Source organism: Trachypithecus francoisi, unplaced genomic scaffold, assembly GCF_009764315.1.
Source record: "Trachypithecus francoisi isolate TF-2019V2 unplaced genomic scaffold, Tfra_2.0 Lachesis_group6, whole genome shotgun sequence".
Taxonomy (NCBI): Eukaryota; Metazoa; Chordata; class Mammalia; order Primates; family Cercopithecidae; genus Trachypithecus; species Trachypithecus francoisi.
Window position 1 is genome coordinate 109,885,676 of NW_022681471.1, and position 72,089 is coordinate 109,957,764.

The following is a 72,089-nucleotide window of genomic DNA, read 5'->3' on the forward strand; positions in this document are numbered from 1 at the left end:
TTTGGATTTTTAAAAGATATAGAAGATAGCTTTTAATATTTGAGAACAAGCAGGGAAATTTGAATATTGGAACCATATGATATAAAATCATAATTTTTAAATGATTTTAAAAATATAATGGTATTGTGATTAAATAGGACAATGTCCTTCTTCTTAAGAGGTAAATGGTGAAGTAATTAAGGGGAAAATATCATGATGTCAACAATTTCCTTTCAAGTTCAATATGCACATCAACACATGTTAACCAAGCATATATGGCAAAATGTTAACAGCTGATGAATATTGATGTTCACCTAGGGTGAATATTTGTAAACAACAGGCATTCACTGTACTATTCTTTTAACTTTTCTGTAGTTTTGAAAATACTAAATATAACAATGTATGGGCAAATAACTTTTGTTCATCAAGAGATACTTTAAAGATCTCATTCTTTTTTATGGCTGAATAGTGCTCCATTGCGTATAAATGAAAAATCAAGTTACAAACTTGGAATGTACTTGTAGGCACACAAATGACAAAACAAAGTTAGGACCATAAAAATTTTCTAAAAATAACTAAGAAAACAAACAAAAAAATTAGAAAAAATGAGGGGAAATAAAGAACAGGCATTGGACAGATGATAAAACACTTTGTGCTAATAAATTTTTGAATATGAGTTCTCATCAGTGAAAAGCAAATAAAGATCAGAATGATATATGATTTTTCCCATTTGGATTGGTGAAAATTAAAATAAAAAATATCTGACAATGCCACATATTAGAGGAGAAATGGAAACACAGCACCACTTAAGAAATTGGAAAACATTCAACAATATCTCATAAAATTGTACATATATTACTTTTGAGTCAATAATTCCACTTCCAAGGGAAACTCACATATCTCCATGAAAAGACATGTGTAAGAATGACCATAGTAATACTGTATGTAAGAGCAAAAACCTGTAAATAGCCCAGTATGCATGAAGAAAATAATGGATAAATGAACTGTGTATGTTCGCACAAAGGAATATTGTACCACAGTTAAAACGAAAGAGTCACAGCAAAACATGACAGTGTATGTGTGTCTCCGAATTTTTAAGTTAAAAATCATGAAAAGATAATATATAGACTGATATTATATTTATATATCTATATCTTTATATATACTTTTTAGGAATATATATATATATAGATAGATATATGGATAGATAATCTACAACTGTATAAAATTTAACTAAGGAATGCTGAACACAGGATTCAGATGGTAATTCCATTAGGTGGGAGGTGAGCAGGAGAATGTTTTGTATAGGTTCACAAATGATTTAAGTTATTATTCAGGTTCTATTTTTCTTGTTGAGTGGTGATTTCTCAGGTTCTTATATTATTAACATAGATAAATAAACACAAACATATATGTATCTAACGCAGAGAATAATAAAAGAGGGTCACTCCTAGTCCAACAATGAATGTGTGTTGTGAACCAAGGATGAAGGTTGATCTTCAATCTTATGTCCCAGTGATCAGGCGGTGTGATAAACGTTTGTGGTATGAAGCCCATAGGAATTGCAATAGGAGGAGTACAGAGAAAGTCTGATGGCAAATCTTTAAGAACACTGGAAGTGAATTAAGTAATTTTGTGTTTTTACTGTGTACCTCCTTAAATTCTTTATTTATACTTTGCTTCTTATTAGTTCCATGAGGTTTACTGAATATCACTTTGCCTTCTAATTTCTGCAAAAATTTACTGACTGTGTAGGTAGATCTTTTCCTGAGAATATAGAAACTCTAATAAACCTGAATGTTTTGAGCTGTTTTTAAGAGCCATTGGGCATGGTTTGAAAATTCTGATGCAGGAAAGAACAAATTAAGTTTATAAGATACTGTTACCTTTTGTCTGCAAGTGCTACTCCTAGACTAAGTAGGAGTCGGATTCTTCATATTACCTCCCATTTTTGTCGGTGATGAGGCAAATTTAAAGTGTGTATCTAAAAATAAGACTTTGTCCTTTTAGAAGGTTTGAGTAGTTCTCTGGCAGATAGATGCTGTACAAAGACAGATGCATTTCTACAGAATACTCAGCAACACTCCTAAAATTAGTTGTGAAGTATCAGTGTTTAAGTAGCAATTAGAAAGGTGATTTTATTCTGAAGAATTTTCACATTTTAAAACCCAGAGAGATGAATAAAATAATAGACACATGTTTTTACTCATACTATTTCACCACTCTGCTTATCGGATCATGTGTCTGGGCTCAACTGGCGGCAGGCTAGATAGCTGGCTCTGTCTTCCTTGGCTGTGCTTATACACATGTCTAGAGTCAGCTGACTGTTCACCAGGGCAACTGCTGTGATCCACATGTCTCTCATCCTCCAACAGGCTAGACAGAGCACTTTCCCATGATAATAACAAATCCAAGAGGCAAGTAGAAACATGGAAGACTAGGAGCTGGCATGCCTACAGCTGGCAAGTCACATGGTCAAATCTAGCTTTAAAGGAGGAAAGTATTCCAATGTATGGATATAAGAAGAAGAAATAATAAGGCCAGTTTTGCAACCTACCAACGGCATTTATGTCTGTTCTCCAATTGTCTGTCTTTGAACAAAAAGGCCAAGTTTTTATCACCTCACATCCTTTCCCATATTATCTATAGTAGTTAGATTAGAGCCTCTCTCACCTCATCCCTTTGATGGTTCTCTCATTCCCAAGGCCCGAGAGAAAGAATTTCAAACAAATTAGCAAATATTTCTAATTTCACAAGCATCATTTAATTTTTATATTATGGGTCATTATTTCAGATGAATATGCCTCCTTCATAAATAAAATGATATGCTTTGGGATCAAGGACATATTTTAAATATCATATTTTTTCTCCTAGAATCTAACATACTCACAGTAGGTGCTCAATAAATAAATACCAGTTGTTTAATGCATTTGTCACTTCTGAGGCTAACCTAGAATCTTTCATATCAAGAAAAGAAGTCTAGGCTAAAGAGGGAGTTTTCAAACATGTGTTTTCAAGAGGCAATATAGAAATGTACTAGTTTAAAAAATAAACAGAATAAGCACTCAAATATTAATTACGTTTTTCTTGATGGAACACTTTTTTTTTTACTGACGTAGCAGAAGCTTATTATGAAGTATGTAAAAGTTCAAGCAACTGCTATTATCTTAAATCAGTGATTTCCAGCCCTAGTTTCATATTAGAATCACATGGGGAGCTTTTAAAATAATACCAATGCCTGAGGCTCACCCCAGGTCAATTAAATCAGTATATCTGGAGGTGGAGCCAAGGCATCAGTATTTACGAAAGTTCCCTAGATGGTTCTAATGTGAAGCCAAGGTTGAGGACAGATGCTTTAAACTCTTCTAAAAATGCCAACAAGAAAGTTTGGAAATTGAGCAATACACCTGGAAGCAACACACGGCTGTTAACTTGGATAGTGCTAAACAATCCTGACTGATGAAACGGTATCCTAATTAATGGGTCTTTCTAAGTCTATTATGGGCCATCATCTGGCAGTATTTTCAAAATATGGGTTTTCAAAATGCTGAATTTCAGTAATTATAAAACAGTTCATAGATGCTGGCCAAGCAAACTTACGATTTGACTTATACTGTGATATAAAATCGATTTGATATCACTGGGATGCAGATCTCCTGATGGGAACTGACAAAGACCAGCTGAGGCTTTAGCTAAATGATGTGTGAGAGCACTGAGGAGCAGACAATTGGAAACTAATGAGATGATAAAGGCTTTCAGGCATGTGACTTGATCAGCTACCTGCTGAGACCCTCTCAGTGTAGAAGAGAACTCCCTGGCTCAGGGCATTCTTTTCCAGCTTAGGAGAAATTAGCGTCAGTCCAGGCTGTATGTAATATTCCCTTAAGTGTTGTCCATGCTCATTTTGAAGGTGAAGTTGGAGAGGAGCCGGAGCCAGTATGTATGGCTTCCATCCCCCACTTACATACATTCCACTCTAAGAAGCATTCTTATTAGCATCTTGGATGCTAATAAGAATGCTTGGATGATTGGTGACAGCATTTAAGGAGGGAGTCTTGAGCCACAGATCCAGACTCCATGGTCACTTGGGATTGTGCTTGCTGTCCTGTAAACCTGTTGATCGTGATTGAAACTTCCACCCCCAACCCTGTCAAACCTGGTCACTTATTGCCTCTTATCCAGAGCAGATGGCTGTTAGTTGGGAAAACGAGGCGTGAGGCCATACTTTAAAGTCCATTTTTGGATTCCAGGAAAAATCAATTGATTTGGCAGTTCCATATTCGAAGAATTTAAAATAACTCCTCATGAGAAGATATACTGGAATGGAAAATATTGGTAAAACATAAAGAAACATGTGTAAATAAAATAATCAAGGAGCACTAGGTTATATAAAAGTACAAACACCATGATCCTGTTCAGACTGAACTAGAAAAGTGATTCCCATTTTCCTTTCTTTCATTTTTTTGCTTTTTTCTTTCTAAAATTAACCCATTGTAAGCCTCCTGATTGAAATCCTTTAGAAATAAGTCCATATATATGCTATTTTACCATTGTTTCAAAGTATCACTGTTGATACTATATGGGATCATGTTAGTATTTCTGTAACATTTAACTTACTATTGTTACTACTGGCAAGGGAAGTATTAGTTAATATGATATAGTCTCATTAATAGCCTTTGAGCATAAATGTATAGTAAATTCATTTTTCTTGCAGATTGGTGCAGTTCTTGTAAAAGAACCAGAAGTTATTTTGCACTAGAATATCTACATATTACTTCAACAGAGTAGTTTTGATAATCGACAACTAACTGCAAGTTATTTGGAGGAAGGAGTATTTTAAAAAAGGCCATTGAGTGAGTTTTGATGTCAGATGAAGTGACTTCAGTAAAAAGGCAGAGAAAAATGAATCTTTGCAAATGAATGAGAGTCAAGGAAAAGTAAAAATATATGTTATGTGTACATAACCTCAATATATATGTACATATATTCATATTGACATATATACATATATCATTGATAATTATTTCTGGAACAATATCTTCTGTGAACAAAAAATTCCTTCAGTGAAAGGTATATGATAACGAGAACTAAGACACTTGTACTGACTCCAAGCCTGACACTATTTCAAATGCTTTACATGTATTCATTTCATACTTACAATCCATTTATGACCTACATATTAAGATAATATGTATTATCTCCATGCCTACAGAAAAGAAAGATGAGTTTCAGTCAATTACCTAGGAGCCAACCAACTGGTCTATGCCACTAGACTAGTTGATATTATTGGTGTTACCCCGCCCCCCAGGCTGGGTCCTAAATACAATTCGATTCCACAGGCCATATACTCATTCATGACATTATACTAGCATTCACCTTGAAAGCCTCAGATGAAGGATATGGACCTACCGCCAAACACCCCAGCCATGACTTTCAAAAGTACACTAGTACTGGTACATGTTAGAGCACATGTCACAAATTATGTTTGCAAGATATGATAACGTTCCAAGGAACATTGCTCTGTATGTAGCTTTTACTAAAAGCTATATTTACGGTGGTGCTTAGTCATGGGGGCCCTACAACAAAAAATTATATATGGGCACAAAACAATGAAATACATTCAGGCTAAAATCTTAAGACATAAGAGCTTATATTACTTGAATGGAAGATATTATGTTACCTTTTATGGTCAAATCCAGAAATGTTACATACACAAATTACATTAGTTTTTAGGAAAAGGGAAACTTTTCCTTCCACAAACATTGAGAAACATACACAACTCAGGGTTGTAAAATTGCTATTTTAGGAAACAAAAGTGATTTAATTCACAAAGGCAAAACAATGGAAAAACATTCATTTTAGTTGCTTGTAAACGTGGTAATAAATTGAGAGAAATTTTGGTATAAATGATCAAATCCCTTGGTGGCAAGGTATTTAAGTCACTGGTATTCAAATCAATGAGACTGTTCTCACGAAAAAGGTTCTCTTTGGCCTTTACAACTCTTTAATTAGAAGGTGGGTATTGTAATAAAATTAATGAACAATAACTTATTTGGGAAATGTATTTGAATCAAAATTTTAAAAACTGATTATAACACTTCACATAAGAAAATGAAAAAAACTAGTTAGTCTGAACAAATACATTGTTCATATAATAGATTAAAGAGTATAGTAAGTTGCTTACACTTTTCAGTTTCTATAATTTTAGGAATGAGAATATTTTCAAAATCTGTGTTAGTAAAGTTTTCAAAAATCCAAAACATGCTTTTCTACTGATAACGATACTCATTTAAAGATGAATTTCATGGAAATAAATTTGTCCTAGAATAAAATAAAAATGGGAACTATTAACACATAAATCATTTATAAATCAATGCCCGTAGATTTTGAAAATCATAATTTTCCAATTAAAATGATTCTTATTTTGCAATGGCTTGATTAATTTCACTATTAAGTAAGCAAAATACACAGGTAATTTTCTAGGTAAACAAAGTATTTTTTTTCCTCTGGTTATTTTCTTATCTGTCCCAATTTCCAAATTCTCTGCAAATTCAATGCTGGGAGACTTTCCTCCAGACCATGCCTTCTTATTTTGCTAATTTAAAAAGAATTGTAAAGGTGATTCTATTTATACATAAAACAAACACTTATAAAGTGTGATTTTTAAAAGTTTCTTAACATACTATATTTTTTAAAAATTATGAAATAGGAAATTCCAGCCTTCAATGTTTTAAAAAAATCAAAAGGAAAAAAATCAAAGTAATCAATAAAATATCAACCATCATTTCTCAGATTTACCAAGTTGACAAAATAGCTATAGGAAGATGGAATCATTTGTAAAATGACATGTCATTTTGTAATTTAAGGAAGAATATAATAACATGAGACATGAATTGTGATGGAAATCTTATTTGTGTCTTTCTGGGACACCATCACTGAGTAAATCTATGTATATATTAGAAGTTGCCTCTCTAAAACCTAGTGAAATAAAAAAACATAGTAATAATACAAACTGCAAGTTTGTATTTAAAAAATAATCAAATAATGCAACACTCTTTAAGAACACTTCATGGAGAAAATTTTCCAGAAAATGGTGTGGTCCCCAAAACTTTTCTAAGGTCCCTGATCTGTTAGAAAATAACTTAAAATTTGTATAAATTTAGGTGGGTACAGGTACAGTTTTATTACATGAATATATCTGTGTTGGTGAAGTCTGTGCTTTTATTGTACCCATCACCTCAATAGTGTTCACTGTACTCATTAAGTAATTTCTCTTCCTTCACCCTACTCTCATGCTTCTGAGTCTCCAAGGTCTATTATTCCACACTCTGTGTCCATGTGTACACATTATTTAGCTCCCACTTATAAGTGAGAACATATGCTAAGTGACTTTGTTTCTGAGTTATTTCACTTAAGATAATGGCTTCCAGTTCCATTCATGTTGCTGCAAATGACAAGATTTCATTCTTTTTTATGGCTTAGTAGTATTTCAGTGTATGCGTGTGTGTGTGTGTGTGTGTGTGTATCACTTTATGTATCCAGTAATCCACTGATGAACACAGGTTGATTCCACATCTTTGCTATTGTGAATAGTGCTGCTGTAAACATATACATGCAGGTATCTTTTTAATACAATGATTTATTTTCTTTAGGTAAATACCCAGTGATGGGGTGGCTGGATCAAATGGTAGTTCTATTTTTAGTTCTTTGAGAAACCTGTGTACTCTTTTCCATAGAAGTTATACTAATTTACATTTCCAACAATAATGTATAAGTGTTCACCTTTCTATACATCCTCACCAACATCTGTTAATTTTTTCTACTTTTATAATAGCCATTCTGACTGGTGTAAGATGATGTCTCATTGTAGTTTCAATTTGTAATTTCTCTGACAATTAGTGATATTGAGAATTTTTTCATATGCGTGTTGGTCACTCATGTCTTCTTTTGAAAAGTGTCTGTTCACGTCCTTTGCTGACTGCTCACTTTTTATTATCTTTCTTCTTCTTTTTTTTTAAATTTAGAGATAGTGTCTCAATCTGTTGCCCTGGCTGAAGTGCAGTGGCATGATCAGAGCTTACTGCAGCCTCCAACTCCTGGGCTCAAGGGACCCTCCTGCCTCAGCCTCCTGAGTAGCTATGACTAAAGGTGTGTGCAACCACACCCAGGTAAACTTTTTATTTTTTGTAGAGATGGGGTTCTTACTATGCTGCCCAAGCTGGTCTAGAACACCTAGCTTCAATCGATCCTCTCACCTCAGCCTCCCAAAGTTCTAGTATTATAGGCACGAGCCACTGCACCCAGGCTCTTTGCCCACTTTTTAATGGAGTTATTTGTTTGGGTTTTTTTGTTGTTGTTGTTCGTTATTTGAGTTCCTTGTACATTCTGCATATTAGTCTGTCATTGACTACACAACATGCAAATACCTTTTCCCATTCTTTAAGTTGTCTTTTCACTCTGTTGATTATTTTGCTGTGCAGAAACTTTTTAGTTTAATTTTTTCATATCCTCTGTGAGACTAATACCATCTGTGAGATCTTATAAGCCAGATACTGAGCCAATTACTTAGGAGGGTTTTGTGTGGTCTTTATGTCCACAAAGGCAACACATGTTCTTTAAGAGTGGGTGGATCACCTGAGGTCAGGAGTTCAAGACCAGCCTGGTTAACATGGTGAAACCTCATATCTACTAGAAATACAAAAAAAAAAAAAAAATAAGCTGGGCACGATGGCGAGTGCCTGTAATCCAGCTACTATAGAGGGTGACACTTGAACCAGGGAAGTGGAGGTTGCAGTGAGCCAAGATCACACAATGCACTCCAGCCTGGGCGACAGAGCAAGACTCTGTCTCAAAAGAAAAAAAAAAAAAAAAAAAATGGTTCCAAGATAGCCGAATAGGAACAGCTCCATTCTACAGCTCCCAGCATGAGCGACGCAGAAGACAGGAGATTTCTGCATTTCAAACTGAGGTACCAGGTTCATCTCACTGGGGCTTGTCGGACAGTGGGTGCAGTCCATGGAGCAGGGTGGGGCATCGCCTCACCCGGGAGTTGCAAGGGGTCAAGGAATTCCCTTTCCTAGACGAGAGAAGCCATGACAGACGGTACCTGGAAAATCAGGACACTCACACCCTAATACTGCACTTTTGCAACAGTCTTAGCAAACGACACACCAAGAGATTATATCCCGCATCTGGCTTGGAGGGTCCCACGCTCATGGAGCCTCGCTCACTGCTAGCACAGCAGTCTGAGATCAAACTGCAAGCGGCAGCAAGGCTGGGGGAGTGGCGTCTGCCTTTGCTGAGGCTTGAGTAGGTAAACAAAGCAGCAGCGAAGCTCAAACTGGGTGGAGCCACTGCAGCTCAAGGAGGCCTGCCTGCCTCTGTATGCTCCACCTCTGGGGGCAGGACATAGCTGAACAAAAGGCAGCAGAAACTTCTGCAGACTTAAACGTCCCTGTCTGACAGCTTTGAAGAGAGTAGTGGTTCTCCCAGCACGGAGTTTGAGATCTGACAACGGACAGACTACCGCCACAAGTGGGTCCCTGACCCCCGAGTAGCCTCACTGGAAGATATCTTCCAAAAGGGGCCGACTGACACTTCATACAGCCAGGTGCCCCTCTGAGACGAAGCTTCCAGAGGAAGGATCAGGCAGCAACATTTACCGTTCTGCAATATTTGCTGTTCTGCAGCCTCTGCTGGTGATACCCAGGCAAACAGGGTCTGGAGTGGACCTCCAGCAAACTCCAACAGACCTGCAGCTGAGGGTGCTGACTCTTAGAAGGAAAATTAACAAACAGAAAGGACATCCACACCAAAACTCCATCTGAATGTCACCATTATCAAAGACTAAAGGTAGATAAAATCACAAAGATGGGGAGAAACCAGAGCAGAAAAGCTGAAAATTCTAAAAATCAGGGCGCCTCTTCTCCTCCAAAGGAACGCAGCTCCTCACCAGCAATGGAACAAAGTGGGACAGAGAACAACTTTGACAAGTTGAGAGAAGAAGGCTTCAGCTAATCGGTAATAACACACTTCTCCGAGCTAAAGGAGGAAGTTCGAACCCATTGCAAAGAAGCTAAAAACCTTGTAAAAAGATTAGACGAATGGCTAACTAGAATAAACAGTATAGAGAAGACCTTAAATGACTTGATGGAGCTGAAAACCGTGGCACAAGAACTACGTGATGAATGCACAAGCTTCAGTAGTCAATTTGATCAACTGGAAGAAAGGGTATCAGTGACTGACAATCAAATGAATGAAATGAAGCAAGAAGAGAAGTTTAGAGAAAAAAGAGTAAAAAGAAATGAACAAAGCCTCCAAGAAATATAGGACTATGTGAAAAGACCAAATGTACATCAGATTGATGTACCTGAAAGTGACGGGGAGAATGGAACCAAGTTGGAAAACACTCTGCAGGATATTACCCAGGAGAACTTCCCCAACCTAGCAAGGCAGGCCAACATTCAAATTCAGGAAATAGAGAGAACACCACAAAGATACTCCTCGAGAAGAGCAACTCCAAGACACATAATTGTCAGATTCACCAAAATTGAAATGAAGGAAAAAATGTTAAGGGCAGCCAGAGAGAAAGGTCGGGTTACCCACAAAGGGAAGCCCATCACACTAACAGCAGATCTCTCGGCAGAAACTCTACAAGCCAGAAGAGAGTTTGGGGCCAATATTCAACATTCTTAAAGAAAACAATTTTCAACCCAGAATTTCATATCCAGCCAACCTAAGCTTCATATGTGAAGGAGAAATAAAGTCTTTTACAGACAAGCAAATGCTTAGAGATTTTGTCACCACCAGGCCTGCCCTACAAGAGCTCCTGAAGGAAGCACTAAACATGGAAAGGAACAACTGGTACCAGCCACTGCAAAACATGCCAAATTGTAAAGACCATCAATGATAGGAAGAAACTGCATCAACTAAAGAGCAAAATAACCAGCTAACATCACAATGACAGGACCAAATTCACACATCACAATATTAACCTTAAATGTAAATGGGCTAAATTCTCCAATTAAAAGACACAGACTGGCAAATTGGATAAACAGCCAAGACCCATCAGTGTGCCGTATTCAGGAGATCCATCTCACATGCAGAGACACACATAGGCTCAAAATAAAGGGATAGAGGAAGATCTACCAAGAAAATGGAGAACAAAAAAAAGCAGGGGTTGCAATCCTAGTCTCTGATTAAAACAGACTTTAAACCAACAAAGATCAAAAGAGACAAAGAAGGCCATTACATAATGGTAAAGGGATCAATTCAACAAGAAGAGCAAACTATCCTAAATATATATGCACCTAATACAGGAGCACCCAGATTCATAAAGCAAGCCCTCAGAGACCTACAAAGAGACTTAGACTCTCATACAATAATAATAAGAGACTTTAACATCTCCCTGTCAATATTAGACAGATCAATGAGACAGAAAGTTAACAAGGATATCCAGGAATTGAACTCAAATCTGCACCAAGTGGACCTAATAGACATCTACAGAACTCTCCACCCAAAATCATCAGAATATACATTTTTCTCAGCACCACATTGCACTTATCCCAAAACTGACCACATAGTTGGAAGTAAAAGCACTCCTCAGCAAATGTAAAAGAACAGAAATTATAACAGTCTCTCAGACCACAGTGCAATCAAACTAGAACTCAGGATTAAGAAACTCACTCAAAACTGCTCAACTACATTGAAAGTGAGCAACCTGCTCCTGAATGACTACTGGGTACATAACGAAGTGAAGGCAGAAATAAAGATGTTCTTTGAAACCAATGAGAACAAAGACACAACATACCAGGATCTCTGGGACACACTTAAAGCAGTGTGTAGAGGGAAATTTATAGCACTAAATGCCCACAAGAGAAAGCAGGGAAGATCCAGAATCGACACCCTGACATCACAATTGAAAGAACAAGAAAAGCAAGAGCAAACACATTCAAAAGGTAGCAGAAGGCAAGAAATAACTCAGATCAGAGCAGAACTGAAGGAGATACAGACACAAACAACCCTTCAAAAAAATCAATAAATCCAGGAGCTGGTTTTTTGAAAAGATCATATTGATAGACTGCTAGCAAGACTAATAAAGAAGAAAAGAGAGAAGAATCAAATAAAATGCAATAACAAATGATAAAGGGATATCACCACCAATCCCACAGAAATAAAAACTACCATCAGAGAATACTATAAACACCTCTACCCAAATAAACTAGAAAATCTAGAAGAAATGGATAAATTCCTGGACATATACACCCTCCCAAGACTAAACCAGGAAGAAGTTGAATCCCTGAATAGACCAATAACAGGCTCTGAAATTGAGGCAATAATTAATAGCCTACCAACCAAAAAAAGGCCAGGACCAGAGGGATTCACAGCTGAACTCTACTACAGGTACAAAGAGGAGCTGGTACCATTCCTTCTGAAACTATTTCAATTTTTTTTTTTTTTTTTTTGAGACGGAGTCTCGCTCTGTCGCCCAGGCTGGAGTGCAGTGGCGTGATCTCGGCTCACTGCAAGCTCCGCCTCCGGGTTTACGCCATTCTCCTGCCTCAGCCTCCCGAGTAGCTGGGACTACAGGCGCCCGCCATCTCGCCGGCTAGTTTTTTGTATTTTTTTTTTAGTAGAGACGGGGTTTCGCCGTGTAGACCAGGATGGTCTCGATCTCCTGACCTCGTGATCCACCCGTCTCAGCCTCCCAAAGTGCTAGGATTACAGGCTTGAGCCACCGCGCCTGGCCGAAACTATTCCAATTAATAGAAAAAGAGGGAATCCTCCCGAAGTCATTTTATGAGGCCAGCATCATCCTGATACCAAAGCCTGACAGAGATACAACAAAAAAAGAGAATTTTAGACCAATATCCCTGGTGAACATCGATGCAAAAATCCTCAATAAAATACCGGCAAACTGAATCCAGCAGCACATCAAAAAGCTTATCCACCATGATCAAGTGGGCTCCATTCCCTGGGATGCAAGGCTGGTTCAACATATGCAAATCAATAAACGTAATCCAGCATATAAACAGAACCAAAGACAAAAACCACATGATTATCTCAATAGATGTAGAAAAGGCCTTCGACAAAATTCAACAGCCTTCATGCTAAAAACGCTCAAGAAATTCGGTATTTATGGGACGTATCTCAAAATAATAAGAGCTATTTATGACAAACCCACAGCCAATATCATACTGAATTGGGCAAAAACTGGAAGCATTCCCTTTGAAAACTGGCACAAGACAGGGATGCCCTCTCTCACCACTCCTATTCAACATAGTGTTGGAAGTTTTGGCTAGGGCAATCAGGCAAGAGAAAGAAATCAAGAGTGTTCAGTTAGGAAATGAAGAAGTCAAATTGTCCCTGTTTGCAGATGACATGATTGTATATTTAGAAAACCCCATTGTCTCAGCCCAAAATCTCCTTAAGCTGATAAGCAACTTCAGCAAAGTCTCAGGATACAAAATCAACAAGAAAAAAATCAAACGGCCGGGCGCGGTGGCTCAAGCCTGTAATCCCAGCACTTTGGGAGGCCCAGACGGGCGGATCACGAGGTCAGGAGATCGAGACCATCTTGGCTAACACGGTGAAACCCCGTCTCTACTAAAATATACAAAAAATTAGCCGGGCGAGATGGTGGGCGCCTGTAGTCCCAGCTACTCGGGAGGCTGAGGCGAGAGAATGGCGTAAACCCGGAGGCGGAGCTTGCAGTGAGCTGAGATCCGGCCACTGCACTCCAGCCTGGGCGACAGAGCGAGACTCCGTCTCAAAAAAAAAAAGAAAAAAATCAAACAACCCCATCAAAAAGTGGATGAAGGATATGAACAGACACTTCTCAAAAGACATTTATGCAGCCAACAGACACGTGAAAAAAATGCTCATCACCACTGACCATCAGAGAAATGCAAATCAAAACCACAATGAGATACCATGTCACACCAGTTAGAATGGCGATCATTCAAAAGTCAGGAAACAACAGGTGCTGGAGAGGATTTGGAAAATAGGAACACTTTTACACTGTTGGTGGTACTGTAAACTAGTTCAAACATTGTGGAAGACAGTGTGGCGATTCCTCAACGATCTAGAACTAGAAATACCATTTGACCCAGCCATCCCATTACTGGGTATATACCCAAAGGATTGTAAATCATGCTGCTCTAAAGACACATGCACATGTATGTTTATTGCGGCACTATTCACAATAGCAAAGACTTGGAACCAACCCAAATGTCCATCAATGATAGACTGGATTAAGAGAATGTGGCACTTAGACACCATGGAATTCTATGCAACCATAAAAAAGGATGAGTTCATGTCCTTTGTAGGGACATGGATGAAGCTGGAAACCATCGTTCTGAGCAAACTATCGCAAGGACAGAAAACCAAACACCGCATGTTCTCACTCATGGGTGGGAATTGAACAATGAGAAAACTTGTACACAGGGTGGGGAACATCACACACTGGGGCCTGTCGTGGGATGGGGGGAGGGGAGAGGGATAGCATTAGGAGATAAACCTAATGTAAATGACGAGTTAACAGGTGCAGCACACCAACATGACACATGTATACATATGTAACAAACCTGCACGTTGTGCACATGTACCCTAGAACTTAAAGTATGATTTTTTAAAAAGTGGGCTTCATATACCTGATTACCTAATTTGATGAGAATCATTTGAAAATATGATATTCTAGATATGGCCATGGTTGCACAATCAATTTGCCCAGTTACATCTGGGTAAAGGGAGTACAGATTGTTATTGAATCTAGGAAAGTAAATATATAACATTGCTTTGAAAAGTAAGAACACGCAGGTAAAAGTATCTGTTTCTGCATTCTGAGGGGCCAGTGAGAATCAGATACCATTAAAACATTTCATTTTACTTTACAGATATATAGTCTACTAAATTGAGAATTAGAAAGAGCTTAAAAAATAAATAGGGCATCCTTACATACAATTACAATTCACATTTAAAAATAATTGCAATAATTTTCCAACCAAATAACAATAGGATTTTCTTCCTCAGTCCTATATGATGAATTTTGTTTCATTAGGTCTCAGGTCAGCAATTTGCTTTTGCAAAATCTGTCTGCTTCTGGAATGAAAAAGAGTCCTGAAAATCCTGACTCAGTTCATGATATAGACTGCCAGTTGTTTAAGCCATGCCAGCTCTAGCTGGGTGCTGTGGCTCACACTTGTAACCCCAGAGCTTTGGGAGGCTGAGGTGGGAGGATCGCTTGAGGCCAGGAGTTCGGGACCAGCCTGGGGAACATAGTGAGACCCTATCTCAGCAAAAATTAAAATTAAAATATTGGCGGGGCTTAGTGGCATGTGCCTGTAGTCCTAGCCCCCTCGGGATTATTACTGCTGAGGTGGGAGGATCACTTGAGCCGAGGAGTTTTAGGCTGCAGTGAGCAATGATCCTGCCACTATACTCCAGCCTACGCAACAGAGACACTGTGTCTAAAGAAGAAGAAGAAAAAAAAAAGGCTATTCTTTGAAATGTCAATAGTTCACAGTACCTGTTACGCTATCCTTTCCAAAAGGCTCTGCCATTCTCTTTATTTGTTGAAGATAGTGATTTGAGCTTCTGGCTTGTCCCAAAGACTTCAGGCAAATACCAGGAAGTAGAAAGCCATTTAGTAATGAGACTAGAGGCTGTGGTTACTTAATCACAGTTCTAATAATATCAGAATGTTCTATTTGAGTGCACTAAAACCCTATTTTATAAGGGTTTGATCAATGCTTCCTCCAAGGATATGAATGTATTATGGCAGTATAGGCATTGACTAAATCCTAGGGTTTTCCCATAAAATGTGAAGTCTCTGGAATATTTATATTAATAACATTATACTCATATAAGTTTAACCTTAGGAAGGCTGAGTATCTATTCTGATTTGACAATTATTTTTGTGTAATTTTTACAATAGTATAGTTAAGAAATATGGAGGAAACAAACAATATATTTGTAGCATTTTTCTTTTATAGAGTAAATAACACATCTTTGATTTTCCAAGAACCCATTGGAGAACCTAAAACATCTCTTAAATGCAAAAGATAGCCTGAAATTTTATTTTACATTTTCCTCAATTTAGGTCCTGTCTTGCGAAAGTGAAATCAAAATAGTTGCCAAAGATCAGGTCAATTGATTCAGTCAGGATGATCAGTGCTCGAGAAACAATATTTGCTCCTCCATTTAATCAATGTGTCAATAAAACATTTTAAAATAATTAATTAAGAAGGTAACATAATTGTAAAGCATTTTATCTTTTTTTACAGGTGAAGAATCTGTGTTGAATGTGTTGTTATTTTACATAATTATCCGAACAAAACAGAGAAAACTATCTTGGGGATATAGGAATTACCTACAGAAGAAAAATAATAATCTTTATTACCTCTTGTTAAGAGCTCTAAAACAAGTTAATCATTTTAAGGCAGAAAAATCCATATTCTAGTTTTGCATTTACATATTTGGCATTAAGTTTCAACAGAATTTCTCATATATAAACTCATCAAAAATGAGCCAGCTTTGGCAAAATTTTAATACATTTTATACTCAAATGTTATAAACCAAGGCAAATAAAAACTACATTTCTTAAAACCTTTTACAATTTTCTGTATCCATTAAGATTTTGTCTTTCACTAACCTGTTTGACCTTCTGAAACAAACTGACCTTTAAGACAAAATTACCCCTTTTCTCTTGATAAACAAAACTATATCCCATTACCTTAAATATGCAGGTATATTTATCTTGCATTATTGCTCCTAGTACAGTCTCAAGTAACCATATTAATTATAATCTTTAAGGAAGAAAATGTACTTCTATTTCACAGAAAAACTGAGAGGTCTATAATTTCAGAACTCTCTTTCAATACTTTAGCAGACTAACAAAACTCACTACCTGCAGCCCCACACATCATTTTTATACCTTCTTAAAATGACACAAATGAACATGTTCATTAATGTTGCCCAAAGATATCGTGACTGTAAATGGGAAATAAAAACTAATCAATAAGAGCATATAAACTTAAAATTATGTTTAGTAATCAATGTTTGAGTATTCAATTTTACTTAGAAATTATCTAGGCATTGACATGATACAGGATATGCTACCCCAAAATATGGCACTGTGGAAACTGAGAAAACAGTAGAAGCAGAAAGGTCACCATCTGACTTTCTTCTGCTTTTCTGTGTGAGAGTTGGCTATAAAAGAATTCTCTGACCTACCTCCCCTGAAAGTAGTTCATAAGACCCTATGTGACAGGTGTCCTGCACTATACCTGGAGGGAAGGAATGTTACACAGAGAGGCCAAAAAAAATCTGAACAAATAGTCCTTTCTAAGCTTCCCCTAGTTTAATATCCTTAGGTAATATCTCGTTTTTGTCCAATCATACTTCTTCATTTGACCTAATCATAAAAATACAGTATTCCCTGGGCCTTGGGTTCTTCATTTATGAAGGCTTCTGTGTCACATAAAACTTTAGTTACATAAAGCTGATATGCTTTTCTCTTGTTAATCTGTCTTTTGTTATAGGCATGTCAGCCGTGAACCTTGCATTGTGTGAAGGAAATATATTACTTTTTCTCCCCTGTAGCATCTAATCATTATGCATTAATTAACTCAATTTAATATTAATCTAAATTTATAAATCATCTAAGGATCTTGGAAATTTTATTTAAACAGAAACACTACAAAACATAATCACCATTGATATAAAAATGAGTAAAATAATGATTCAACTTAGCTAAACACAAATTAATTTTTTTCATAATCTTAACTGCTTTCTGGGAGTAACTGATTTGATTCATAATACAGTATAAGAAGTCTAGAAGTTCAGATTAACTCATCACTTTAGGACAAAGCAAACCCAAATCTAAGAAAAACAAATACAAAATCAAAACGCTTGTGCTACATACAGGACTGTTAGACTCAAGAAAAAGAGTTACTATTTATTATTGAACCAAAACTACTAAACTAGTTTAATTTGTCCTAAGATTCACCTTAATTATGTAAACTTGGACACAAAATGTTTTTGAGCTAGCAATTCCTTTAGAGATATCAGGTCAGGAGTTTTACAAATTGATTTTCTGTGATTTTGAGGGAGAATATTAAATTTGTATATATGCTCACTTATCTCTAAAAACAAATCAGAATAGTAGTTTTTTAAGTTTAAGGGACATAACTTATTAATACTCCATGGAAATAGGAAAATATCTCACACTCACATCATGAAAGGTATGTCCTTTTATCAAGTACAGGTGCACAGACACAAAGAGAGCCTATAGCTTCTGTTCTACAAATTCAGCCACAGTTCAACATTAAACACCAAAACCTCTCAGTTAAAATCTCAAAGAGTTTTCTACCTTCCTAATAGGCATAAAACTCTTAATTAATTTAAGCTCACCACAGGTAGACAAAAAAAAAAAATGAAAACGATTAACCATATTCTCTGTCATCTCTCACACAGCAGAGAATAAATCTCTATTATTCATCTGACAGATATCACCAAATGGTCTATAACCAATTTCTAATCATTGCTGCCAGCAAGGGAACATAACTTGTTAGCTGAGTCAAAACCAGAAACAAATATAAAAATATAAAATCAACAGAAAGGGGAAAAAAGCAACTTAGTAAAATAGAGTCAGTAAAATGAAAGTTTTATTGCCCCTTGGGATTCACTCCAGGAGCCAAGGAAAGACAGGGCTAGGTTTAACCAGCCCAAGAGGTTTAGTTTACTTGGCTCCAAAAGGCGGGACCACTGTGGAACCTCAGAGAAACCTCAAATATGGTTAAAATGTAATTTTCAAAAAGGTAAAATCATAAAACTAAGAAACATTTAAAATGAACAATGCTAAAGATATTTACTTTATTAAATAGTTAAGAACCTGTAAGATAATAAAAATAAAAGCCCAAAAACATTTTAACAGTTAAGTATACAGGCAATTTAACAAAGAAATGCTTGAGTTAGATTGTTGGGTTACATACAAAACTGGTTAATGTTTAACTGGCCCATAAACCCTTGAGGGTGGTCTGTTTCAATGGACATAAATTACTTTAATCTCTACCAGATAAAAAACATAAAAGTTTATCTCTGCTCCAGTGACTTGTAAAATAGCCCAGACAATAGGAAGTCAAGGCCAGTAGTCTCTTTCCTATTTTCAAATTTCACAGAATTTTCCTAATGAGTTTCTCTTATGTTTCCTCCACTCTGACAGCAGAGTTAACAATTTCAGGTAAGAGGATGATGATGAGGTAACGTCTCTATCTAAAGCAAAGTTTCCAAGGCTCCCCGTGGATTCTAAAGAACAATTTAAAGCATGTGTGGAATCTCATCACACAACAGTTATTAGAGCTACCAATCTGCTGAGCAAATTCAAACGAATAATAAATCATTTATAAATTAACTTACTCTCCATTAAGTTAAAGAAAGTTAAAGAAAGAAATAAATTATAACAGTTACAAAACATCAAGTAAAGTTTGATTACACCATGAATGTACCTTCCCTAGACCAATAACATTAAGAAAAATAATATAATCCCATAAATTGTTTCTTCAGAAAATGTATGCATCCAAATATTAATCTCCTCACACCATACTTCCCTACAATGACACCGGTGCTTGTTAAGGACATCTAGAAAATGACAAATACCTTCAGGATCTATACCAATTCCCAGAAGCTTCTGTCCCCCTTTCTTTGACCACCACCAGTTTTCAAAGAAAACTGAGTAGAACACTTAGTATCCAACTCTCATATAGAAAGTGAGACAAACAGGTCACAGATATAGTGAGAAAGAATCAAGGATACTTTACACACATTAAACCAGAGCCAACAGTGTTCATAGCACTTTCCACCTTACTTAAAAATAAGATGAAAAGAAATATCATGCCAATTACAGTAGGCCCCCTTATCTGAGGTTTTGCCTCCTGTGGTTTGTTGTACACAGTCAGCCTCAGTCTGAAAATATTAAGATATTTTGAGAGAGAGAGAGAGACCACATTCACATAACTTTTATTACAGTATATTGTTAAAACTGTGCTAGTTATTATTATTGTTGTTAGTCTTTCACTGTGCCTAATGTATAAACTTTATCATATATATATACACACATACCTATGATATATGATATAAATATATTTAAGTATATATTATTTAGGTATAAGTATATACATATATATAACATAGTGTATATGTGTGTATATATATACACACACAAATATACACATATATACGCATATACATATACATATATGTATATGCGTATATATACACACACATATACACATACATACATATTTATACACATATACACACTCTTTCTATGTTTTTTTTGCTTTCTATATAGAGGAAAAAATATAGTGTATATAGGATTCAGTCCTATCCACAGCTTCAGACATCCACTGGGAATCTTGTAACATACCCCATGGATAAGGGGGGAACTACTACATGCCAAAATGAAAAAAAAAGTGAAATACAGAAGCATAATATGAAAAAGACACACAGAGAAAAAAAGACAGGAGCAGAAATCATGACTTAACAAAACAAACTAAAAGAATCCCCAAAATAAATGATTTGCACTACAGAAGAACTGAAATAAATACATTCAGTGAAAAAGAAGACATTAAAAATAAGATGATAAAATGATGGAAAGAGATGATAAGGGTGAAATGGCAGTTCAAACTCACATTCTGACAGAATGAACAAATGAATCATAAGCAGCTGATGAGAGACTAAATATAGCAAGTTGTTGGTAACAAAGTAGAACATCTTGAAATAATCACAAATAATAAAATTAAAAAGATAAAAGATTTTAGAGATAAATCTTGATTTGTACTTCTGGAATTATGGAAAAGATGTATTTTTCCTTAGTCCTCCTGCTATTTACAGCTAAAAATTCTGAAAATTATATACAAAACGTATATAAGGAAACTCTGAAACATGGAAAGAAACAGACTGCCTACAGACTGCCTACAGACTGCCTGCAGACTGCCTACAGACCTCAGGACTCAAGGAATGACACAGTCGTGCCCTGAGTTTTCTTTTTGCCTTATATATACCAGACTGGGTAATAAAGAAGCTGGCAACCCAGAAATGCCAATTGGCTCACAAATAAATAAATAAATAATAAATAAATAAAAAAAGAAATGCCTCTGTCTTTAGCTAAAGAACGAAAAAAGTGGCAGCCTAGCAGGAAATCATTTTTTTTTAGACAAAAATTGTTCTACTCCAGCCAAACACCACAGAAAAAAATACAGCCCCACCCCAAACTAGAATTTCATTCTTGCCTGGCTATAGCAGGGCACCTGACCCCCTCCCTGTCCCCAACATGGTTCCGTCAGAAAAGGCTGGGTAGGAAGCCAGGACTTCTATAGTCAGGCAGTAACAAGATGTCCCTCTCCCTCCTCACTGGCATTGTGTCAGAGGAGGCCTAGTGGAAAGCCAGGACTTTGAATACCACTCAGTGGTGAGAAGGCCATGACCCTGCAATGGAAGTGTAAGAAAGCAGTAATGAGGCATGCTCCCATTCCAAGCCTGACTTGTATCAAGACAGGCCTAGTGGGGAGCCTGAACTCCAGCCCAACCTAGCAATAGCAGGGTGCCCTTCATAATCAGGTGGTATGTATCAGGCTAAGTGGAGAACTTGGATTCTCTCTCCCCACATGGCAGTAACAAGGTGGTGCCTCCCTTCCTCTGCAGGAGGAGGCCTTCTAAAACACAAGATTTGAATAAGAGTCAGTCTCATAACAAAATCCAAATGCCTACATTTTGATCAAAAATTACTTTTTATGCCAATGACCAGTATCTAAAATTAATAATCTAAAACCTAACCACAAAAATATGGCAAAGAGCAAAAGAAGCACAAAGCAAGCACAAGGAAGGAAAGGGAAGAAAAGTCACAAATCAATGAAATTGAAAACAGGAAAATAGAGAAAATCAATGAAACAAAAAGTTGGTTCTTTGGAAAAAGTCAATGAAATTAATAAACCTCCAGTAATTCTGACAAAGATTAAAAAGTGAGAAGACACACCGATATCAATATCAGAAATGAATCAGGAAACATCACTACATATTCTAAAGCCATTTTAAAAAGGCAGTAAGAAAAAACTGCAAACACATTTTATCATAAATTTGGCAACTTAGAAAAAACAGATCAATTCCTCAAAAAACATAAACTACCAAAACTCAATCAAGAAAAATTAAACAACCTGAATAGTCCCTATACACACTAGTGAAACTGATTTGTAATTCTAAAACTCTTAAAAAGGAAATATCCAGGACCATATTGTTTTGCTGGAGAAGTATAATATTTAAAGAAGAATTAATGCCAATTTTATACAGTCTTCCACAAAATAGAAGAGGAGGGGACTCTTCACCAGCTCATCTTATGAGGCCAGTATTACCTTGATACCAAAAGCAAAGACAGTACAAAAAAGATGACTATAGACCAATTTCTATCATGAATTTAAACACAAATATCTTCAACTACATATTAGCAAATATAATCCAGTGATGTATAAAAAAGATTGTACACCATAACCAAGTAGGTGTTAGTATTCAAGGCTGGCTCAACATTCGAAAATTAATCAATGCAATGCACCGTATTACAAGCTAAATTTAAAAAATCATATGACCATATCAGTTGATTCAGAAAAAGCATTTGACAAAACCCAACACTGTACAGGATAAAAGCTATCAGCAGACTAGGAATAGAGTGGAACTTCTTTAATTTGCTAAAGAACATCTACTAAAACCCACAGCTACTATCATATTTAACGATGAAATTCTGAATGCTTCCCCACTAGGAACAGAAACAAGGCAGGGATGTCTCCTCTAAGGCCTGCTATTCAACATAGTGTTGTAAGCCTTAGCCAGCACAATAAACAAAGAACAGAAAATAAATAACAAAGGAAGAAATAAAACAGTTGCTATTTCCAGATAATATGATGATTTATATTTAAATTCCCAAGAACCCAAGAAATACTTATTGGGAACTTATATGTAAACAAAAACAAAAACACAGACAAAAAGAACATCACAGATAGAATGCTTTACAGTTAAAAAACAATAGTTCTGCCGGGCACATGGGTGACTCATACCTGTAATCCCAGCACTTTGGGAGGCTGAGGCAGGAGGATCACTTGAGGCCAGGAGTTTGAGACCAGCCTGGCCAACATAGTGAAACTCAGTCTCTACTAAAAATACAAAAATTAGCTGAGTGTGTTGGTGCACGCCTGTAATCCCATCTACTCAGGAGGCTGAGGCACGAGAATTGCTTGAACCTGGGAGGAGGAGGTTGCAGTGAGCTGAAATCACGCCACTGCACTGCAGCCTGGGCAACAGAGTGAGACTCTGTTTCAAAAAAAAAAAAGGAAAGAAAAGAAAAAACAATATTTTCTAGAACTAATAAGTGAGTCCAGAAAGGTCACAGATACAAGGTCAACATATAAAGACCAATCATATTTTTATATACTAGCAATAAGCACACAGAGACCAAAGTATTGATATTGTCCAAAAATATAATATGATTGACAATTGCTTAAAAAGTAACATATTAAGATTTAAATCTAACAAAACATGTACAAGATTTGTGTACTGAAAACTATAAAATACTGGTGAGGAAACTGAAGGAAGATCTAAATTACTGTAGAGAAATATTATGTTCACAAATTGGAAGAGTCAACATAATAAAGATGTTAATTCTCTCCAATTGATACACAGGATTAATGCAATTCCCATTACAATTCCAGCAAGATTTTTTGTAGATGTAGTTAAGTGCATTCTAAAATGTATATCAAAGGGCAAGGGGACTAGAATAAGTAAAACATTTTTTTAAAAAAGATGAAAATAGGAGGAATTAGTCTACCCAGTTTAAAGACTTATTATATAGCTACAGTAATGAAACCTGTTTGGTGTTGGTGGAAGGACAAACACATAAGTCAATGGAACTACTGGCTAGAGAACTCAGAAGTAGCCATACATGAATATACTCAACTGACTTTTGAAAAAGAAGAGAAACAATTCAATGGAGGAAAGAGAGTTTTTCATTAAATAGTGTTGGAACAATCAGACATCCCTAGGCAAATAAAAATAAAAATAGAAATGAATCTTAATCTTAGTAAACTAAACGTAGGCTGGGTGCAGTGGCTCATACCTGTAATCCCAGCACTTTGGGAGGTTTCGGTGTGAGTACTGCCAGAGGCTAGGTCTAAGACCAGTATGGGAAACATAGCGAGAACCTGTCTCTACAAATAGGAAAATTAGCTGGGCATGGTGGTGTTTGCCTGAAGTCCCTCCCAGTTACTTAGGTGGCTGAGGGAGGTGAGAGGATTGCTTGAGCCCAGGAGTTTGAGGTTGCAGTGAACTATGACCACGCCGCTTCACTCCAGCCTGGGTGACAGAGTGAGACCATGTCTCTAAAAAGGCATATAAATAATAAATAAATGTAAAACATGAACCTATAAAGCTATTAGAAAATAACATAGGCGAATATCTTTAGGACCTAAGGCTTGATAAAGGCTTCTTACACTTGACATTAAACGCATGATCATTAAAAAAATAATAATTAAATTTGACCTTACCTAAATTAAGTTTTATTCTCTATAAAAGATCCCATAAAGAAGATGAAAAGATAATGTACTGACCAGAAGAAAATACTTGGAAATCACATGTTTGAGAAAGGATTCATATCTAGAATATGTGAAGAATGCTCAAAACTCAACAATAAAAAATCAAAACATTCAATTTGCAAATAGGAAGAAGATATGAAGAGATATTTCACCAAAGAGTATATATGGGTGACAAATAAACCCTTGAAAAGATGTTTGACATCACTAGCCATTAGGAAAATGCAAATTGAAATTACAATGAGATATAATCACACACCTATCAGAATGAATAAATGAGAAAAAAAAGTGAAAACATCAAGTGCTGCCAAGTATGTGGAGAAGCTGGATTACTTATACATTGCTGGCAGGAATATAAATAATGGTACAGTCACTCTGAAAAAAACTGTTCAGCCTTTTACTCAAAAAATAAGTATACAACTATCATATAACCCAGCAATTTCACTGCTGGGCATTTATCTCAGAGGAACGAAATTTTATGTCCACGCAAAAAACCAGCACACATTTGTTCATAGCAATTTTATTTGTAATAGCTGAAAACTAAAAACAACCAAAATGTTCCTCAAAAGATAAATAATTATACAAACTGTGGTAATCTATAGCATTGCACAATAAGAAAAGAACAAATGATTACATACACAACAAACTGGATGGATCTCAAGGGGATTATGCTGAGTAAAAAATGCCAACCTCAAAAGATCAGATACTGTTTTATTCCATTTATATAATATTCTCAGAGTGACAAAGTATATAAATGGAAAACAGATTAGTGCTTGCCAGGGTTTAGGGATGGTGGGAGGAATGGTGTTGGTGTTAGTATAAAGAAGCAGCACAAAGAAGATTTTTGTGGTGATGAAATAGTTCTGAATCTTGATTGCAGTAGTGATTACACAAATCTCTATAAGTGAGAAATGGCTTAGAATTCTATACACACATTATACCAATGCCAATTTTCTAGTCTTGATATTGTACTATAATTATGTTAGGTGCTACCATTGTGGAGAACTGGGTGAAGGAGGTATTTTCTTTACAACTTTCTGTGACTCTGTCATTATATCAAAAGAAAACTTTTTTTTTTTATTTTTTGACAGTATCTCACTCTGTTGCCCAGGATGGAGTGCAGTGGCACAGTCTCGGCTCACAGCAGTCTTAAACTCCTGGGCTCAAGTAATCCTCGGACCTCAGCCTCCTAAGTAGGTGGGACTACAGGTGCATGCCACTAAGCCTAGGTATTTAAAACTTTTTTTTTTTTTTTTTTGGTAGAGATGGGATCTCACTGTGTTGCTCAGGCTGGTTTCGAACTCCTGGCCTCAAGCGAATCCCAGAGTGCTGGGATTACAGGTGAAAGCCACCACACCTGGACACAAGAAAACATTTTTTAAAAGGTCCTTAGAAGATAATTGTTCTGGAGGATAAATAGGCATGATCTCCGGGAAATAATTAGTATGTCTTTAAAATGCCAGTAAATGGAACAGAAAAATAATTCTAAGATGAAATTAAAAATATTTTATTTAAAAATAAAGAACCAATGAATATGTACAATAGTCTAAGGAAGACTGAAACAGAACAGATGAAAGCAACACATAGTAATGCTTTGGAATTTCAACAATAAGGTACAAAAATTTGTAGACAATATAGGTAAAAATCAAGGCAAATCTGCCACGAAATTTGAATATCACACTGCCTCAGTCTTCTTTAACATAGTATTTAGTGCATGAGGACAATAGAGGCATTACTACATATATTTCTGTGAAATAAAATATGAAAACCCAATTGTTACTCTAGTATTAAAGTAACAGGCATTCTTAAACAGGTAGGAACCCATAAGCCCCTGCCTCATTTTCTTAAATAACAATAAAAAAAGCAAACAAAAATTCTGATAATGTGAATCCTTGACCAATGATGTACCAGGAACCCTTTGAAAAACAGTTAGTGGTAAGCTTCATATTCACTTTCAGGAAGCAGACATAATTCTATAATTGGGTATCTTATCTAGGAGGAGAGAAGAAAGAAGTGTGCCTAAATGTGCAACTGGTAATGAAATAGCAGTTGCACATATTAATCAGATTGGGGGGATGTTTGACTCTTTTTGTGGTTTAGAAAGTGTTCATGTTTTTGTCTGTGATCAAATATGATTATGGAGTGGTCTTGTTTTTGTGTTAATTCCTCATGGTCACAGGGTGATTACACTGATGATATTCTATGAAACTGTTTGTGTTCATCTGGAGAACACCAAAACCTAGCTGTGAGTGTCAGGTCAGTTTCTGGCTGGCAGGGGCTTTCCCGTTTCTCAGCACCAAGTACTGTGTTTGCCAAATCTCATCAGGTTATCAACAAAAGCTGAAACTTCTTTCTGTCACTTAAATATTTTTTCAGGAAAAGGCAGACAAAAAAAAAAAAAAAAAAAAATCATAGTTGCTGATAACATAATCTATGCTATTGTAGACTTCATATGGAAACATTCCACTTCATCACAAAAAACAGTTAAAGTTGGCAAAAAAAAATTAGAAAGTTTGATAAAATAAAAGAAAGACAAAATATGAAAAAATAGTTGTTGGCGGGGGATCAAAGAAGGGATGGTGGGAGGATGTAAAAGTACACAGATTTCTGGTCTTTCTGGGAAGGATAATACCTAAGTTTCTATATTAACAACTAGAACTCCAAGTATATTATATCAATTTCAAAAGGACATCTTTATAAAAACTAGAATAGACTTTAAACATTTCATATTGGAGTAGAATCATGTGTGCACACATACGCGTAAAACCACACGAAATAAAATAGAAGTTATAGAGAGCATGTTTATATGCCCCAGTTTATGCCTGTTTTCCTCACATAATTATTAATGGTGCCTCCTTTTACTTTTAATGAAGTCCTGATTTGAGTGATAAATTTCATGGTCAACTTAGTTATAGAGCAAACAAAAAGCCAAGATAGAACTAAAAAGAGAAGTATATACTGTAAGAAATACAATGCTGGAAGATTTTTTGAATCACTTCTGCTAAGACAATGACAAATCAATATTGATATCCAGATAAAAATGACGATGGCTGGGCACGGCGGCTTACACCTGTCATCTCAGCACTTTAGGAGGCCAAGGCGGGTGGATCACGAGGTCAGGAGTTCAAGACCAGCCTGACCAACGTGGTGAAACCCCGTCTCTACTAAAAATACAAAAATCAGCTGGGTGTGGTGGTGTGTGCCTGTAATCCCAACTTCTCGGGAGGCTGAGGCAGGAGAATCACTTGAACCCAGGAGATGGAGGTTGCAGTGAGCCAAGATCCTGCCAGTGCACTCCAGCCTGGGTGACAGAGAGAGACTCTGTCTCCGTCTCAAAAAAAAAAAAAATAAAATAAAATAAAATATTATCTAATCTAGATCAAACATAAATTTCCAGGGTTGACATAAAAAGAACCTAATAAGAATAAAAATTACCAAATATATTGTCAGCTTCACATTCGAATTATTATTTCATATTTTCAAGGACACGATAGTATAATTTTAACCTAAAGTATAATTCTAACCTATTTAAAAATTTCCAGAGCAAATAGGAAGAAGGAAAGCACTCAAAATATTTTTAAAAGCCAACATACACATGCAACAAAAAGTCTGATATAGTCCAAAAATAAGAAAAAAAGAAACAATTGTAATTGTAAACAATTGTCCCTTGTAATTTTGAACACATATTAAATATTATCAAAATTAATGATATGCAATTAATTTGAATCTTTCTATAAGGTATACACAGATCAAAACGATTGTATTGTACTCTATAAATATACATAATTATTATTTGTAAATTAAACATAAATCAAAAAGAAAAAAGAAAAAGTATATAACATCATAAGTATATGGAATTCAACATGGAGAGTATATATACATCTCATAACTCATTCCAGACAAACAAAAACCAAAAAGTGTTTACTTAAAGCTATCATTCATTTCTGATTTTTAAAAGTTTACTGAAAAGGGAGTGGATGATTATCTCACTGATACAAAAAAACAGTATATATTTCAGAGCCAAATCCAGCATCATGCTTATTTCTAGCAGCATTACCCTTACAGTCAGGAATGTGCTTTCTATCCACCATATCACTTAACATTACTACTGAGATGTTAATTGACACCATTTCTTTTTTAAAAAGTAGTGAAAGGTATAGGATAGAGTCAAGTGGAGTCAGCAGCAACATATGATTTTAGTAATGTGGGTAGTTGCAAAATCAATATGAAAACATATTAGTAGCTTTCTATATATAAATAATAACCAATTAAAATATAGTAAAATGACAATAATCCATTTACTTAATAAATAAGATGATAAAATATATCTGGAAAAAATTCTAACAGAGAAAATGCTGAAGATATATATAACAGAGATAAAATCCTATTAAGGAACATGTAATTCTACAATAAATAGAATGTCATATTTTATTAGCTGAAAGTTGTTTTTTTTCTGAAAATAAAATCAAATCTCTCAAAAGAAATCTATGAAATCAATTATATCAAAATGAAAATATCATTAGTATTTTTATTAGGTTGTCAAAAATAATAGTAAAGTTTATTTGTATATGTAAAACAAATAATGAAAAAGTTGGAAAAAAATAAGGAATATTTAAATAAAAAAGACAGGGAAGGGCAGATCAAATAGAAGATGTAATTTATAAACATATTCAAGTATCTGTAGGTATTTGGCATACAATAAAAGTGGTTTATCAGTTCATAGCAGAAAGGATAGTATTGGATCAGTTGGCTATTCATTTGTAAAATTATCCCTATCTAAATACAAACATCACATTATATTTGGATTAAAATATTTAAATATAAATAAATAAAACATTAATGCCTCAAAGAAACATGAGTAAATATTATATATAGTATCTGCATAAAGGCTGGGCGTGGTGGCTCATGCCTATACCTAGCACTTTGGGAGGCCAAAGGTGGGGCAGATCACCTGAGGTCAGGAGTTTGAGACCAGCCTGGTCATCATGGCAAAACCCTGTCTCTACCAAAAATACGAAAAAAAAAAAAAAAAATTAGCCAGGCGTGGTGGCTTGTGCCTGTATTCCCAGCTACTTGGGAGGCTGAGACAAGGAAAATCGCTTGAACCTGGGAGGCGGAGGTTGCAGTGAGCTGACATCATGCCACTGCACTCAAGCGTGGGCGACAGAGTGAGACTCCATCTCGAAAAAAAAAAAAAAAAAAAAAAAAGTATCTGCATAAGGAAGGAATGTATACATAAGTTAGTCAGAAAACCAGAAATCTATAAGGAAAATAATTAATTATATACACAATTATAATATTCAGTATTGGTAAGGATGTTGAACTGTTAATGTCATACACTATGAGTAGGAAGATACATTAGTGCTCCCATTTTGAAGGGTAATTTTGTAAAATCTCTTAAATTTAAACATACATACTGTATTCCCTTTTTAGAAATGGCAATATTCACAGATTACCCTATAGATAAACTGACAAAAATTATTCAAGATGCAATTACATGGAAGGCCATTAAGTTATAACAGTGAATACTGGGAACAATCTAAGTCTCTGTTACCAGCAGACCACTCAAGTAAATAAATTACATACACATATTTAAAATATGTATCTACAAAATGAGGCTACCTCTAAAGAAAAAAATATCACCAAGTTATATCTTTAAGTGGCCATATACAGAATAGTTTGATCCTGAAAAATATGGAAGAAATTTTGTGTTAGTTTCATTTGAGATATATTCTTATGCATTTTTAAAGTTTTAATGTTTGTAGAGTGTATTTTTGAAAATAAATATTAACTTTACACAATTTGTAGTTTACGTTAAGACTTTCAAAATGTTCATGACAGTGTTCTCTTGTTCAGTTATTAATATTAAAATGTTATCAATAATAAAGAGTTAGTCCCTTGAATTATCTGTATTCACTTTATTTTTATGACAGATGAGAAAGAACTGTGAAGACAGGTTGAATTTTTTTTTTTTTTGAGACAGAGTCTCACTCTGACTCCCAGGCCAGAGTGCAGTGGCGCACTGCAACCTTTGCTTCCCGGATTCAAGTGATTCTCCTGCCTCAGCTTCCAGCCTCAGTACCTGGAATGACAGGCATGTGCCACCATATCTGGCTATGAAATTTAACCGCAACATGCATTTATCAATTCAGTTCAAAAATATATATTTATTTCCTAATGTGTACATTATTTTGTAAATTTTGATATTTCTCAGCAAATTAATGGATATAATAAATTTTGAGGTTTCTCAGTATTTTCATAAGTATAAAGATCAGGCAAGAAAATATACTCATATGAAAAAATAGGTATTGCCTAGATTTTCTTCTAGGGTTTTTATAGTTTTGGGTTTTACATTTACGTCTTTAATCTATCTTGAGTTACTTTTGGTATATGGTGTAGGGAAGGGGTCCAGTTTCAAATTTCTGCATATGGCTAGCCAATTCTTCCAGCACAATTTATTAACTAGGGAGCCTTTCCCCCATTGCTTGTTTTTGTCAGGTTTGTCGAAGATCAGATGGTTGTAGGTGTGCAGTCTTATTTCTGAGTTCTCTATACCATTCCTGAATAGGCGTGGGCAAAGATTTCATGACGAAAATGCCAAAAGCAATCACAACACAAGCAAAATTTGGCAAATGGGATCTAATTAAACTAAAGAGCTTCTGCACAGCAAAAGATACTATCATCAGAGTGAATAGGCAACCTACAGAGTGGGAGAAAATCTGCAATCTTTCCATCCCACAAAGGTCTAATATCCAGAATCTACGAGGAACTCAAACAAATTTACAGGAAAAAACTGACAACCTACAGAATGGGAGAAATCTTTTGCAATCTATCCATCTGACAAAAGTCTAATATCCAAAGTCTACAAGTAACTTAAACAAATTTACAAGAAAAAAACAAACAACCTCATTAAAAAGTGGGCAAAGGACATGAACAGACACTTCTCAAAAGACGACGTACATGTGGCAAACAAACATGAAAAATAGCTCAACATCAGTGATCATTAGAGAAATGCAAATCAAAACCACAATGAGATACCATCTCATGCCAGTCAGAATGGTTATTATTAAAAAGTCAAAAAACAACAGATGCTGGCGAGGTTGCAGAGAAAAAGGACTGCTTTTACACTGTTGGTGGGAGTGTAAATTAATTCAACCATTGTGGAAGACAGTGTGGCCATTCTTCAAAGACCTAGAGGCAGAAATACATTTAACCCAGCAATCCCATTATTGGGTATGTACCCAAAGGAACATAAATCGTTCTATTATAAAGATACATGCATGCTATGTCCATTGTAGCACTATTCACACTATTAAAGACATGAATTCAACCTAAATGCCTATCAATGATAGACTGGATAAAGAAAATATGGTACATATATACCATGGAATACTATGCAGCCATAAAAAGGAATGAGATCATGTCCTTTGCAGGGACATGGAGTTGGAAGCCTTTATCCTCAGCAAACCAATGCAGGAACAGAAAACCAAACACCACAGGATCTTACTTATAAACATGAGCTGAATGATGAGAACACATGGACACATGGCGGGGAACAACACACACACTAAGGACTGTCGGAGTGGCATGGTGGGGGAAGGAGAGCATCAGGAAGAATAGCTAATGGATGCTGGACTTAATACCTAGGTGAAGGGATGATCTGTGCAGCTAACCACAATGGCACACATTTACCTATGTAACAAACCTGCGCATCCTGCACATGTACCCCTGAACTGAAAATAAAAGTGGAAGGAAAAAAAACCAGGGTGACAAGGCCTGAGAAAAAGGAAGGTAACTTGCAGCAGATGTTCCATTTTAGGAAGAAGTCAACATTATCAGAGACTTACTTTCAGTGCTATAGCTACTCATTTCTTGGCTGTCTTGATATTTCTCAATTTTCTCCCCTTCATCTAGATTTTGAATATTCATATGCCAAACCAGATTATGATTACTTTGTTCTTTCATATCTTTATTCATCCTGATGCATTTATCTTACCTAGGTGTTGTTACTTCTAACTTTCTACACATAATTGATATTTTCTGATCTTCCAGAAATATAGCCTACACATTCTGCATCGGACTATTGTAAGTAGGCAGACTAATGGAACCCAGAGATGTTTACATCCCAATCATGAAAGTTATTTTACATGGCGAAAAAAAGGGACTTTACTGTTGTGATTAAGGATCTTGGGATGGAAGGTCACCTTTGATTATCTGGGTTGGCCCAATGTATAAAGGTCCTTGTAAAGGAAAAGGGAAGTAGGAGAGTTAAGAGTCAGGAAAGGATATGTGGTGATGAATCAGAGGTTGGAGTGATGCGGAGCCAGGAGCCAAGGAATGTGAGTAGCCTCTAGAAGCTAGAAAACTTAAGGAAAAGGATTTTCCCCTAAAGCTTTAGGTAGGAACCAGCCCTACCACACCTTGAGTTTAGTCCAGTGAGATTCATTTTGAACTTCTAACCTCCAGAACTGTAAGATAATAAATTTGTATTGCTTTAGGCCATGAACTTTGTAGTAATTTATTGTAACATCAATAGGAAACTAATATGGTGACATTTTAAACTCATTTTATATACGCAGCCTACTGTTCTTAGAAAAGTTAATCTTGAAGCAGAAAATTGGAAAATTTTACATGGAAAGTTAACCAAATACTAAAAGTTGCTGTCTACAATAATATATTTGTTTCTGTGGGGGACTTGAGTGATAAACTAAAATTGTCAAAGCAGAATTTCACCGGACAAAGTTAAACAAGCAAGGCTATTGCAATAGGGGAGGTAAGCTAGAACTGAGTCTGAACTCAGTTCCATGAGAACAAAGGGCTGGGAGGTTTTAAAGGGACAGGGATGAGCTAGTGGAACAGTACTGGAGGACAATAGCGGGGAGGTTAATCAATGTAATATGAGCACATTGAGTTAGTTTCCTGAGTTTGCAAATTATTGCCTTTGTGATTAGGCCATCTGTGTTCCCTAATTGGTCACGATTGAATTAGGCTCCTATCCATCCAGAGACTGGCACATAGGGGCACTATCTTCCTTGATAATTACATTTCAAAGGGATGGCTCCCAGGTCCTTGGGAAGACATTCCTGGGGTATGAAACTGGTTAGAGGCTTCTAACCTATTTGCATCTGAAAGGGGGAAGGAAGAGAAAGAATGTACAGTAACAAGCTTTCTAAAGTAAATCCTCTAAGAAAAATGAGGTCTGGCCTCGAGTCAAGAAGAAGTTTGTCTAATGTCAGTCAAGCTGAAGGGAACTTTAAGGTGAACTTAGTCAACACTTTAGGTACTGGTGATTTCTGCTGTGCAAAGAATTTTTTTTTCCTAGGTGTGATGGGGGTACTATGTTATTTGTAAATATGATAATATTTAGAGACTTAATTTTCTTTTAACATACCTTCCTCATGAGAAGACAATGAAATTTAAAAAGAAGAAAATAAAACGAAAGAGAAGAAATACTCCTGGACATATATTGCAAGTTAAATCAAGATTGCAGTACAAAGTTATAATAACAAAATGCTCATAGAAGAGTGAAGATGAATGAGGGGCCAGAAGGTTAAGGCCTAAGGATGATATGAAGAATAGAGATAGATAAATTTATCTCAGAAGCAATAAAATACAATTAGAGTTGAGTTTATTGACATTTGGGGAAAATAATAAGTTCCATTTTCTCTTAATCTTTTGAAGAGTAACCTACTTAAAATGCCACAAACCTTTTCTATGTGACATTTCAACTCCCTAACTTAAATATATTTGAAGTCACTCACATTAAAATCATGAGTCCATTAGGTTTGATTTGATTTCTCTATAAATTTTCTGATTCCTGTGTCTATCAATTATTTTCTATACCATTGGTTTGAAATAATTATAGCATAGCAAATATATTTTGTCATTAAAAATCTGAATAACATTTGTAACAATTTATTATTTTTAAAATTTATTTTACTGTATCACAAAGAATTTTATCTTCGTATCTCAGGGATTCATTCATCTTAGCTTACAATAAAACTTACCAGCATCATGTATTTCTTTTGTAGATCAAAAGTAAAGCTAGTATACCACTCCCTCTCTCCCCCAAGAAAAAATCGCAGAGAAGCCAATTAAAACAAGAATTAAAAAGTACCTCTAACACTACAGCATACCAAACATTACATCTTACCATGCAGTGTTTTTCTAAATTTGGTGCTTTGGGTTTTATTTAAATTCTGAATTGCCTGAATGCACTAATAAGCACAATAGTCATAGACAGTTCCTAACTAACATTAGGTACACTTCAAATATGATTGCAGATGCTTTTCTCTTAATGGGAGTTGTCAAAATGTACAGAAACACTAAATCTTATTTTTATTCTATTTCTTAAATAGCAACTGTAACCATATCCACATCCTGTTTGGAAAGAAATCCCAAAGGGTTTAGCTGATGTTTGATATTATCTTACATAAAACTTACACTTTTATTTCAGTTCACATCAAAGTGATTAGAAGTAGCTCAGGTAGTTTTTTAAAAAATGGGTCCATACAGGGATAGCAACTAAATTAACTTTATGTATTGATTGGAAAGTTAAAGGGCACTCAACAAGGAACTGAGGTGCTATTTATTGTGAAGGCTCCTACCACGGCAGTGCTTTTTGATGACAACTGGGACACCTGTATTTCACTAATTCTATAAAATGTTCATTTTTTCCAATACTGAAACATCTCAGAACTAGAGAATTATCTTACAATAAATACCATCTTACCATTGCCATATTTATTTAAGAATATAAATATATCGCTGAAATTGGCAATGTTACAGATAGATTCAATAAGATATAGTATATACGGAGTTTTTCATTTGTTGCCTTCTCACCATGTTCTATTAAAATTTTATAAAAAATGAGCCCAGGAGAACTAGAACTTGCATAAGATTAATTCACGATTTTGATAAATGGGAAAATGATAATTTTGTAATGCCCTATTAGCAATTCACTTATTATGGCATCTAAAGAAACTGTGTTTTATTTTGTTATTTTTATTTGCTTGCTTTCAGGTGGATTAGATAAAAACTAAAGTGTTAGAAGTTTTTATACGTAGAATGAACTATATCCAGTGGAATTTTGTCTAAACTCATGGGAATCTGTCTATATGAGTTCTAGGGTTTTTTGTTTTTTTATTTTTTATTTTTTTATTATACTTTAAGTTCTAGGGTACATGTGCATAACGTGCAGGTTTGTTACATATGTATACTTGTGCCATGTTGGTGTGCTGCACCCATCAACTCGTCAGCACCCATCAATTCATCATTTATATCAGGTATAACTCCCAATGCAATCCCTTCCCCTCCCCACTCCCCTGTTTTTTGTTTTGTTTTATGCTACTTACGCCATCTTCTTGACCAGGCAAATGTTAATATTTGTATTGGTTTGTTTTACTAAAATCACACCACTCCAGGGCTTGTATCTATCTAAATAACTCCTAGTATTCATATAGTCTTTGCTATTCTTGAAACTTATTGACAACTTTGAAGTGTAAGATAGCTTCTTTCAATTCCTATCTGAGCCTCCTAATTCCATCAAGGTTTGGCTTGCCAATCAAAACAAAGATTTTTTTTTTCCCTCTTCAATTCCATATTCATTGAGTCAGATTTTAAAGTAGTATCCTGGATGTCTAGTCAGTTCTTAAATGTTTATACAGACATGGAGGGAAGAGCACATGTTGGATATCAGGATAGCCCAACTAAAGTGTCAGAGGCAGGGCTGTCTGAGAAACAATGAACAGAGTTGTTTGGTTGAAACAGACAGGTGTCTTATGTGGAGAGTCAGGGAGATAAGTTGGAAAAGTTGGTAGGGGATAGATTTAGGCATCTAATAAATGCATGGTTTCTTGAGTTGTATTATGGTGGGAGGATGTTGAACCATTAAAGGTTTTTCAGCACAGTAAAAATTAGGGGATGGCAGAGGGTATGGATATGAGTAAATTATTATTCTAAACAACAGCATTTTAGAAAATGGCTTTAGGTTTAAATTTTTAGATGGTGATTTGAGTGCAGGCATTTACCTTTCAATCCTTCCCAAAGCCTATTAAATGAAAAAACAAGCCTGCAACAAAGATGGAAAATGCATAATAATCTGAAAATAAAACAGAAAGTCTTCACAAATTTTTTTAAAATGAATCAGATATAATGTGACTGTGTGAAGAATAATCTATATGAATCAGTCTCCAATTCAAGAATGGAACAACATTGGTAACCTGTAAGTGTGTGCCAAGATTGTTCTCAGAAAATCCCTAGTTCCTGGGCACAGGGAACTAGGGAGAGGCCAGCCTGTGGTCCCAGCAGGACAAAAACAAGATTTCAGGAGCTCTATTGTGGCCCTGGATTCCAGCTAAGTATAGAGTAAATAAACCAGAGGGAATTACTCCCTTACAAAACAGTGGACTTTCAAAGGATGGGCTAAATAGAGAAAGGGAAAGAACAAGCTTCACAACCCTTCAGACTAGCGTACATTTACTACAATGAGCTGACTTTAAAACTGGCCATGATGCTTCCCTTAGAATCTCTGGCCTTTTTAGAAAATGAGGACTCTTATGATAATAGCACAATTTCTAGGTGTGTAGTTGTGTCAGATAGAGTATGCATTTTTCTAGTTAAATTCAGCCTGCTAGAAGGACAGGAGTTGTTTGTTTGTTTGAAAAACAAAAACAAAAACAAAAAAAACCATCTGGCCTTAGCATGGAATTGCCTTAACTCGACTGTTTTGAAATGCTTGAAGTAAAAGGTAAAGTAGTTACATGCTATGCCGAAAGAAAAGATACTAGAGGGAGAAAGGTAAGAGAAGAACCTCTTATATATATTACAAAATTCTCAGAAGAAGATGGTGGAGAAAATTCATTAAAGAAAGAAATAACAGAACAAAATTTTCCCAGAGTTTACACAGGGCTAAAGCCTTTAGACAAAAATAACTCTCTAAATATTTGGCAAAGTTAATGGAAAAAGAAAAACATGTAGACATACCGCAGTGAAATTTCAGAATGTAAAACACTAAGTAAAATTCCTACAAGCTTCTAGGCAAGTTATTAGCGAAGGGGGCAAAAAAGGAGATTGACAACACTAAATACCAGAATACAGTGATACAAAGTCTATAAATAATATTTGGGGGAAATGAGTATCTTTTACTATCTGATTGTGGATCCGTTCTCCAGAAAAATGCACATGTGCTCATTCACATAAAGAGTTGGTAGTTTTACATGGTTCATGAAGTCCAGGAAACCCATTCACATATTCTAGATGGCCCAGTGGAACTCAGAGCATATAGAGTTTTGAGGAAGAGATTATCATCTATGAATCTACTTTGCAGTAAATTTATGCTATGTTCTTATGTGAGGGCAATAGAAAAACAGTTTCAGGAATTAAGAATTAACCCATCCATGTTCATTGTCTGAAAAAAAAATGCTAATAGCAGCACTCCAGCCAAATGATGAATGGCTAAAGCTAAATATCTCAAGCATGAGAAAAACAGAATAAATGGCAGTAATCATTCACCTGTTAAAATTAAAAAAAAGAGGAATATCTAAATAAGCGCTATACTAACAGGAATCAGAAAAGTAATTTAAATGCCTTTTAAAAAGAGCAAATTTAAAAATAAGAAGATAAAACTCTTCTTTTCAAAAATAAGATTAATTTAACAAAGGGGTCGCGGGTGGTAAAATACTTTACTTTATCCTGCCAAGAGGTAGAATATCGATGCATTACAGATAGTAGAAGAAAAACAGACATTCAAATGCAGTCATGCATTGCATAATAATATTTTGGTCAACAATGGATCACACATATGATGTCAGTTCCATAAGATTATAATGGAGTTGAAAATTTCCTATCCCTAGTGATGGCAGGGCCATTGTAATGTAGCACAACGCATTATTCACTTGTTTGTGGTGATGCTGGTCTAAACAAACCTACTGTGCTGGCAGTCGTTTAAAAGTATAGCACATACCATTTTGTACAGTACATACTATTTGACAATGTTAACATACGACTATGTTACTGGGTTATGTATTTACTATAATGTACTTTTTATTGTTATTTTAGCGTGTACCCCTTCTATGTATTAAAAAATAGTTAACTATAAAACAACCTTAGGCAGGTTCTTCAGGAGGGATTACAGAAGAAGGCATTGTTTTCCAGGAGATGACAGCTCCATGCATGTTATTGCCCCTGAAGACCTTCCATAGGGATAAGATGTGGAAGTGGAAGACAGTGATATTTATGATCCTGACTCTGTATAGGCCTAGGCTAATACGTGTGTTTGTGTTTTCATGTTGAACCAAAAAGTTTAAAAACAAACAAACAACAACAACAAAAAAGCTTATAGAATGAGGATTAAAAAAAATTTTTGCACAGCTGTACAATGTGCAAACAATGTGTGTTTTAAGCAAAGTGTTATTACAAGAGCCAAAAAGTTAAAAATGAGGTTGGGCATGGTGGCTCATGCCTGTAATACCAACACTTTGGGAGACTGAGGGAGGATCTCTTGAGGCCAGGAGTTCAAGACCAGCCCAGGCAACATAGCAAGAACCCCATCTCTACAAAAAAAAAAAAAAGAAAGAAATTTAGCTGGTTGTGGTGGCATGCATCTATAGTCCTTGCTACCTAGGAGACTGAAGCAGGAAGATAACTTGAGCTCCAAAATTTGAGGTTACAGTGAGCTGGGATTGTGCAACTGCACTCCAGCTGGGTAACAGAGCAAGATCCTGTCTCTAGAGAAAAAAAAAAATAAGTTAAAAAGTTACAGTAATCAAAGGTTAGTTTATTTTTAAAGAAAGAAAAAATATTTTTAATAAATTTAGTGTAGCTTAAGTGTACAGTGTTTAGAAGGACTACAGTAGTGTACAGTAAAGTCCTCGTCCTTCACTTTCACTCACCACTCACTCACTGACTCACCCAGAGCAACTTTCATTCCTGCAAGCTCCATTCATGGTAAGCGCCCTGTGGAGATGTACCATATATTATCTTTTTTTTTTTTTTTTTTTTTTTTTTTGAGATAGAGGAGTTTTGCTCTTGTTGCCCAGGCTGGAGTGTAATGGTGTGATCTTGACTCATTGCAACCTCTGCCTGCCAGGTTCAAGTGATTCTCCTGTCTCAGCCTTCCAAGTAGCTGGGATTACAGGCACACACCACCACGCCTGGCTAATTTTTGTATTTTTAGTAGAGATGGGGTTTCATCATATTGGTCAGGCTGGTCTCGAACTCCTGACCTCAGGTGATCTGCCCACCTCAGCTTCCCAAAGTGCTGGCATTACAGGCATGAGTCACTGCGCCTGGCCCATATTTTATCTTTTATGCCATATTTCTACTGTACCCTTTCCATGTTTAGATATATTTAGACACACTAATACTATTGTGTTACAACTGCCTACAGTATTCACTACAGCAACATGCTGTCTATGTTTGTAGCCTAGGAGCAATAGGCTATACCATATGGCTTAGACATGTAGTAGGCTATATCACCTAAGTTTGTGTATGCCCACTGATGACGTTTGCACAATGACAAAATTGCCTAATGAGACATTACTCAGCACATATCCCTGTTGTTAAATGATGCATGACTGTAATACTAGTATAAAAATGATTTCCACAGCTTCATAGCAAGGAACATTTGGTCAACATGTGTTGAAAAAAATCAGAAAAATAAAGCAGAGCAATAAATATCAAAGAAGCTTGCAATCAAGGAGCACAAAATAGATTGACAAATATAAAATTTTAATTAATCTTGCTGGTCTCGCTGCATGTACATATGTCCTCTTCCTCCAAAAGTGGCACTAAATTGCCAATGAATTAGTTTTCTCTTTAAAAGAGGCATTATTAACCTACAAGATCAATGATAACATGACTTGTGCACAGTAGTCATTTCAAAAATGTTAGAAGTCAGAAGGCAGATGAGGGAGAGATGCATGACGTAAGCAGGGCAAAGAAATGACAACATGGGGAAAAGGACACCACATTTTTCTGTGGAATCTTAAGAGTGACTCAGCAATTGGAAATACTACATACCTTGCAGGTAGGGCTAAGGGACAAGGCTGGCTTTATGAGGATATTTTGAAATCCTTTATCCAGACATGTTTGACTCCCTTCCTGTATCCCTTCCCCATATTGCAAAGGCAGTTGGCTATTACTACTCCCCTTTGCCAACCTGGGGGGAAGGTGGGAAATTAGTTTCTGAAGAAACCAAACCACAGAGGTTTTGGGTTGGGGAAAATAATCTCAGTGAACACATGCTTCATGGTTGAGAAGCAGGGCTCAAAATGGGAGAATTAAGTATAAGTCTGAACAGTGTACTGCAGGGACTCTAAGTCCCCTTCCTCCTTCATGATCCCAGAACATGAGCAGCCAGGCATATATTTGCCATGCATGAGAGTAGAGGATTATTTTCTTAATTTCCTCGGAGAAAAAATGTCCTAATACTGACATCTGGTAGATCCCTTAATAAAAGCTGGATTTGGCATCCAATAACCCTAGAGTTAGAGCAATCAAAATAAAGACTTTTGTAGTGTCTCACTCTTAAATTAAATGGATAGCCCCAAATTAACAGGCATTTGATGAGCCTCAAACTTGAAAAAATAAAATTGGAGGAAACATATACAATGTATGCAGTAAAATAAAATGAAAATATTAATACCCACAGGGAAACAAGAAAAGATATTTCATCCAAGACATTGAAACAGAATTGTATTAAAACAGAAAAAAAGGTGGAGAACATAAGAGAGTTTTTGATAATAAAAAATAAGATACTCATCAATGAGAATTTAACAGAAGGGCTGAAATATAAAGTTGAGAAAAATGTCATGAAAAGTAGAACAATAAGACAAAGAGAAAGTAAGAGATGGAGCTGGAAAATAAGAAAATAGGTAAGCAATTGATTAGGTCCCACACCTGACTGATTGAAGCATCGGAAAGAGAGAATAGAGAAAACAGATGGAAATACATTATCAAAGAACAAAAGATCCCAAACAGAATGATAAATCTCCAGATTAAAATGGCTCATCAAGAGACTAGCATGTGAATAAAAGGGACCCCATACCATGTCAAATCAATGGGAACATTCAAAATTCCAGGAGAAAGAGAAAACCTTAAAAGCTTGCAAAGAGAGGTCACATATAAATTAAATCATAAATCAGTAAATATATTAACAAGATGAAACAAGAACAATAATCATGACAATAGTAGAATTATTAGCACATGAAATCTATGGTCGTTGAAATAAAGAACATAATAAGTGTTTTTGTGAGGTACAACAACAAATGAAATCATCTTCCGTGAAAGCAGCAAGAAAGAATATAGACAGAACATATGTAAATGCAAAGTTTAAAAATACAGGATATAGAATAGTAGCAACAAATACTGAGGCCTAGAAGTAGAAGTAGGAAAGGACCAAAACAAAGAGAGAAGTGGGAGGGGGAGAAGGAAAAGGAGGAGGGGGGGCTGAGGGAGGTAGAGAGGAGAGATTTGAAGAAATATTAAATAAAAAATTGCCAAAATAAAGGTGAAATAAATACCTCAGATTGAAAAGGGACATACAATGCCAAAAAAGCGAAAAAAACCTATGCATCAACATATAATAGTGGAAATGCACTAAAATTCCAGAGAGTATAGATGATAGTCAAAGAAAGAAGAATCAGGTTGACAACATAGCATCTCCGGATGCAAGAAGACAACAGAATGACGTTTTAAAAATAGCGAAGGAAAGATGTTTTCATCTAGATATTTATAACCAGTCAAATGGACATTTACATATGAGTGTAAAAAATATATTATCAGACATTAAAAAAAGGTATAGATGGTTTTCCACACACACACAAAACATGCATTAAAGGAAAAAAATCTGGGAGATGCTAAAAAGAAATATAAGACTTATCACAGTCTTTGCCATGTAATAGGTTCGCTGTAAATATTTGCTGAACTAATGTAAACTGAGGTAATATTTGTTGATGGAAAAGAATGCCTAGGAACTGGAAAGCTATGAAGTTGAAACATAGGGACAAAATAAAAAGTAAAATCATAACAAGACATATTTACAGGTTCCCTGGTGTCCTCTTGTTCCCTAATCCAATATAGCTTTCCTTTTTGATACACACTTTTTGCTATGTCAATGTTTTAAATTTTAGCCGGGGAAAATGTCTGTGAGATTTATAGAGAGGAATTAAATGTTATCAAATGCCCAAGGCACCAAAATCTCTTTTGTATCAAACACACAAAAATCATTAACGTATTAAGGGCATATATTTCTATTATTAGTTCATAGGTGGAAAACCATTCATGGAAAGGAAATTTGCTTTTCAAAAGGGATTGATAAAGGTCTACACACATTTTCAAAGAAACAATCATTTGTGCAACAGCTACTACTCAAATGAGTACAAAGATAAATCCCCAAGCAGAAGAGAAAAGTCCTAATTATCTCATCTGCCTTCAGCTTATACTCACTCCTTCATATTAAAACAGTATGTTTTCAGCTTTCTAAGGTCTGAAATCAATTAAGATAATTCTGGACTCTTTTATACTGGTTTCTAGAGAACAACAGCTCATTTCCTTTCCTCTTAATGGTGAATATATTAAGAAACCTAAAATTTCCCAATCACCTTAATAAAGAAGTGCTGTTTTAAATTATTTTATTTTTATAAACCTTGGACATACAGTGCTTATTGATTAGAGTTCTTTGGTTTTATGTGCTGAAATTCAACTTGAATTAAGCAAAAAGGCAAATGCAAGGCTCAAATATCCACTATGATAAAAAGGGCAGGGGGCAGGATTCTTTCTGTCCCTGCTTTCTGCTTCTTTTCTTCTCTCAGACTACATTGCAGTGGACATGACATCCACTAGTTTGAGCCCCACATCTTCACAGGTTGTATCCAAGGAATAAAGAAGTTATTTTATCCTATCCAAATTTGAAAAACACCTCTAAGGGAAACTCTATTTGGTTTAGCTTGGGCAGTGTGCTGATCCTTGGCGCACTCACAACGTTCAGGTGAGAGATACCACGATTGGATAAGCCTGGGTCTTGTGTACACCCCTGAGGTAAGGGCATTGTTCCAGGTTTGATTCCCTGAAAATCCGGAGCCTGGAAGGGAAGCTCTGAGTTGAAGATTCGCATGCAGGAAGCTTATTAGGAAGTGCTCTTAAAATCAGTATTTGTGAGAATTGGACACCAGGAGACATTGGGCTGAAGTGCAGTTATGACAATTTGAGAGAGAGTGATGAAAATGGGATGTCTCTGCAGAGTGGTTCTGAATTGGAGGAGGGGCTCAGACTTTTTACTCCTGAATTCATCAGTCATTTGATAAGGGTTGCTCCTGGGAACAGGTGTGACTGTAGGCTTGGTTCTCTTCAGCTAGGGTAATCTCTAGAGGGGGACTCAGCTGAAAGTCACTCCGCTGGCAGAAAATCAGCTGCCAAAACTCCCAGGATTGTGGAATTGGATTCTCCAGCCCCAGAGGGGAAAGGAGTAGAGATCTGCGCAGGATACCACAACATTCACTAAGGACGGCAGGGTCTTTTCCTATAATGAGGCTAAAGGGTAGAAGAGGGACTAAATAGACTAAAACCAAAGCCCACTGCAAATAATAATGTAATTACTACTTGACTGGTTGATAAAACCCATTTTATAGGTTTTAGTGAATACTTTTAAGCACCTGCTTCTGTGTCAGAAGGCAAATTCCTTGAGAAAATCAGTTACTTTTCTGAGTGTTAATTTATTTTTCTTTAAAGTGAATAAAAACATTGGGTTATATGGAATATGGTATGATATTGCTGTATACTAATATTCCGTTTATAAATATCATTTATTATTGGAATAAAAATTCTAATTCTGAGCTTCTTTTTTGGTAATTGTATACCTGGCTCCTTTAGGATTAAACAATACCTTCTATTTAAATGTAAATATGGGGCAGATAAACGTTGATAGCTGGGGCTAAAATATACATTGCTAGCATACCTTTATTGAGAGGGAACATAAAGTAAGAGTTTAAAAATTATCAAATGGGGATGAACAGGCAGAGCACAGAGGATTTTTAGGGCAGTGGAACTACTTGGCATGATACTATAATGGTGAAGACATGCCATTATATATTTTTCCAAACCCATAGAATGCACAACACTAAGAGTGAACTCTAACATAAACTATACACTTTGGGTGATAGATAATGATGTGTCATTGTAGGTTCATCAGTTGTAACAAGTGTACCACTCTGGTGGGGGATGTTGATAATGGGGGAGGCTACATATGAGTGGGGTCAAGGAGTATATGGGAAATCTGTATACCTTCTGCTCAATTTTGCTGTGAATCTAAAACTGCTTTTAAAGTAATTACCAAACATGCCTGTAGCCCTTTCAAGTAAGTATTCTCTTAGGTGGTATGCAAAAATTAGCAGAATCCAATTTTTCCTTTGTGGGGTTATTTTCATAGTTGAAAAATATACACCCAAATATTTATGTTGTTAGTAATTTATCACCACTAATTCACCTTAACTGAGATTGAATATTTTTCATTTTTAAGTTTTTACATCTGCTAGGATTGGTGAACTCCATAAATTATCATCCACTATTTGAATTAGGGTTTCTTTCCATTGTACAAAAATACCTCTGCCATGCTTCAAAGAATGCTTTCTTGCTCTGTCACTCAAGAATGTGATAAACAATGTCATGTTATTTTACGCCATTAGTTTTATAATGTTATAGATGTCAACATATCTTCTTTTAGTCCATGTATTTCCAGAATAAAGTGTTTCATTTAAAATAGTTTTAACTTCTTAACCACTACCCTTCTATCACTTTAAAGTTCATGAGTTTAATTTTATCTTTCAGGTGTGAAAACAAGAATCAAGTAATAATAACAAGTATCACTACCTGATATTTATATCATTATAATTTATAAAACATGTTTACACTTTATTTGACTATGAAATCAAGCAAATTATTGATATGCAGATCAAATATTGCTTTTAAACCAATTCATGAAATGTTTAATTGCCTAGTTGAAATTCGTACAGTTCAGATGTAGTGTTAAGTGTAGGACTCCTACCACAAGTCTCTTCTTTGTTGTATAATGCATTTGGATCTCAGTTCACAAAGCCAGCAGGGCAATAAAGCCTGGCCACACTACCAGTGAGATGTCTGTCATTCCAGCCAATATGGTCCCTTTAGTCTTGAAGCTGTGCAGTTTCTATGCTATGTTCTAGGAAGAGAAATAGCTTGTAGGAAACCTTTTCTTTATGCCCTGAAATATAAACCTCTCTTCAACACAAGTTACATAATTTGCAGGGCCCAGTGCTAAAAAAATTGCAGGGCCCCTGTTAGAAAATTATTAGGAATTTCAAGACGGTGACAGCAGAGCATTAAACCAAGTGTGGAGCCTTTCTCAGTGCCCTGTGCAATTGCACAGGCTGTACACTCCTGAGACGCTTTCTCTGCCTCTCCTTGAGGCAAGTGTGCTCAAAAGCGGCTGCTTACTTGCTTGGAAATGAGAATGGAAAATGCAAACAGGAAATACATATCTTTCTCAACAAATTACTCTGTCTCATTTCCCCCTTTTAAATCTTTATGTTCTCCAGAGGAAATGTCCTTCTTCCCCTGTCCCCACTGGAAGAGTGAGCCCTTTATCTCTGTTCTCTTAGACAGCATGTTAGTTTCCTGTTGCTGCTGTAACAAATTACCACAAACTTAGTGGCTTAAAACAACACATATTTATTATCTCATAGTTCTGGAGGTCTTAAGTCCAAAATGTGTCTTACAAAGCTAATGTAAAGATGGTGGCATTGCTGTATTCCTTCTGGAGACTGGAGGGAAGAATCTTTTCCAGCTTCTAGAGGCTACCTGCAGTCCTTGACTGGTGGCCACAACATTCCAATATCTGCTTCCATTTTCAAATTTCATTCCTGACTCTGACCTTCCTGCTTCCCTATCTCCTCTTGTAATCAGATTAGGCCTACTGGAATAATCCACGATAATCTCCCCATCTCAAATTTTTAATTTAATCGTATCTGCAAAATCTCTCTTACCATGTGAAAGAACACATTCATACGTTCTGGGCATTAGGACCTCCACACCTTGGACTGGGGGTGATTATTCTGTTTGCCACAGACTGGTAAAGCTGGTTATTTTCTAAATGGCTGAATAGGTGAGCCAGTATACTGGAGAATCTCTTTTCTCTAAAACTGAGTGATTATTGCTGAAGAGTCTACCTTTTCCAACCCCTACAGGTTCCTACGCAGAGGATGTTTCAGTCTTAGATAGAACAGTGACTAAAATAGGTAATGTGGGCAGCTCTTCCATTCTGAAATTCTCATTGTGTCTTCATTGTCATCAAATCCATCACCCTCCACCTTATCTGAGTCCTATGGATTGAGATCGAGTGATTCAGTCTCCCATTTGAGAGTATCAAGGGCTGCTATGAGTATGCAAAGCCTTCCCTTCGCCAGAGGCCGAGGACCAGGTAGACACATTCTTTCCTCTTTCTCAACTCCTTTCTGGGCAATGAATACTAGTTTAGTGCAGGCTCAAATACAATCAGGTTTTTTATCCGACCTTTCTAAGTTCACTGAAGTGGACCTTAGATTCTATATTACTAACTGAACTTCTTTTTATGGCTCAGTTTGCCATGAAATGTACATTTTTTAAATAAACTAATCAAAAAAGGAGTACTTATCTTAATCCCAAGAAGCAGAATTAGCAACAACATGTACTCTGAGGTCGGATAGTACTTTCTTTGGTCTTTATAACGTTTGGTTCATTCTTCAAATAACTGATTTGCACAAGGGATCTAGATTACCATGTTGATGTGCCTAAATGAGAGCCAGTTATTGGCAGCCTATGAAAGGGTGATAATATTTGGCTTTCTAGAATACTGCCAGTCTGGGCTTTTATCTGCTTTTTTTAGTTGTTGACTCATCCCTGCTGTCAGGGTCTGGGCTAGTATCATTGAAATCTACCTTCATGCTTAGCTTTCTTGGATCTATGGGAGTGCAACTCCCTTAGCCTTCTCCTGTTCTGGCATAGCATCATCATTTGGGAAAAGTTTTCAGATTTCTGTGCTTGCTGAGACATGTTCTAAAAGGGCCAGATCTAGGATTTCTGAAAAGCCAGTGACACTTCCAAAAGCCAGTGTCTTCTGAGGCAAAGTCTTCAAACTTTGTATGATTGAACTCTTGTATTCACTTGCCTTCTGGAACGTGTTTAATCAAATTTACTAAGTATGCTCTCTGATTTGAATGTCTGCTAGCCTGTTGTATTGTTTATGTTCTATAATTCATAGTTCTTATAACATTGTTTTGAGATGACTAATGTCTATTATCTACAAATATTTGGAGGTCACAGGTACCTATCACTTGGCATCAATTACATTGTGTTTTAAACAAAATTTAAATGTCTGTTTTTCTGGAGAAACAGGTTTATCATCAGTAGACAATACCTTTAAATTTTGATGGATTGTCATTTCCATCACTGCCAAAATAGATTTACCTATATTCTGTTTTATAATTTTAGCCCATGTCTTGGCAGCTCTAGAAAGAGGTCCTGTGTTTTTTGTTTGGTTCTATTTTTATTAGTTTAAACTAGGCATCTTAAGTTTCACCATCCATGTGTCTCCATTTCTAGGTATCCTCTGGGAATCAAGGAGAAATGAATCTCTTCAAAAAATGCAAACAAAGCTTCATTTCCCTTCTCTCTATTCCTTCTAACAACCGAATTATATATTATCAGAGGTCCTAAAGAAATCTTTAGTACTCTTTCGAGCTTGTTCTTATCAGAGTTAACTTTTTTCTATACATTTTAATGAATTTCTGAAAGCTCATAGTTATATCTATGTACCTTTTTAAAAAACGATCATGATTGTTATCTTGAAGTGAATTAGCTCCAATTCTAGAGATTGAAACTGGTCCACGGTGCATGTAAGTGCAGTATAAGAATTCTTAGTAAGCCTTAATGAGGACTCCATATGTAATGTGCAATCATCTCAACCCACAATCTCAGGAGCATAAAAGAGAGTAAATTCCTTAATACCTAATGCATAAAAATGTAACCCTTAGTTAAGTCTCCATCTTATCACTGTTGAGAGGGATATTCAGTCCTAGTCATTATTATTCTCCTCCCCCCAAAAGTGATGTTTTATAGTCTTGAGGTCTTACACAGCAACAGGCATAGATAATCAGCTTCTTCTCTTTATATAGCTTACCTTGGAGATGCTCATATCCTGACACCGTGTGCTGCCTTGGATCCAACAGCTCTGCTGCCTTCTTGCCATGCTCAGCAAGATTGCATTCTGAATTTAAAGCTGATGGTTCAATGTCGTCAACAAAGATGAGAAAACTATATCAATTTGATTAGGAAGTATGCATAGTAGTATACATAGTAGTGTTATTTTGGCTTCAGTAGCATTACTGTTTCCCCTGACACTTCATATCAGAAACTAACTACAATGTGTTGCTTTACACTTAATTTCATAGCATCCTTTTCGCCACAACTTTACTGCCATTCTTGCTATTTCTCCACTGTCCTGATACCTCAGATATACTGGCATCTGCTTTTATCTGCTGAAAGAAAACACTTGAACACCCTCAGGAGCACTAAAGGCATACACAAGGAATATCAACTGGTAGTAGACTTTTAAAATTGCTACAGGATTGTCAACCCCCAAGATTAAAGTCAACACCTAAGGCCCAACTCAGGAAGTTTGTAGTAGAGAGTTGCTTGTGGACTAGTGTCTATTCCTTCTCTTTCTGTGAACCACATCCTGGGTTTTGGAACTTGCACCAGTTATGAGCCCTGATTAGTTTAGGCCAATCAACATGCTGACCTCTGAGACTGGCTTAGTGAAAGACACATATCCCATTCAGAGTCAATAAAATACAAGAAGAAAAAGTAATCACTTTTCTTCTGAAGAAGAAATATATATGGCAAGGTGATGGGGACAGCAGCTAAGGGAAGGGGAAGAAGTTGAGAGGATATGACATCTGGAATTTCAGCAGGAAATTTGCTATGAGAATAGAAAACCCAAAGCCACTAGGAATGACTTTCTTTTCCTACCTAAATTGATATCCTAGCTCCAGACTATTGAACTATTGACTTCACAGCAGCTTTGAAATCTGACACCAGTGTTGTACTGAAGATAGATCTCACCAACCCATTAGAACCCACCGTGTACAACTCTTTTCAACTAAACGTTTAATGACATCATGCTGGTAGCTTGAAATCAACCATGGTTGAAATATTTACAGTATGAAATGAGCAAACACTTCAAAACAGGGCTTTATTTCCCCAGAGAGCTAGCCGTTAAACATTTTTACCACCACACCATTGCTAATGTTGGATGCTGTCTCTGATGATTGTTTTGTAATTTAGTAGTTGAAAGTATGGGCTCAGAAGTCAGACTAGCTGGGGTACCTGAGATACTGAATATAAAGCACTTAGTACAATGCAAGGCATATAGAACATATCTCATAGATAATAATTATGTATTGTATTAGCTATTATTGTTCCCCCTTAGTTGTTTAAAACATAGCTGTGATGCAAGGAACCACACTCTGACTCCACCTTTTACTATAGATAGTAACAGGTGTTTTTGACTTCACAGCTTTCCCTCTTTAAATGTGTTTTTTTATTCACACTGCTACAAAAGTGATCTTTATAGAATGCAAGTCTGATCACACCACTCTCTGCCTAAACTTTTAAATAATTCTCTATTAATTTCATATAAAAATCCAAACTTCTTAGCAAGGCCATTTATTGTTTGTCTCAGTCTATTCTCATATTACCCTCTGATTTATATCCCAGCCTACCCTCCAGGTATACTGAACTACTTGTAGCTCCCACAACATCCCATATCAACTCTTTCAATCCCATTCCTTTCATTTGCTTGGATTCATCACCAAAATCCCATTCACATGCAACCTTCTTTAAGTGTTCTTCCTAGGACACTGTCCTTTGACATTTCCTGTTTGACATATCCATTTACTTTTTTCATGTCTTTGGATTTAACAAAACTGTGCTAATAAGGCAGTTAGTGTTGGCCCTAGAGAAATGGAGATGCTTGTAAGATTTAAAAGGAAAAAGGGCCCAAATGGCTGATGAAATAAAATAGAATACAAAGTTAAAACAGAGATGAGCAAGAGAGCAGGGGCAGAAATATGAAGAGGCAAATTTACTGGGAAGGGCAGAAGAAGAAAGAAGGAAGTGAGAAAGATAATTTTAATTCAGCATCAGATAGCTGCCTTCTGAGGACGATATTATGGAAATTATAGCCATAAAGAGAGGATAAATAAAATTAGACAAAGTTTGGGGCAGTATAAATGTTGAGACTATCTCAAGAGACTATAGTAAATATTGAACTGTATTTCCCTTTGACTGTGAGACATTTTAGTGAGATAGGTCTATGGAAGATGGGACTTAAATGGATTAATTCATCATCATCTTCTTCTTAATCTTTATCACCAAACTTTTTGTAAACGTTTACTCTTTGCCAGGTACCTGGCATAATCCAGCTAACATAACATTAGCTGGATTATCTTATCTCATACTGACAACTCTATGAAGAAGGCACCATAATTTCCTCTATTACTCAGATGAGAAGTGAGGCAAAAACTGGTCAAAGTAACATATCTAGGAAGCTGTAGATCTGAGATTCACTTAAACCCCTAGTCAAGCACAACTTGATACTGTCTGCCTGTATAGCTTTAAAAATAGAAATCTGATTACTCATAAAATACATGCTTATTGTAAAAAAAAATCAATGTGCAAAAGAGGGAGGAAGTAGATGAAAATTCTCTCAATTTCAACAGTTCCGTAGAGTACTGTTAGCACTAGGATGAATATCATTCTTGATGTTTTCATGTACATTTATACATATGAAAATAGTTATCTAAAATATATTTGCATAATTCATATGCATATATATAGATGTATTAATATCAATATAATACAGCATGAGCATTATATATTGTTTTGTTACTTCCCACTTCACTTACTAAAACATGTGGCTGCAATATACAGATGTCAACATAATTTATTTCATCAATACCTGGAAGTGATTATTTTATCATATTGTAATTTTATGATTATACACTTCACAGGACTATTTCTTAAGAATAGAGAATTCTAGAGGTATTTGATTGTTTCTTTTAATAGATCTGTTTTATAATAGATTCACAATATTGAACACAGTGCCTAGTGGATGGATAAATATTTGGATTGATGGGCAGAAAGATGGATGTAGCAGTGTGGCAGCTAGATTGCAGAAGCGAATATCTGATTACAATAAGAACTATTTTGTTATTGCCGCAGTTCATGTGAGAAGAGTAATAAGAGCCTGAACTAGGGTATCAAACATAGGAATGGGAGGAGGTGAAAGATCCAGGAAGCTATCTTGAATGGCTGGTTGTTTTGCTTTTTAAAACATATTTATCTAAACTTTTCAATAAGATGGTTTTAAACAGCACACTGGTTTCCTGTGGGCTATTGATTTTTACATTTTATATTCCAAATTTTGTCTAACTACTGTGTTTTGTCAGTCAGAGTTTCATTTACAAAGCTGAATAATTGTATTATATATTCCTTGGACTTCCTTTCCCACCATGATTCTGAATTTAATTGTTTGGTGACTCACCAACATTGATTCATGTATGAGTTTCCACTGACCATCCAGTACAAAGTCCCTCATAGGGTATACAATAATTGCCAGAGAAAAATTGTTTGGGCAAAACTGTTACTTCATCCCTTATTCCAATGAGATATTCTATGACTAAAGAATAACAATAATAATTTATTTAGTGTCTACAATATCAGGCACAGCAATAAATGATGTATACAAGCTTACGTTTTAAAAAATAATTTAATCTTCACAACTACAATGAAGCTAATAAAGTGGCAAAGTGGGCAAGCCAGATTATAAAGTGAATACACTTATGTTTTTTTTTTCTTAGCAAATCTTGGCAGCCCTGGAGCAAGAGCAAAGAAAGTAAATATTTAGTTATGATAACTATAACAGTGAGGTTTTGAGAGACATATGCAAAGAAGAAATAAAGAAGTACAATTGAGAATGTGGTTAAGCTGGTTTTAAGGGGATAGATACAAGACCCAGTTTGAATAGCAAATCACATAAAACCAATAGTGTGGTGGCAGCCTTGTAGAACTGGGAGGATCAAGAGGCTAAAAGGTTCCATGGTGGTGGAGAACACTAGAAAGTTGTTTGAGTGCTTTTAAACTTACAAACTTATCTTCTATGCAAAGTATTATTATTAGTAACATAAAATAGTTATTGACAAACATTTCCTCAATCATTATGTTACAGAAGTTAAAAGCAGAGCTTTTAGAGTAAAAATTAAGAGTTTGAATTCATTCTTTTCATCTGGCACCCTCACACAAATTATCCAATTGAAATCTTAGTACTCTCATTTTACTGTAGAATTAAATGAGGGTTAAATGGTTTATTTGTCTCAGTTAAGGTTATATAGTTAGGGAGCAGTTTGAATTTGATCTTCTTGGTTCAAGTACAGGGCTGTTAAAACAAAACTTGGTAATTGTCTAAACAATTGTCACAAAGATAATCTACTACTTTTTAAGGTTAAATTCTCTAGTAAAATGGTAACCTGCCTTTCTGGGGTAGACATGTCAGATTCCACAGTGGCAATTACGTTTCCTTGAGTATATTTTTAGTACCAAAACTCCAACTGGAGTTTAGATGTATGTATACTAAACTTGCTGGTTTAAATAAATTCAATCCTGCTAAAAATTCTATTATGTGGATCAATTTTAGAAAAATAATTGGAGACCAGCTTACCCTCTTTCCTCTATTTTCCTCATGCTTTCGATTCCTTTCCAGCACACCCTCACCCTTGCCCCAAGGGACAACTGTTGCCTTAATGTTTTATTACAGTATAAATGAAAAAGCACTAGACTGAAGTCAGGAGTCTTAGGGATTCATTCTGGATTTGTGCTTGTGTGTGAATGTTTATTAAGCCTCAATTTTATCATCTGTAAAATGTATTGGTTGGACTAGGTGATATTTTATTTTCCTTCTAATCCTGAATTCCTTCTAATATTAAATTTCTAGAATTATAATTTATTTTGAGAGAAAATAAATAAAGCTAAATCATACCAAGCTATTATTGTCTTAATGTACTACCTTTTCTATAATATTCTGCAGTAAAATAGGCAAGGAAAAGGACATGTTCCTAATACAAAAATGAGCAATTCATGATAGAATTTTAGGCGATGTTATTTAAGATAATATTTTAGGGTTATAGTAGCTCTCATAGCTCATACAGACAGCCTCACTCATCTATGTGAAAGAACAAGATCATTCAGGCCAAATGTTAGAAACATGTGGGTTGGAAACACATGGCATCTTTGCCAGTACAGAGTGGTAATGCACCTGTTTGTATTGGGTTGAGAAAAATGGGTCTCACCCTGCCTTCCATCAGCCACATGCCTGCTTTCCTCTGTCACACACAGTATTCCAAGTATGAGCAGGTTCTACCCATGAGCCCTTACGCCACTCTATTCCCTCTGAATAATCTAGATAATTCATTTTCTAACACTTTGCCTTAGAATTTTCCACTAAGTCCAAGTAATGGAATAATGGGCCTTTCCATCCTTGATAAAAAATCAATACGGGAAAGGAGACCAAAGACCATATTTCCAATGATATAAAGTTTATTTTCTACAATACTCATTCTTCAGTGATGAGAAAACTAGATTTAAGAGAAGAGGAACCCAAATAAATGTTCCCTTGAAAGAATTGTATTTACAAAATTAGGACAGTTGTAACAATTAGACTCTGTAGCAGACTTTCTCCTAATGCACATGATTCTGAGTGTTATTACTGAAGGAGAAGTGAGAATATCAGAATTCATACCTGCATTGTTGGATACAGATAAATTTTAAGTAGAAAGAAATTCAAAATCAAGTTTTCTAAAATAAGTTTATCTGGTATCTAGGACTGACCTTATTTAATCTGGGAGCTACCTTAGGGACTGCCTTTATTTAAACTGGAAGCTATCACAGCTTAAAATCTTACCTTTTAATTGTAAATATAAAATGCTAATCACAATATATAAGCAATTACTACTCTCTGCTGCAGTTACATCTTTTTAAGTGCACTTCGCTTTGCAGATGGTGAGAGTTCTACTAACACATCTATTGTTAGCGTGAAAGTCAAGCAATCATCTGTGTAGGTGGCTGTGTGGGAGCAATGCTAAGATTTACAAGGATTTTCTCCCACATTGGCAATCCACATTGAACAGAGAGCCATATGAAACAATCTTCTGTTCCCCTGGCATTTTTAATCATTCACTTAATTTGTAATAATATAAAAATTCTCAATTAAGACTTGATGTTTTTCACTCAGATATAATGTTCATATTTTAAAAAGTATTTTTTGTGTGATTTTTTTCAAGTGGGCATCTATTGAGGAAAAAGCTCAACTCATAACTCTATCAATGATGGAAATTCTGAGGAGAAATTAGTAATTATGTTCAGCTTGTCAGTTACAAGATTTTAAAAGATCTTATACATTTGCAACAATAATTATACACTTAGACTTAAAAATTGAAAGGGGAAGTACTCTAAGAGTCAATTCTTACCTGTTTTACAATCTTTCAATATAAATCTTTAGCAGTAGGTAAGGTAGAATATTTTTAACATCTTAGTTTTCATTCTTCATATATTTGTCTCCATTGAGATATTAATCATCTCAAGGGAAAACAGGATCATATATTAAAGCCTCACATTTAAAAAAAAGTATTACAAAATTCCTATAGTTAAAAGTCATAGTTGATATGGTTTGGGTGTTCTCTCCAAATCTCATGTTGAAATGTAATCCCCAATGTTGGAGGTGGGGCTTGATGGGAGATGTTCGGGTCATAAGGGTGGATCCGTCATGAATGGCTTGATACGATCCTCACCATAATGACTGAATTCTCGCTCTGCAACTTCACAAGAGATCTGGTTGTTTAAAAGAGCCTGGAACTTCCTCCTTTCTTGCTCCCACTCTCGCTATGTGACACACTGGCTACCCTTCACCTTCTGCCATGACTGGAAGCTTCCTGAGGCCCTCACCAGAAGCAGATGCTGGCACTATGCTTCTTATACAGCCTGCGGAACCGTGAGCTGAATAATCTTTTTTTCTTTATAAATTACCCAGTCTCAGGCACTGATTTATGGCAATGCAGAATGGACTAATACAATGATAGACAGAAGAGAACTGCTTATTTTCCATTGGCTGAACCTGCTTTCCTTCTATATAAAACTCCTTCTGCCATGTTTTTCCTCTCATTGTTTTAATGTTGCCAATTATCTAGACATATGACAAAACCTTGGCCAACTGGGCTGTCTCTCCTAGACCTAGAGTGTGTGTGAGCCAAGGTTTTAATAAATAATTAGGATTTATTGGCTCTAGTGGTGAAGGGTGGTGAGAAGGCCACACAGCTATTACCAAGGTCTTCGCAAACTACCAGATACAACTCTGGACCCACACATGGTTCCTTGCCTTTCCCTTCAAGGGAAATCTTTAATAAATCTTTAATATTTTAATATAAAATATAAATCTTTAATATTTCCAATGCATTATGCTTAGGTGACCCCACTGGTTTTAACTGCATTCAGCCAAAAAAATCCATGGCCATTAAATAGTATTAAGTAAATGTAATCAAATTGATCTGGGGGAAAGGGGCTTTAGAAATTCACCAAATCCCTTTTGTTATGGTGAAAGACATCTGTGCCTAGACGTAACATGACTTGCCCAATGAATCTAGATAACCTGGAACCACAACTAAACCTCAAAATTGTTTTTTTCAAATAGATCTATTTACACACTGATTTGATTTACTTTTAGCAACTGATGATATCATCATTCTTTTTTTTATTCAGGTCCTTGAAAATTAAACGAGTTTTTTTCTGATATCTCTTAATATTTTTCTAATCTTAATTTTTGCATTTCTCAGTAGTTGCACTTAACAATATTCTGAGCATTTATTTTTAAAACTCTTCTGGCTTCATCTTGACTTTTCATTTTTCCTTTGTGACTTTTCCATTGTGACCTTTAGCAAATCATTCAACCTCTTTTTGCATTTGTTTTCCCCACTGTTGTGAGGATTACATGAGTTAATGTACATGAAGCGCTTAGAACAGTGTAGTGCTCATGATAAATGCTATATTAATGGCAGCTATTAATACTATTATTATTGTTATTACTGTTGTTGCAATTTAATCGTGTACAAAACACTATTTTCCCTTTTGATGTTACTCTCCTCTTGCCATGTATTCTTTTAGACTACTATGTTTCTGGAAATATTCTCTACTTCCAAAAATTGAAGAAATTATTTGCAGACAGTAAGCTACATAATTCAGTTTCATACAAATAATTTGGAGAAACAGTCAAACAAAACCAAAAAAATTACTCCAAACAAAAATAATATTGTGTGATAAAAGTATGTCAAAACAAAATTGAAAGAAGTCTTTAAGGGTGGTTTATATGCAAACAACATTCATATTATGTTTTGTTTTAACTCAGAAACACTAATGCATCAGGAAATAGGAACTACAACCATCTAATCTTCGACACAAATAAGCAATGGGCAGAGGACTTATTCAGTAAATGGTTCTGGGATAACTAGCTAGCCATATGCAAAAGAATAAAACGGGACCCCTACTTTATACCAAATATAAAAATTAACTCGAGGTGGATTAATGACATAAATTAAAGACCTAAAACTATAAAAATCCCAGAAGAAAACCTAAGAAATGCCATTCTGGACATTGGCCTTGGGAAATAATTATGACTAAGTCCTTAAAAGCATTTGCAAATAAAACAAAAATTGACAAGTGGGGCCTAATTAAACTAAAGACCTTCTGCCCAGAAAAAGAAACTATCAACAGAGTAAACAGACAACCCAAAGAAAGGGAGAAAGTATTTCCAAACTATGCATCCAACAAAAGTCTAATATTCAGAATTTATAAGGAACTTAAGCAAAAACCAAATAACCCCATTAAAAAGTAGGCAACGGACATGAACAGAATAGATACTTCTTAAATGAAGACATGCAAGTGGCCAAAAAACACATGAAGAAATGCTCAACATCATTAATCATTAGAGAAATGCAAATCAAAACCACAATGAGATACCATCACACACCTGTCAGAACGACTATTATTAAAAAGTCAAAAATAACTGATGCTGGTGAGGCTGCAGACAAAAGGGAATACTTATACACTGCTGGTAGAAATGTAAATTAGTGCAGTCAGTATGGAAAGCAGTTTGGAGATTTCTCAAAGATATTAAAACAACTATCATTCAAGACAGCAATCCCATTACTGGGTATATGCCCATAGGAAAATAAATCATTCTCCCTAAAAGATACATGCATGTAGGTATGTTCATTGCAGCACTATTCACAATAGCAAACACAGGGTGCCCATCAACAGTGAATTGAATACAGAAAATGTGGTATATATACACCATGTGGTACATATACACCACGGGATGCAATAAAGCCATAACCAATGAAATCATATCCTCTGTAACAACATGGATGGAGCTGGAGGCCATCATCCTAAGTGAATTAAACCAGGAACAGAAAACCAACTACCACATGTTCTCATTTATAAGTGGGCGCTAAACACTGGGTACACATGAACATAAGGATGGAAATAATAGACGCTAGTGTGGGGGGGAGAGTGGGAGAAGGACAAGGGGTGAAAAACCACCTGTTGGGTACTATGCTCACTCCCTGAGTGACAGGACCATTTGTACTCCAAACCTCAGCATCACACAATATACCCATGTAACAAACCTGCACGTGTACTCCTGAATCTAAAATAAAAATTGAAATTATAATAAATAAATAACCACAAACTTTAAAAAACTGTAATCAAGAAAAATACTCAAATTCAATTTAAAAATCCAATTATTTTCACCATTTTTGTTGGGCTGACTCTTCCAGGTTTGACACAGAAAACAAACCTATCAGTTTGGAACTTAACTGAAAGACTTATTCAATTTCAGTTGATTTAGAAGAGTTATGATTTTGTCAATTTAAAATAATCTATATAAGAATGATGCCTTAATTTCATGACTTTAATTCTGAATTCACTTAGCTTTACATTTGCAAAAGTTCAAATAAAATTTCAACAAAATATACAACTAAAAACAGATTATGCTAAAATAATATTAATAATAATAAAATATAAGAGAGAAAAATCATAGTTCCTTCTCAATTTGGGGATTTAAATTGTAGAGGAAGTAGCAACATTGTGATTCCTAGCCGAAAAATTGAAGGCTACATAGGCCTTAAAATAGCCAGGTATTCCATATTAATGTAATTGAAGCAGCGGTAGCTATGTCTCCTTTCCAGGTCAGTTTGGAAGCAATCCCTCAATTCAACAGCCTAGTTTATATCGTTGCTAAAAATAACAGTATAACATTTTCTCCCTAAAGTCGATTTAGAGAACAAATGTACTGTAATAATTACAGCCATTATTCGTGACAATTTTCCTGAGCTTTGAAATGAATTCAAATGTTTAGAAATAGGGATCGTCGTGTCATCCTGGAAACTGATGCTTTGACTTTGGAATGCAGTGTATATATATATATACACACATATACACACACACACACACACATATATATATTTAAGTGGTGTTACGTTAGAATGGAGGAAAATGTAAGGAATCATTTTCTAGGCTTTACAATAATAATAAAAGCATAGAAAAGCCACAAAATATAGGAGAAACCTACCCATTATTTCAGACCAAATCATACTGTAGTATTCATCAATGCAAACAAAAATAGATATTTGATTGCTAACTGAGGAAGCAGACAAAATCTCTGGAAAACATTATTATGAAAATATCATGTAATAATCATTCAAAAAATCCTAGGATGCAATAAAAGCTGCGTAAATATTGGAATTATAGGCACAAAAGTTAAAAATGCTATCGATTTACTACACTAAAATGGAAAAACAGAAACAGACATGAGTTCTTCAGTATTTGCTCTAGCATAGAAATGTGCTTAATTTTTTGAAACAAATCAAGATATGTATCATGACAATAAGAACAAGAAGAGACTTTTGGATAACCTCTATGCCTTCATGTGGAAGTTCTTTGACATCTCTCATGATAAACACCAAAACTTTTTGGTCCCAAAACACCTGCAGCATCTTTTTTTTCCTGAAAAACTAAATTCTTATAAGGAGCCTACTTGTAGCGAATTTGTCAGCAATGTTATTTGACATCCTTAATAATTGTGAATTAGTGTAATCCTTCTTATTGCTTCCCTCTAGTTCATTTTCAGGCTACTGACTTTTCTCCCTTTCACTGTTTTCTAATATCACAGCAAATAGAGACCTAATCTGTATTTATGAAATATTGTTGTTGATAGAATCATTTGCCAAAACCTAGTAAACGGCTCAGCAGTCACTTGCTGGAAGTCATAATCTTTAAGAAGCAAAAAGTCCTGGATAAAAGAAAAATTCAGAATGCAAAAACCTAGCAAGAAATAAATTTTAATTCATTAGTATGGTGCTTTTTCTATAGTAGGTACTCAACAAATGCTTTTGAATTGTACCCATTTGGTTATCTCTGAGGTTTCTATATCTGGATGTCTAACTCTCTTGCTAGACTTGTATAGTTTTTGGCTATTACTTTGTTAAATATATTTTCCATCCTTTTGGTTTTCACTTTCTGGGACACCGAAAATTGAATATTTGATTGTTTTATGGTGTCCCACATGTCACATAGGCTTTAACTAATATTTTTGACTTTTGAAGGCATTAGGCCCCCATATACCTTTTCTCTTCATCATGATAGGAAAACACTAGGTACGCTAGGTATCAGATAGTGATGCAAAGTCAGACCTTGCCTTTCACAGGGTCTCAAAGAAGTTAACTTTTGAGGGAAATAATTGAAGTGTAAATTGATGGGGAATCTACTTTTAAAACAGATACATTAATGCCACCTAACTAGAGTGTCATGCAATCAGCTTGCCCAACTTAAAATCAAATTTCTGCCTACTGAAAGCTTCCCAAGCCTGTCTTTTGAGTTCTATGCTTTTCTCTTTTGCTGCTCAACACAAGTCAGCTGTTAAAGTTCCCATTATTCATGGACAATAATATTTACATTGTATTCGAATTTTATTTAATGTTGAAAGCATTGCAATATTTTCTGAGCCACAGGAAATCTTTCTCTGTGCCATTTTGTTTTGAAATATGTCCTACTTCCTACATTATATCAAAGCAAGTGAAGTTTCTTCAGTTTTAGTAATTTTCCTAGTGAATAAAATGAGGAAATATATGCAGTTTTGCTATAAATGGTATTTTTGCATAAGCAAAACCATAACTAAACTTATAACAAAACAATATAAAAAAATCAACCCTTTTAGTTAAGTCGATCCCTATTTGGCCTCAGTTAAAACATTGAGTTTGGAGGTTATAAATGTAGGAGAAGAGCAAAAGGGGAAGGGATTTGTGAAACGAGTTTTGAAACCTATCAAATGCTAAAGATTAGAGTAATTTAAAAAAAAGGAGTGGATTACACACTTTTAAGATGTACGTATTTCCAAGATAAAAACGAAACTAAAACTTTTGAGTAGACAATTGAGCACATCAAATAATTTCTATCTCCCATTCCAAATACATTAAAAATGCTGTATAAAGTATTCAGACAATATTAAATAAAAATATATAGATAGATGAACAAGAAAGGAGAATTTTCAGAGTGCTGGAAATAACAAGATAACACATAACAGAAATTGGAAGCTGTGGTGTTAATGCCTGCTTCATGATAGAAGTAGAGGCCACAAGCTCCATTCCTGCTGGAAGCCAGAATATAACTCCCTGTAGAAAGCTGGAAGCCCAGACTGTTTTTTGTTGTTGTTGTTCCTGAGAAGAAACCCATAAATCTCTGCTAGCTAGCTGAATGGCTTATTTGCCAATCACAAACTGCCTGCCCCATATCATAGGTGGACAAAATTATCTTTGGAATACGGGAATTCTGAGCTTGTGCCAAGCCTCTGGGTATCACCCAACAAGTGCTATCCATTTCCTGTGGTAACCCTAGGCCTGAATGCTAATAAAAACATTTCTACATGTCTCAAACTACTCCCAAAGATAAGATTCCCACTCATATTACACAAGGGTGAAAATTTCTGTAGAAGGATAACTTTAGCAGAAATTGAGCTCACAGACCACAACGACAACATATTTGGAAGTCCAATGCCACAAAAGAAATTCTGCAGACCTGAAAGTTGCATTAGTATTTGTATCAATAAACAGTTATGCCTCAAACAACACTGTGTTTTCTAGATAGATTTCGATTTCACCGAAAATATCTGCTCATTTTACTTTAGTCAAAGCACATTTTATAGCATGCCTTTAATGCTCATGTATATTATACATTTACTAGCTTTGTGATTTGGGGGAAGTTACTTTTATGCTCTGTGATTCAGTTTCCTTATCTGCCAAAGGCCTTTTGTGAGGATTAAATAAATTCATGTATTTGAAGCATTTATAATAGTTTCTGGAACATGGTAACCACTCAATACATGTTAATATTATATAACGTGTGTGGGTACATGTCTGTGCATAAAACTTCCCATTTGACATAATATATATATAGATAGATATGTATAATATTAACACTATCCCAAAGCACATGGGACTGGGGGTAGGAAAGAAGAAAGGGGGCTTTTAGTTCTCACTTTTTTGTCCTTTCTCAATTGCCTTAATTCTTTTCTTTCTGTCTATAAGTTTTTATTACATTATAGTAATAAATATTTTGGTTAACAATAAAAAGAAAATTACAAAACAAAGAAAAACCCCTTCCACAATATGCTTTGATTCCACCATTAATTAAGGGAGGAGTGAAAGGAAGAAATGAAGGTGCTAGGGAGAGGTAAAGAGGGTGACTCGTGGGCTCCCTGGAGAAAGAAAGTGAAAATGGAAGAGAAGTCAGACAGTAAGGTGAGAGGAAAAATGAAGAGGTCAGTAGGTTCTGCAATGTTGATAACACTCTAGTCATGAGCAGCTGTTCACTAGAGCTGTTTGTTTCCATGTTCTCACTCCTGAATAGATAACTTTGAATTACTAATTAGTCACTGCATATATCTGTTCTAACTCTTTAAACCTTTAAAGTCTGTTTGATAGAAACAGAAAGGGGATTTTTAAGTCCCCAATATCAAATGCAGCAGAGAGGGAACATCTCAATGCCCATAGACAAGGGATGAGTTTCTAGATGTCTCCAACAATGGCCAAAGGAGCTAGGCATCTGAATAGATCCAGGAAGTGATGGGATGTTGAAAAGGTTCAGTAGGTAAGTGATTAGGAAGAAAGTGTGTACCCATTATTTCGAGAAGGAGGTTTGCTGATCTTTGTTGGAGATGCTGATGAATCCTGTCTTAAAACTTATCTTTTTTTCTTGCTTTCCCTGAAACTATATTGCCACCTTCACTGGCTCTTCCTTCTCAATACTTCACATATTCTCCCTGGTCTGCTAGACTTTGACTTCATAAAGCAGGTTGCCCTCAGGATTGGCTCTGGACACTCGCTCAACTCTTATCTCCCTTGTTTCCCAAACTGTAATCTTTTAGTCCCACAGCTTTGAATGCTATTGCTATTGTGACAACTTGTAGATATACATAAAAATCTTTGACCTCTCTGTAGACAGCCATGTCTGTACACACAACTTCCCACTTGACAACTCCACTTGGATATCTAATAGGCATAGGCTCACCAGATTTAGCAGTATTGGGGACATATACTAAAAAAAAATTTCATCATTATCAGAAATTCAAATTTAACTGAGCATCCTGTATTTTAATCTGGAAAACCTAAACAGTCATTTCCAACTTTACACATGTAAAATACATTTCTCAACTGTACGAAGACATCTACTGTATAGTATGGCGACTGCAGTCAATGACAATATATTGTATTCTTGAAAAATGCTAAGGAAGTGGATGTTAAGTGTTCTCACCACAAATACGATAACCATGTTTGGTAATATACATGTTAGTTAGCTAGATTTAACCATTCCACAATGTACACATACTTCAATGTACACATACAAATGCATATAATTTTATATTTCCATTTTTTAAAATAAATAAATTTGAAAAAAGAACTCTTGGCTACATGGGAGAGAAATTCAACTCAAATGTGCTCAAGCATGTGGAAGCTAATTTGGGGGACACATAACTGAAAGGCACTGGAGTAAATGTGGCGTCAGGCATGGCAATTCAGGGACTTAAAAACATCATCAAGACTTGGCTTCTCACTCTACCACTCTGCCCGGTTTGCCTCTGCATTGGCCTCATTCTCTGTCATGCTCTCTCAACGTGGTAACCTCTAGACATGCCAAATTGAAATCCTACTAACTTATCAATCACAAACTTAACACCTTTAACCCCCTACAGTTTAACCCAAAGTCTCAGGTTTGCATCCAACTGGGGCAAGTATTGTCACTAAGTCAATTACTTTGGTAAAAAATTTGAAAATATTGATTACCCAGGCATGCCTCTCATACACATATCTGGAATTGGAAATTGGAAGTAGTCTCAAAAAAAGCAAAACCAATCTGATGGAGTAGGAGGAGGGTGAATCCCCAATGAAAACTCGGTGTGCTATATTTAGATGGAAATGGAAGCTGAACGCAAAAAAATAACAGATATCTTCTACACTCCCCCAAACTACATGTGTCAGTAAGAGGCATGAATGTTTAATTACTCAAGTCAAAAATGTAGCAGTCTTTTTCATGCTTATGTTTTATTCACCCAGTAAATTAATCCATTTGCAAATGCTGTCTATTCTACTTCCAGCATTTATCTTAAATCAGTCCAATTCTCTCCTAGTCTAGGTGACCATCATCTTATTCCTGGACTCTTGCCATAATCTCCTATCTCTGGGATTTCTGCTTCCACTCCTTAAAGTCCATTCTTCTTATAGCACTATGAGAAATTTTTAAAAACATAAATTTAATTGTGTCATCCCCTTGCTTAAAACTATCCCATGGCTTCCCTTCATACTCTACGTCCCTATGTCATCTGGTTCTTTTCAAACTCTAGACACCAATTCACACACTCCTTTCACTGTACCTCCTGCTTACTACACTGCAGCCACACTGGCCTTTTTGATGTTTCTTCAACAGGTTAAGGGTATCCCCTCTTTAGAGCTTTTGGACTGGTTGATTTCCATTACTTGGAAATATTTTACTTTTTTTGTAGCTGGCTTCTTTCATCCCTCAGTCCTCAGATTAAAGGCTACCTCATCAGAGATGCATTCCTTAGAACCCTGTACATAAAAATGTCCAGTCACTATCACATCTGCCTGTATATACTGCACATACATAATGATAAGAAATTATCTTGTTTATGCAGCTTTTTACTTTTTATGATTTGTCTTTATCTACCAGAATATAAGGTCGACGGTAACTTGTTTATCTTTTTCCACACTGAATCCCCAAACTAAAACCAGAGCCTGATTAAAAGCAAGTTCTCAAAAAGTATTTTCCAAGTAGTATTAGTGTAATAAATGAGTGTAAGAACTATTGTTAACTGATATTTTTGCATTTTCTAGCAGGTTGACCATATATCAAAATAGATTGGGTTATTTCAACATTAATTTGGGAAGGTGCTCTAAGAAAAAATTAAACTGACAACTCCAAAGGTGTGACATGAATTGTATTATAAAATAAAGGGAATTTTCTCCTTAAATTTTATAGTCAAATATGTGGAGTAAATCAGAACCCTGTGAATCAGTTAATATACTATTTATTCAGCAGAAGATAAATGGGAGCACAGGAGTTAGGACTACAAATTAGTGAAAATGCCACAAAATGTGTGATGTTTTATAAGTGATATTCAAAGAAGCTTTATCTGGTGATGCTGCAAACAATAAGATAAAATTGGGAAGAGATTAGATTTTGTTGCAAACTACTTTACTATCTAGTAGAGAATTATGAAATGATGCAATCCGTTACTTTCAGTAAAGTCGAAACCCTTTTGAATATGCTCTTGTATTAGGGTCATGCGCAAGAGTTAAGTACTGGGCAATTAAGCTAAGGGGAATAACCTTGACACAGATTAGGAATCAGTTGAGTGTGCCCCCAATTATAAACTTCTTCTGATAAAATTGGGGTCAGTACTCAGGCAAGAAATCTTTGGTATTTAGAAGAGCATACCAGAACACGGAAACATCAAAGGAGATAGTGTAGCTTCCATAATTATTTCCAGGAGAAAGGATTATATATTTTAGAATCTTAATCAGAGCTGTCTTGTATTTTGTTGAGTTCTTCCCTGTTTCTGAACAATAAGTAAGAAATCAAATAAATGACAACACAACAAAAATTGAATTAGAGGATGCTAATATATTTGTTATCAATCAAATTAAAATTATGACTATTAGACTTTATGAGCAAGAAGCTTTACAAGATGTGGAGAAGCAAAACACAAAAATTCTAGGTGTGATAGATGGAGCTAAAATCATTTGTAATTTATCTTGATCTCATTGACTAATTCACTTATTCATCCATAGAATAAATTATATTGATTTCTAGGATTTTCTGGCACCGTGCTAGGCACTGGGAAGATGATTAGAATAATGACATAATTTCTGTCCTCAAGACCATTTAGTCTATTGCAGAAGACATATATAAGCAAATAATTGCAATGAGAAAATACACATAGACTCAGAGGAGAGTTAAGGAGGCTTTTTCTGGGGATTTTGGGGGAGAGTTCAGAAAAGTTGTGCCATGTAGAGTGAGCCTGTCTTCAAAAATGTTAAGTAGTAGCAACATTATATAAAAAGAGAAACTCATGTTCAAAATCATAAAGACAAGGAAAAACATGGCATTATGCCATGCGTTGGAGAACATATATTCATTCGATCATTTGACAAATATTTACTCAACACTTACTATCTGCCAGGCACTATTGGAGGTCCCAGTGATAAAGCAGAGACTATTACAGATTTGAGGCATCGTCAGGCAGCCATCTCAGTGGGATTTGATGACACATTGAAAGTGGGAGGGGAGGCAAAAAGGCAAATGAAAGATGAGCTCACTCACAGTAGCAAGAATAGTTTTCTGGCATGAAGTAAAAATGGATCGCAGTTCTATTTAGCTTTGCTGCTAATCTCTATATGTGGTATATATAAAAAAGCTCAATTTCTACAATTCAATCATTCTTACTATCCTTTTTAATGTCCTTTGCAGGGACATAGATGAAGCTGGAAACCATCATTCTCAGCAAACTAACACAGGAATAGAAAACCAAAGACCGCGTGTTCTCACTCATAAGTGGGAGTTGAACAATGAGAACATATGGGCACAAGGAGGAAATATCACACACTGGAGCATGTCGGAAGGTGGGGGGCAAGGGGAGGGAGAGCATTAGGAGAAATACCTAATGTAGATGACAGGTTGACGGGTGCAGCAAACCACCATGGAACATGTATACCTATGTAACAAACCTGCACATTCTGTACATGTATCCCAGAACTTAAGTATAATAAAAAATAAAAATATATAAAAAGAAAAAACATAAATAGCACCACTCTATCTTTATTTTTTTCTAAAAATACATTGTCAATCAAATAATATTCATTCATTCTTGTCCATTAGCCTCTCCTACTCCATTCATTAAATGGCTATGTTTGCTTTGGGATCTGACAAGTTTCTGAGCAATAATGTTTTGCCTTCATTTTCACCTATTTCAGTGGTCTTATTTCTTTTAAGTCTGTGGTTAAATTTCTTATGTCCCTTATAGCCCTAATAAATTATGATGCTATAAACATTAAAACCCCAGTTCTTAAACATAGTATCAGACACTACCACTCAACATGTGGAGATCTATGGAAGTTTTTTTACTGTTCCACAATGAAATACAGAAATTGAGACTAAATTTTTATAAATTTGTATAGCAATTTGACAGAGTAATTTTATGCTTATCAAATCTAACAATGATTTAAGGACGGATCTATAGTCTGTACGTCTCTTTTCTATTTTTTAAACAAACTGAGTGTTATTCTATTAAAAATTATCCATCTGTGATGAATCTGAGTAATAATATGTAGAAAGTGAGTGAACAAAGAGATAAAAGATACTGATCTATTGCTGGGGATAGTATGAAAAGCACTTGTATAGGACACTTTGTTGCCACCTAGAATGTGAAAATCTTTCACTCTCATTCTTCCAGAACTCTCATTAAATTCTGATTTTCTTATGGAAATACAAGTTGCACAAACTATGGCTAAATACATACTTTATATATCTGTCTTCTCTTTCCTAATTGACATCCAGCTTCAGCATGTTCTTCATGAACGTTTATTTTTCTAAAGTTACCTATTCACATACTTAAAGTAGAATATTAAAATTATTATCATTTCAGAAAAATTTATTTTGAGGACTTGAAGCCATATTTTAGAGTGTTAATATTAATAATTATGTTAGATTGTACCAAAGAGAATACATCTTGCCTTTAACTTTGTTTTCCCATTGTGCATTTTTATCTTGTGTCAAAAAAAAGGAATAAATAAAAGAAATTAAGGTGTGAGTGTCATCAATGTTATTTTGAAGGCACAGGCTTCCTCCTATAGGCTTGCTTCCCCTCACATTTTCATGTGGGGACAAGGAAAACACACTTAGCTGAGGTTTTAAAGGGCATGCTCATCAGAGTGAGGTTGTAAGGCTTATGTGGTTTCAGGTTTAAAGCACAAGGGAAAGCTTGTCAACAGGAAGATGATGCAGAGAGAAGATGGTGCAGTGTGCATTCAGAACCTGAACAGGAATTGTTGCTTAGTCTTGCTGTGGCTTGCAGTATTCATTTCAGGTGACATTCAGTCAACATATAAGTAAACTGTGAGAATAAAAGACTAAATTGCAGATGTTAAATCCATACAAATATCATTAGTGCCTAGTTTTAAATTCTTTGGAAATTTATCTCTCCTTTGGTTTGTCGTAAGATAGTCCCACAGCTTAGCCATTTCCAAGAAATAGCTAACAAAATGGCATGGATAAATAAAAGGCTATAGTTTGTGAATTATAAATGAAAAAATAAAAACATCAGAAAATTATTACTGAGGACAGTAATCATGAACAAGCAAATATTTAACTTTGATAAACAATTGATATTTAAATTGTTTAAATAGAGCAATTGTAACCTTTAATATATATAAGAATCACCTGGTTAAATCAATTCTCAGAGATTCTGATGCAGTAATTGTAGTGTAGATTTGGAATTCTGGATTTTTAGCAAGTGCCACAGATGGGACAGGGATGGGAAATACCACAAGTGTAGCATCTAGGAACTAGAGTAACCTAGGTCTCCATGTTACTACAAGCTGGCCTGATGCTCACTGCTAGGCCGCATTTTTCTCTTGTTGGTCATAAACAGTCTCACAGAGCACCAGTATCAGACAAGGCCATTCTGAGACCCTATGCTACAGCAAGATATAAAAAGATTTTGTGCCACCCACCAAACACCAAACATCCCTTTCTGTTGGCTAATATGAGTGACTGTTGCTTTTTTGCCTATTACAGCTTTATCCCCGCTCTAGTTTGCCTTTCCTTTAGATGTTTTGAGATACCCAATCATAGGATTCCCCTTGCTTACTGACAACAAATGATCCAGAGTGAGTCTCCATTTCCTTAGATGTTCTTCAAGATTTCCTCACAAAACCCAAACCCAATAATAAGTCCTTTCTAACACTCTTACTGAGATGCTGCACATTCCTCATATTGTGTGATATCCCTCACTGCAACAACTAATAAACCCAATTCATTCCACTACAGTTATGTTTCTGGTGGTCTTCTGCTGGAGGACATTGCTATTTATGTAATGAATACAAACAAATGTAATATCCAGTATTATTATTATGAACAGATAGGAAATGAAATATAAACAACATCACTGCACAACAAACAAACAATAAAAAATTTTTCAGAAGTCCAAAGTTTATTTTTAACAATAGATATTTAGCTTCCTGACTGCAGGGACAGTGACTCTACTATTTACTTAGTGCCTTCCACTATGGGCCATGCACATAGTAAGTACTCAGGAAATATGTGCCAAAAAATAAATAAAAGGAAAAGAGTTTTCCACAAGTGATAAGTGTATTGGCAGATGCTCCCTGTGGTAGGCAGAATAATGCCCCTCCTCCCAAAGATGTTCACATCCGAGTCCCCTGAACCTGTAAATATGTTACTTTACATGACAAAAGGGACTTTGCAGGTGTCATTAAGTTAAGGATCTTGAGATGGGAAGAATGTCTTATATTATCCAGGTAGGCCTAATGTAACTACAAGAGTCCTATAAGACAGAGGAAGGAACCTAAGGTAACCACAAGGATCCTATAAAAGAGAAAAAAGAATCAGAGGAAGAGATGTGCAGATGGATGTTGCTGGCTTTGAAGACGAAACAAGGGGCCATGAATGAAGGAATGCACATCATTTATAGAAACTGGAAAAGAGGAGGAAATGGATTCTTCCCTAGACACTCTCGAAGGAATTCAGCCATGCCAATATCTTATTTTAGGACTTCTCACCTCCAGAAGTAATATAATATACTTAATGTTAAGCCAGTAAATTTGTGGTAATTTGTTACAGCAGTAAGAAGAAACTAACATGCCCGAAAATAGGAGAAGACACTTTTTAGATAGCATTCTGTATGCCTGTTAAGACAAATCTGCCCACTAGCCTTCTCACAGTAGGCCTGAGGGTCTTGGTTGTAAAGGTGATGAGGTCAGCCTAGGCTTCTCATATAAAGATAATATATAAAATATATTTATATATTTATATATATAATCTTTATATAATAAAAGAGATTTAAAGTGATATTAAATAGATTTAAGAAATTAAACATCTATATGTCCTACATAATTAGCTGAATAAATTCAGATGTATAGTAAAATGCAGATTACATACAGATATAAATGTAGTACAGCTGTTTTATTTTATGAGGGTCCAAGTGAATATATACTACTACTAAAGTACACCAGAAAGTAAGCCCCCAAATTTGTATAAGCAAAACATTAGCCCTTTTAAAAGTCCACACTCCTACAAGAATTTTATTCCCCTCCAGAGGATGCCACACATCTCCTAACATTAAATCAGGGGCAATTGATACAGATATTTCCACTCTAAACCTGGTAACGTTACCTGTGTTTCTAGCTATGGTTCTATTCAGTCCACCTCACTCCCTGGGTTGTCTCCTTTCTAATAACTACAAAATCTTCAAGGCATAAATGTGGTCACTGGAGTAAAATTAGATATTTTGTAGTCTTCCAGAAGTGTGAAGACTGCTCATCTTTTTTTCCCTTTTTGCCAGAAAACAAAATCCTCATGGACAACAACTATTGCAAATAGAAACCTGAGCTGGGTACTGTGGCTCACGCCTGTAATCCCAGCACTTTGGGAGATCGAGGTGAGCAGATCACTTGAGCTCAGGAGTTCAAGACCAGCCTAGGCAGCATGACAAAACCCCGTCTCCACAAAAAATATAAAAATTAGCTGGGCACGGTGGTGCACGCCTGTAGTTCCAGCTACTTGAGACGCTGAGGTAGGAAGATCACCTGAGCCCAAGGAAGTTGAGCCTGCAGTGAGCCGTGATCATGCCACTGCACTCTGGCCTGGGCAACAGAGCGAGACCCTGTTTAAAAAAAAATAAAGACAGAAAAGAAAAAGAAAAAGAAAAGAGACAGAAACCTGAGAAAAATCACTGGCACACTAGTTTTACAAATAACTTGAGTCTGAATCCCAGAGGGGACTCATCTGTAGTACCTGTCTATAATTCATAACTCTCCATTCAAAGCTATTGTTGAAATTATTGAGATTACTTTAAATCTTCCCAATTAGGCATTATCCACTGACCTGCTTTGATTCCCATGCTGATTATTATTAGGTCATGTTATATCCCCGACTTCATTGTATCGGAATTGACCTACTCTTAAGGTCTTCCGTCTTTATGTCTGCAGTTTTACAAAGTTATCTATTAATTGCAGAATGTTGTTAGTATGTTTCTACTTATTTATTTCTATTTCTAACAGGCGAGATGCATTTAAATGCAGGCACTGTTCTTCCAGCTCGGTGCCCTCCAGTCTCTTCATCTTGCTACTCCTACATACACACACACACACACACACACACACACACACCCCTAATTCCTTTCATCTATTACTTCTCTTCTAGTTTCTTTCTTCTTTCCCATCAGTCCTCAATAGTGTGATCCATCTTTGCCATAGCCTTCTTTCCCCCTTGTTATTCCATCACCCGTGACATACATTTCCAACCCTGGATAATTTAATCCTTCACCTCTCTCTACATAGGCTTATGATGTTTGCTGCAGAAGTACATTTAATTCTTTATATTGGCTCTCTCATAAATTTCTGGTACTCAAATTCACCCAGGTTCTACTCTATCCCCCAATTACAGCTTCCTTTCACTTTCAGTGAGTTACCTCCCCTATTTAAAACAATATAAGCTATCAGG